Source organism: Aegilops tauschii, chromosome 6 (assembly GCF_002575655.3).
Source record: "Aegilops tauschii subsp. strangulata cultivar AL8/78 chromosome 6, Aet v6.0, whole genome shotgun sequence".
Lineage (NCBI taxonomy): Eukaryota > Viridiplantae > Streptophyta > Magnoliopsida > Poales > Poaceae > Aegilops > Aegilops tauschii.
The window spans coordinates 148,576,566-148,648,654 of NC_053040.3; the positions used below are offsets into that span (position 1 = coordinate 148,576,566).

Genomic DNA, 72,089 nt, shown 5'->3' on the forward strand with positions numbered 1-72,089 from the left:
CGCAGCGGGGAGGGGGGCTCGCCGGAGAAGTACCCCACTATCTATCACTTTCGACAGTTAAGTTCCAACGGCTGCAAAATCGACTGACCAGAGATGAAAAAGTCAGTCGACTGACATGTAGCCTCACCTCTAGTGCGTTCAGTTTCGACACTAAAATTCAGTTTCGACAGCAAAATTCAGTTTCGACAGTTAAATTCAGTTTCGACAGTTAAGTTCAGAGATGAGCGGCTGATGTATACATCTAGCACTTTGTGGTTATGTATTTTACGTCATCTATTGGAGATGCTATTAGAATTCCACTCAGGTTAACGTTGTCTCTCTTGTCCTGCTTCAGCCTCGGCGTCGTACAACTCACCGGAGCTGCTCCAACGATGAAACCCTCCATCACAGCGGAGCAGTACCTCGGGCTCCATCTCCAGATGCCTAAGATCTTCTTCCCCGCCTCCGACAGCCAAGTCAGCCGGAGCATCCTCATCGGCCAACCCAATCACGCTGAGATCGACATGGCTTCGCCAAAGAGGTTGTACACTTCTTGTGGTTTGACTTAATCTCACCATACTTCTTTGCATCATGTGATCTTCCAATTCTTGTGAACCAAACACCCAAATTGGCAGAAATCATGTGTTTTTAAATTCTCTGTTTTGCACATGCATTCCTATCCTATTCCTGTCTATTTCCTATCCCTGCATTGTTAGAATCCTCAAATTCAAACAAGCCCTTACGCAATTACTTCTGTTACAGATATGTGTCAAAGAAAACCTTGTGTGGTTTGTCCTACTCCTGCGGTGCTATGTTCCACCTTAGCTCAGCTGCTCCAACGACGGAAGGGTTCACCACAGCAGGGATCCGCTCTCCAGACTGTCTTTCGCCGCCTCATATCTTCTTCCCCGCCGCCGGCAGCCACGACAACTGCATTACCATCATCAACTGAGCAGATGACCTTGAGGACTACACGCAAGAGAGGTCAGACTCTTCCGTGTCTGCTTACGTTATGCATCGCTTAATATGATGACATGCTACTTTATCGTCGTGTTCACCTATTAGACTCCGACTCAGGTCCAAACTTATGCTGAAACTTGAGTTTTTAAATGGTTGTGGGGTACATATTGGGGCAGCAATGAGTACTATCTATCTACTATCTGGTTAATCTCGGGTGTCTACTATGGGTTTCATGTTGGGTGCAAACAAACATTAAAGGAGCCATTATTTGTATTTTTTAACTAAAGCTATTATCTGCCTGCTATCATTGGTTTTGGGTCTATCCACAGTTTGCTACCATCACTCTGGATTTGTGCATGCACTCCTTACATAATCTCACTATGTTTTATTCCTATGCATGTCAGTTATTGTACACAATGGAACTGAACATGTAGAGCAAAAGAGACGAGCCTTGCGTGGCAATAAAATTTCATGCAGACGTCGCTCCATGGTGGGCGCAAAGGCAGCCCCCCTCCACCCATTTCGGATCGTAATCAAGAGGAAGATAACTGTTCTGAGGGGGATTCAGAAGCATAAGACCACTCCTATTTACCCCATTATGTCTTCGCTCTAACTTGGCATGCTGATGTTGGTTATATCATGCATATGGTGCCTTGCATTGCTTACTTTATACATCAAATATGTCAACTGATTAGTTTAGACATGCTTTGTGTGAATGCCATCTGTTTAGTTTATTCATCGTTTATGTGAATTATGCAATGCCATCTTGTTTAGCCAGGCATCATATATGTGAATTTGCAATGCCATCCTGCTTAGCCAGTCATCTTATATGTGAATTATATCAGGCCATCCTTTTTTTCCGTTACGTATTACATTTGTCAACAATGTTAGTACATTCAACTACTCTTCGTGTGCATCAGCCATTTGACACGGTGATGGAAATTCTGGAGTGAAAACAAGGTCTTCAGAGCAGACTATGCTATCTGACGAAGCGTATATCTCGTTGGTTACGGATAGCTCCTCAGAGGAGGATTCAGAGACAGATGACCAGTCCTATTCCCCCCCTCCCCGAGGTGTATGCTCTAATTAACTTGACAGGGTTATGTTGCTCATATCGTGCGTATGGTGTCTTGCATTGCGATGTCATTTGATTAGTTTAGACATGCTTTGTGTGAATGCCACCTGTTTAGTGTCTAATTACCATATATGTGAATTATGCATTGCCATCTTGTTGCAAGACATTATATATGTGAATTATGCAATGCTATCTTGTTGCAAAGGCATTATATATGTGAATTATGCAATGCCATGTTGTTGAGCCAATCATCATGTATGTGAATTATATCATGCTATCATTTTTTGTATTACGTGTTCCATTTGTCGACAACGTTTGTATATTCAACTACTCTTCCTGTGCATCAGCCATTTGAAGCGGTGATGGAAGTATCTGGAGTGAAAACAAGGTATTCAGAGCAAACAATGGTACCTGCTGAAGCAGACATCTTGCTGGATACAGAAAGCTCCTTAGAGGAGGATTCAGAGACTGATGACCAGTCCTATTTCCCCCCTGAGGCCTATGCTCAAACTTGGCAGGGTTATATTACCCATGTCATGCATGTTGTCTTGCATTGCTTAGTTTTTACATCATATATGGATTGCCATCTGCTTACTTGCTTACTGTATAAATCATATATTTGAATTATATCATGCCATCATGTTTACATACACAACATCTATCTGAATTATGGCATGGCAACCCATTTAATAAAGACATCATATAGTTATATCATCTCATCCTGTTTAGTGTTTACAGTCATCATATTTTGAATTATGTCATTCTATCCAGGAATTATATCATGCTATCATGTTTCCATAGGCGGCATGTATGTGAATTATGGCATGCCAACCTATTTAGTAAACACATTATATAGTTATATCATGTCATCCTGTTTACATAGTCATCATATTTTGAACTATGTATTTCCATCTTTTTAGTTAGCCATCATAATGTGAAATTGTATCATGCTATCATGTTTAGTTAGCCATCATATATGTGAAATTGTGTCATGCTATCCTGTTTGGTTAGACAACATAAATGTGAATTTTCATGCCCTCTTTTATTCCCCACTATCCATCGCACATGTCTATCATACAATGTATGTACATTCAATTACTTTTCTTGTTTATCAGCCATTTGAATTGGAGAGGGTGATGGCAGTATCTAAGGGAGTAACAACACGGTCTTCAGAAAAGATAGTGCTACCAGTTGATGCAGATAGAACCACGGTTGTACTTGCCCAAGAACCAGACCCACCACACATAACCCAGACTCTCGCAGATTGTACCCCTACCCAGTTGGACAGAGAACCAGCTACACCCCTTCTAACCCCAACCCTAGCAGATAGTAACCCAGTTCCAGTTGACACAGCACCGTCTCCACCACACAGCACCCAAACACGAGCAGTTAGTAAGGGAACTGCAGTGCCCAAAGCACGAGGACCACCACTCCGAATCCCAACTCAACGCTTAAAGGAGAAGAAGAATTGTTCTCAGGTCAGGTTCTGTAGCTATGGTTCATACTCCTTTGCTCTTGCATCACTGTATTTACTTAGACCAACTATTTTCAAATTTGAAGGATGGAATTGAAACTCCAATGGCGCAATAGGTATGTTTTAAACTTGTTTCTTTAACTGGTTTGCTGTTGTAACTTGCACTATATTGATTTCAGTTTCAATTGAATAAACAGTTATGTTCTCATGTCATGCACATTACAAGTGTCTCTATAGTTTCCCACACTTATATTATGTCTATTCTGCTTTGTCTTGAACAAATATTATTTGAACTGTGTCTCTGTCTTGATTTGGCAACAAAAACTAGAATGATATAGACCATAAAGTGACCATGGTACATAGATATATGTTTGTTTCATGCTGTTATCCTGTGCACTTTACTACTGAACTGATTTACCAAAATGAGTTTCATATACAACATGGTAAACCTGTGATGTGTCTGCTTGTTTCTCTTTTAGAATGCGGACAAAATATTGGAGAACAGTACCCCGTTATGCAATGGTGAAGGAAGTAATGCAGATAAGGTTCAAGATAGTGAGACATTCCTGTTGGTCTCCAAGAAAGCTGATAAAAACTACCTTGACGACAGTGAGAGAACCCAGAAGTCCTGTCTTGATGTAGTGTTCGAGTTACTGGCCACTACCGCTGGCACAAGCTCTTCGAACTCGCTGCCTGAATCAGTTCGTCTTCTTGAGTCTCAGCTTCAAGTTGAAAGACATCGATCAGATGTGTTGCGACAGGAAGCTGAAGGACTGAGGAAGTCCCTGCAGAATTCAGATGCATACTTTCTGGTGCAACAACAAGCGCTGGAGGATTTAAGCGCCAAACAAGAGAAAGTTAATAAGCTTGCTAAGCATCTTGCCAGCATTATGGGTACCCAGGATATTGTTTCTTGAGATCTTCTGAAGTGCTTTCAGTTCTGGACATGTTTTGTTGCGGCGTTTATTTGCACTGGTCGCCAACTTTGACAACTAGTGTATATGATATGCTACTTTGTTCCCTATATTTGCACTGGTGGCGAACTTTGATGCCCAGTGGATGTAATATGTGTAATAGCCGTGATAGCCTAGCGTAAGTTGCTTGGTTATTTATTTCCTTGTTGTCTTGTTTATTTGTTTGCTTGTAGTCAGTGCTGTTCTTTTTCCGTGGTTTGCTAGTGGCCGCAATAACCTATTTTTTAAAACTAGGCCACAATAACCATGGGCTACATATTTACTGTAGTGACACTGGGCCTTCTACGGGGCGTAGAAACAATGGGCCTTCTACGGGGCGTAGAAGCAATGGGCCTTCGACGGGCCGTATCATCAATGGGCCGTATTATCAATGGGCCTTCTACGGGCCGTATGATCGATTGGCCAAACATGGGCCAATAACATACCGCTTTATGGCTGTAAACGGGCTAGAGTTGGAATCGTCCGTTCATGGGCCGACCATAATGGGCCGTCGTTAATCGGTCGTATTTGATGACGCTATGAAAATGGCCCAACGTATTAATGGGCCACAAATGGGCCGACTGTAACCACGGGCTGAATTTGGCCCACAAGCAGAAAATGACAGTAACGGGCCGTAAGTAAACGAATGTGGAAATGAGCCCAAGAATAAATGGGCCCCGAGAAGGCCGAAAGATAACATGGGCTGGAAAAGGCCCAACGGAATAATGGGCCGTTAATGGGTATAAAGTGATACACTGTTCATTACGGGCCAGTTTCACCATGGGCCGTTAATGGGTATAAAGTGATACACTATTCATTACGGGCCAGTTTTACCACGGGCCGTTAATGGGACGAGAGTAATAAGGGCCTCATATGGGCCGAAAGACGTCATGGGACATACATGGGCCGGAAGTTAAAACGGGCTGGAATTATATTGGACGGTCCAGATGACGCTACTGGGCCTAATTCGGTTAGGCCGTAAACGGGCCCTGGGTTAGCGGGCTGTAAATGGGCTATATGCGAATAGGCCGTTAACAGGCTTGCCATGGGCCGGCCCGCCACCTTTTGACCAAGTCAAATGGGCCGGCCTTTTCACAGGAATGGGCCTCTGTTGGGCCGTGCCATGTGTCGACGTATCATAGGCGCTTTGTGTCCCAACGGTGAGCCGACACGTGTTTCCTCCAGCCAATGATGATTTTACACGTGGAAAATCCCCATTGGTCGCGGCTGTTAACGGGTTATCAGATCCAAAACCGGACCCGATAGCTTAACGGCGTTCCGTTACGGTGGATGCCACGTGTCGGTCACCCTTGACAAAAGCACTTCTGTGACGCGCGATTTATCGTCATGGAAGTGGACACTTCCGTGATGATAATTTTGGTAATGTCATGGAACACTTCTACGACAGCACAGGTATAACTATCTTGATTCTGTCATAAATTTGTCATGGATGTACATGCATGACAAAAAACGCGACCTACTGTGACAAACACGTATCATCACAGAAGTGTCTTTTTTTGTAGTGTATCTCCATATAGATAGATCTTGTCTACATCATGTCATCATTCTTGTTGCATTACTCCGTTTCTCCATGAACTTAATACACTAGATGCATGCGCGATAGCGGTCGATGTGTGGAGTAATAGTAGTAGATGCAGGCAGGAGTCGATCTACTAATATTGGACGTGATGCCTATGTAATGATCATTGACTGGATATCGTCATGATTATTTGAAGTTCTATCAATTGCCCAACAGTAATTTGTTTACCCACTGTTTGCTAATTTTCTCGAGAGAAGCCACTAGTGAAACCTACGGCCCCCGGGTCTCTTTCTCATATTATTTGCCTTTGTGATCTATTTTCCTTTGCTTTTATTTTCAGATCTATCAACTAAAAATATAAAAATACCTTGCTGCAATTTATTCTTATTTATTTTATTTGGCGTTCGATCTATCAATCTACTACAATTTTTTCTCATGTCCGTTTACCCATCTGGGGCGCCGCTACCCGAAAGGGATTGACAACCCCTTTTACACGTCGGGTTGCGAGAAGTTGTTATTTGTGTGCAGGTGTTGTTTATGTTGTATTGCTTGGTTCTCCTACTGGTTCGATAACCTTGGTTTCACATCTGAGGGAAATACCTACCGCTGTTGTGGTGCATCATCACTTCCTCTTTGGGGAAATACCAACGTAGCTTCAAGCCGCATCAAAAGGAATTTCTGGCGCCGTTGCCGGGGAGGATCTTCAACATATACCGGGTTCCTAATCACAAATCTCATCTCCTCGCAATTTACATTATTTGCCATTTGCCTCTTGTTTTCCTCTCCCCCACTTCACAAAATTTGCCGTTTTATTCGCCTCTCTTTTTCATTCGTCGTTTTCTTGCCGGATTTGGGTTTTTTTGTGCAATTTTGTTTGCCGTTATTATCGTCATGGATAGTTCTTCCTCTATTGCGTGCACTCCCGAGAATGAAGTTCTCAACTTTAAACAAAGAGGAGGAGAATATTTAAAAGATGCTTGGTATAGAATTTGCAATGCTCACAATAGATCCATTCGAAAGCAATCTACCGTTGTTCTTCTTTGTTGTTTTTATGTGGGCATCACCACTTGGTACAGATTCGTCCTTGATACGATTACCGGTGGAAATTTCTTGATATGTCCCTCACTTGATGCTTTTAATGCTATGGGAAATTTAGTAGGGTCACCACCTCTTATGATTAATGAAACAACTTTGGCTCTTGAGCATGTCTTGGAAAGATTAGATGCAATTGAAAAAAAATGCTTACTGAAGAGCATATTGAAAATTTGCATAAAAAGATGCATAATTTTTCCACTAAAATTGGGACAAAAGCGGAGGAAGTTTTTAAGTTGTTAAAAGAAAAGGGAACTATAATTCATGAAAGAATTGAAGAGAGCCCATCTCGGATTGATAAACTGGAAAAATCTTTAGTAATTTGAGTACGGCTTCTGCTTCTGCTAAAATTGTTTAGAAAACTCCCGTAAAAATTGGCAAGAATACCCAAGTTACTAAGAGCAAGGGTGCAACTTCTAGTAAAGAGGATCTTAAGATGATTAGTATCCACCCGGATTTTGTTGAAGTTATAAAAGATCCCTTTGGCAAGAATGAATTCTTTAAATTTGTTCCTAGGAGTATTGTTATTGAAAATATCTATGCTAAATCTCTAAGGGATTCTAAGTGTTTGATTGAAGAGTTGAAACAAGATGACAAAACCTATATCCTTGTTTTATGCCTAGCTAAGGGCATAAAACTATAACACTTGTTGGGCGGGAACCCAATGAATAAAATTTATTTTTGCTTTTTGCTTTCTGTTCTTGAGTGTTAGCACAATTATGCTACTGTTATGATTTTGTTCTTTGTGTTTTAATTAGTGTTTGTGCCAAGTAAAGCCTTTAGGATTTTCTTGGGTGATGGTTGTTTGATCTTGCTGAAAAACAGAAACTTTTGCGCTCACGATAACAATTCTCAGTTTTACCAGAGCGTGATTCAATGCCCATTCTTTTTGCAGAAGATTAATATACAAATTTCTTAGGTCGTCCTAATTATTCAGAATTTTTGGAGATCCAGAAATTTTCGAAATAGTCAGATTGCTACAGACTGTTCTGTTTTGACAGATTCTGTTTTCTTTGCGTTGTGTGCTTATTTTGATGGCTCTATGGTTTTCTTTGATGAGTTTTTGCCATAGAAAAGTTGGAATACAATAGATATAATGCAAGAACAAAATATGAATTGGTTTGATACAGTACTTATAGTAGTGATTTGCTTTCTTTTACTAACGGATCTCACGAAGGTTTTGTTGAGTTTTGTGTGGTTGAAGTTTTCAAGTTTTGGGTTATCTTACGATGGATGAAGGAATAAGGAGTAAGAAGAGCCTAAGCTTGGGGATGCCCCGGCATCCCAAGATATTATCCAAAATAGAGCAAGAAACTAAGCTTGGGGATGCCCCGAGTGGCATCCCCTCTTTCTTCTAACGACCATCGGTATTTTAATCGAAGCTATATTTTTGTTCGTCACATACTATGTGTTTTGCTTGGAGCGTCTTGTATGATATGAGTCTTTGCTTATTTTATTTTGTGTTTTAAGTCTTGATTCCTTGCTGGACACACCTATTTGAGAGAGCCAAAATTATGTCATGACTTGTTAGAATTGATCTCTATGCTTCACTTAAATTTTTTATGAACTATGGACTTGCTCTAGTGCTTCACTTATATATTTTTGAGCATGGTGTGCTTTAGTATTTTTGAAGAAATGCTTTCTTGCTTCACTTAGATTTATTTGAGAGTTAGTAAAATTTTCAAGAAATTCTCTCTTGCTTCACTTAAATTAATTTGAGAGAAAGAAAAATTATTATGCTCATGATCTTCACTTATATTTGTTTGAGCTTGTCAAAAGCAACACATGAAAATTAGTCCAAAGTGGTATATATCCAAGAAGGATATAATAAAAACTTTCATGAAGATCATTGGACAAAATAATTGATTCTTAGTAATAGTTTTGAGATATGATGATGTGATATGTAAGTTATGTTGATGAGTAACTATGCTTTAGTAAGAATATTGGTGTTAAGATTTGTGATTCCTTATGCAAGCACGAAAGTCAATAGTTATGCAATGAAATTATATCCTACTTGAAAGTGCAACTATCCCTGGGTGGTTTTGGTAATTCCTAACAACATATAGCTCATTGAGCTAATGCTATTTCAAGATAAATATTTCAGGAAAGCTCAATGTTTGGCATGGCATGGATTAGAAAGTGGACCCCTCAAAATGCTAAGGAAAAAAGATTGGCTCAAGCTCAAAACACAAGACTCTACAATTTACTTTTAGTGATCCAAGATCACATTGAGTCCATAGGAAAAGCCAATACTATTAAAAGGGGGGTGAGGTGTTGCTTAATGAGTTACTTGCTCAAAATGCTTAGTGATATGCTCCAAATACCCTCAACTACTTTCTCATATCCACATATGTCCCAAACCAAAAGTCAAACTCGGCCCCACCAAAATTTCCTATCCGGCACCACCGAGTTCACTTGACATAGCCACTGCCACAAACCCAAGTCACTTCGGTCTCACCAATAGGGATCTCGGTCTCACCGAGATGGGATTGCAACCTCTCTGTTTCCCTTCGTAACGTTTCAGTCCAACCGAGATGAGCGATCGGTCCCACCAAGATTGCAATGCAAACTCTCTGTTTCCCCTTCGTAACGTTTCGGTCTAACCGAGATGAGCGAATCGGTCCCACCGAGTTTGCCTGACCAACTCTCTGTTTGCTTATTACCAAAATCGGTCCCACCGAGTTTGTGTAATCGGTCTCACCGAGATTACGTTATGCCCTAACCCTAATGAAATCGGTCCTACCGATTTGATCATATTGGTCCCACCGAAAATCCTAACGTTCACATTTTGAACTAAATCAATCTGACCGAGTTTTCTGATTCGGTCTCCTCGAGTTTGGTGATTAGTGTGTAACGGTTAGATTTTGTGTGGAGGCTATATATACCCCTCCACCCACTCTTCATTCGTGGAGAGAGCCATCAGAACATGCCTACACTTCCAGCATACATTTTCTGAGAGAGAACCACCTACACTTGTGTTGAGGTCAAGATATTCCATTCCAACCACATAAATCTTGATCTCTAGCCTTCCCCGAGTTGCTTTCCACTCAAACCCTCTTTCCACCAAATCCAATCCTATGAGAGAGAGCTGGGTGTTGGCGAGACTATCATTTGAAGCACAAGAGCAAGGAGTTCATCATCAACACACCATCTATTACCTTTTGGAGAGTGGTGTCTCCTAGATTGGCTAGGTGTCACTTGGGAGCCTCCGTCAAGATTGTGGAGTTGAACCAAGGAGTTTGTATGGGCAAGGAGATCGCCCACTTCGTGAAGATCTACCCTAGTGAGGCAAGTCCTTCGTGGGCGATGGCCATGGTGGGATAAACAAGGTTGCTTCTTCATGGACCCTTCATGGGTGGAGCCCTCCGTGGACTCGCGCAACCGTTACCCTGTGTGGGTTGAAGTCTCCGTCAATGTGGATGTACGATAGCACCACCTATCGGAACCACGGATAAAAAATCTCCGTGTCTACATTGCGTTTGCTCCCTCCAAACTCCTCCCTTTACCTTCATATGCAATTGTTTTACATTCCGCTGCTATACTCTTAGAATTGCATGTGTAGGTTGATTACTTGAATTGTGCTAAGTTGCTAAAATTTGCCAAGACTTAAAATTGGGAAAAGGCTAGACTTTTATTTGGTCAAGTAGTCTAATCACCCCTCCTCTAGACACACTTTCGATCCTACAAGTGGTATCAGAGCTTTGGTCTCCATTTGCTTTGATTTCCATAGCTTTTGGTGATCATAGCCTTGGTTTCACAACCTAGGAGAGTATGGCGTCTAGCGAGGGAAATTACCACCGTAGAGGTCCTTACTTTGATGGTACTAATTTTGCTAGTTGGAAGCATAAGATGAAAATGCATATTCTTGGACATAACCCCGTTGTTTGGGCTATTGTGTGTATTGGCTTGCAAGGTGAGTTCTTTGATGGGAGAGAACCAAACCGTGAAGCTACCGCAGAAGAGTTGAAGATGCTGCAATACAATGCTCAAGCTTGTGATATTCTCTTCAACGGATTGTGCCCCGAAGAATTCAACAAAATCAGCCGTCTTGAGAATGCAAAGGAAATTTGGGATACTTTGATTGATATGCATGAAGGTACCGACTCCGTCAAGGAATCCAAATTGGATGTGCTTCAAAGTCAACTTGACAAGTTCAAAATGAAGGATGGTGAAGGTGTCGCTGAAATGTACTCTAGGCTTGCTCTCATCACAAATGAGATTGTCGGCTTAGGAAGTGAAGAGATGACTGATAGATTCATCATCAAGAAGATCCTAAGAGCCTTGGATGGAAAATATGATATCGTGTGCACATTGATCCAAATGATGCCCAATTACAAAGATCTCAAGCCAACGGAAGTCATTGGAAGAATTGTTGCTCATGAGATGTCACTTAAGGATAAGGAAGAGCACCACAACAAGTCAAGTGGTGCTTACAAAGCCTCATGTGAAGCTCCCACATCATCAAGTGAGAAACAAACCTTCAATGAAGAATTGAGCCTAATGGTGAAGAACTTCAACAAGTTCTACAAGAGTAGAAGCAAGGAAAGAAGCTCCAAGTCAAGGTCCTACAATGACAAGAGATCTTCAAGTCGAGAACGAAATTGCTACAATTTTGGAAGACCCGGACACTACTCCAATGAGTGTATGGCTCCCTACAAAAGAAGAGAGGATTCTCCCAAAAGAAGAAATAGAAGAGAAGAATCGCCACCTAGAGAGAGAAGGAGTAGATATGATCGTTATGAGCGAAGACCCTCTCGGAGAAGCAAGGATTCGGAAAGGAAGGACAAATCACCAAAGAGCTACACAAAAAGAAGACATCAAGCTCATGTTGGTGAATGGGTATCCGGCTCTGACTCCGACCATCACTCTGAAAGAAGTTATCACTCCGACTCCGAATATACTCAAGATGAAGGTGTTGCTGGTCTAGCTCTTGTGTCAACCAACTCCTATGACATATTTGACTCACCAAATGAAGGAATTGGAAGATGCTTCATGGCTAAAGGTCCAAAGGTAACACACCCCGAGTATGTTGATTTCAATAGTGATGAAGATGATTTGCTAGGAGATGATGATTTACTTGTTGACAACTCTAGTTATGAAAACTATGATGAACTTGCTATTAATCATGTTAATCAAGATAAAACGAATGACGATGATAAGAAGGAGATTGAGCGTCTAACTAAAGAACTAAACACTCTTAAGTTAGCTAATGAAACTACCTTGGAAGATCATCGGGAACTTTTAAAGACTCATGAGAAGCTATGCTTTGAAAAGCTCAACCTTGAGCAAGAGCATGAGTTCTTAAAAGCAATCAATGATGATCTTCGCAAGAAAAGTTCTTCTTACATTGCCAAGCGTTTACTCTTGTCTACTTACATGCCACAAGTTAAATCTAGCAACAAGAACAAGAAAGATTCTTCTTCTAGTAGTAACAACAAACATGCTAAATCCAATATTGTTGCTTCTAGTAGTTCTCTTGATTCCACCAATGACTCTCTTAGCCAAGTTACACTTGAGAAAGAAAATAGCTTATTGAAGGGAATTATAGAGAAAGGTGTTTACAAGAGTCTTGCCGGAAGTAAGCAATTTGAGGACATTGTACGCAAGCAAGGAAGACACCGGAAGAATCAAGGTGTTGGTTTTGAACAAAAGTTCAATGCCAATGGAGTTGAGTGGGAAGAAGATCAATACCCCAAGACGAAGTTTGTTCCTCAACAAGAGAAGTATGATCCTACTTCTTTCAAAGGAACACAAGCTCAAGATGATCTTCCACCACAAGACCACAAGCTAAAGGGCAAGGAGAAGCTTCAAGAGGAGATTGATGCATTTGAAGAAGCTCCTAAGGCCTTGGTCAAGTGGGTTCCCAAGACTACATCAAGTTCCACTTCATCAAGTACGACTACAACTCCAAGGATTCCCATCAAGATGATGTGGATCCCGAAGAAGAAGAACTAGAGAGTTCTTGAGGGTGGCTCCGCCAACATACTTCACTCTTATCATCTTGGCAAGGACAAGTGCAAACAACTTCCATATCTTGCACTAGTTCAAGGAGTCACAAACCCTCTTGTTGGTAAGACAAGGGACAAGGTAACCGAATGCATTCATGGACATCATCTCATGTGAATATCACTCTATGTCTATGGATATCCTTGTTTGTTCCTTGTGGGACTAACCCATGTAGGTATTGAAAGTGCAACTCACTCCAAAGGATTGCTCCGAATGATCTACATCAACATTGAGCATCTACATCTTCAACACCTACATGAAGTCATCATCGACAAAACCCAAGGTTAGTTCATCCCTCTTAGGGGGGATATCACATCTAGGGGGAGCTTTACTCTAATCAATTGAGATAAAGCAACTCTAATGATGTGAACACAACAATGCTTTATGTAAAAGTGGTAACCCCACTTGTGCTTAAACGATGAGTATGACCTATGATCAAATGTTCTCATTTGACTCCTAAGTCAATATACTCATATATAGATGACCTAATCATCGCCAAATTTCTTGATAGATGCTAGAGTGATTGTGCATGCTTTGTCACATATTTCATTTGTCATTTTATTGTGTGAGCATGTTGGATGCATATTTTACTCATTCGAGGACATCCATTTGTTGCTTTGATTGTTTGGCTTTTCTCTTTTGCCAAATGGATGGACAAGAATGCCTAAGAACTCCCTCTAGCTATCTATGCTTTTCCCGTCTCAAACTCTATTCATGCTACATCACAAAGTTTGATCAAGTCAGATTCGAACCACTCTGTGTGAGGAGCACTCGGAGTCCCCCGATTCGTCATAGACTTAAACTTCCAAAACCTCTTTGTGCATTTCGGTATGACCGAGTCATCCATTTCGGTCACAGCGAGATCACTAAGTTGATATAGGCTTTCAATCTCGGTGCAACCGATTTGAACTTTTCGGTCACACCGAGTTGCAATAACCGCTTGTGATTCTGCATCTCGGTGCCACCGAGTTGTTCCACTCGGTCACACCGACAGGGTTGGGATATATAAACCCACGGGTGAGATTTTGGAAATTTCTTCGAAACCTCTCAGCCCGCGCGTATCCTGCTATGCCGCCTCGGGTCTCCGGATCGTCTCCTCGCCGCCAGCGACCTCCCGCCCCTGGTTTCCATCCCCGTCAACGGAATTCTGCTCCTCCATTGCCGTCGTAGCGAACTCCGCCGAACTAGGGTACGAGTTCGTCTGTTTGTGCTATTCCTTTAACTCTGATTCGAAGCACATTGCTCTGCCATGATCATCACCACGTATGCAAACACTCTATCCATTGAAAACATCCTTTAGGTTAGATTTGATTTAAAAATTTAGGGTTAGGTCTCCGCCGAACCCATCTCGGACCGACCGAGTTGTAGAAATCGGTCTCACCGATTTGGCTTAGGCCATGGCACTTGCGATTTTTGGTCTGACCGAAAACTGCAAATCGGTGTGACCGAGTTTGATTCTCTGTGAAACCCTGGCAGTCTTGGTGCCACCGAACTGTGACTCGGTCTGACCGAGTTCACTAGTTTAGGTTCCTAAAGCTGCTTCGGTATCACCGAGTTTACAAATCGGTAGCTCCGAAATGCTTTCTATGGAGAACTAAAACTAAGTTTTTAAGTCATCTGTTTTGCAAAACCTCTGCACTTTGTGATGCTCATCCACTCTACCTCATCTACGTCTATTCACAGGGTCTGCTGTCAGTAAGTTTGCAGAGATGTCTGATTAGAGTGACAATCAGAACAGGTATGAGGAACATGTGCAGCTGAGTGAGGGTTCAGATCCCTCAAGCACTTCTGATGATGGCAGCAGGAGCACTCCCAGCAACTTGCCAAAGGCAGCCATCAGATCTAGGAAGAAGAGAACCTCAGAATCTGAGGATGAGGATTATGTTGCCACTGAGGAGGAAGTAAGCTCCAAGAAGAAGGTTCTAAAAAAGGAATATGGCACAGCTGCTGCAGTTAAGCTAGGCTTGAACAAAAAGGCACCAGCAAGGAGAATTCCTATGTCTAAGGCCAGAGCCTCTACTCAAGAGACAATCGAGTTCACTCTTGAACCCAAAGAAGGTGGAGAAGGCAAGAAGAGTAAGGAGAGGGTCAAGAAGACCATTACCAGAGTCATTGGCAAGTCCTCCATGATGAGAGATCCCTCTGAAGAAGAGGAAGAGGAAGAGGATGCTGCACCGGCACCCAAAGCTCAGAAGCTTATGGGAGATGCTATAAAGGCAGGGGCTGCTCCATCAAAGCCCAAGTCTGCTCCCAAAGCTCTAGCTCAGAAGCCCAGTAAGCCCAAGAGGAACACCAGAAGTATACCTACTGAAGAGAAGAACAAGGCCCCAGTGCCTCAAGCTGAAGAAGAGGATGATGATTCACTTATTTTGAGGAAGTTGAAGCCCAAGATTCCTGACCACAATGATGCTCATCCAGTAGCTGAAGACATGCATATCAGAAAGGATGGGACTGAGATTGTGGAGATAGTGTGATCCTTATGCTGTGAGGAGGAGGACAACAGTTGGTTACAGGTTTCACACAAAAGAACAACAAGACTTTTATGAAACTATTTCGCTTGACAAGAAGCCCATTGTCTGTGACATGAGATGGGTGGATTGAGAATACATCCAGGAGAATGAAGATCACTTCCCAGGAGTTTATGACAGCTTCAAGGCATGTGGAGTTGACAAATTTGTTGGACAGAAGTTCACCAAATGGAATGATGAGCTGATCATGCAGTCTTACTCCACTGCCCACTTCTATCCAGATGGGAGGATAGTTTGGATGTCAGAAGGTACTAGGTACCAATCCATAGTTGAGGAGTGGGCCAGGCTGATAAATGCCCCTGGAGAACATGAAGATGACTTGGATGTGTATGCCAAGAAGAAGAAGGACCACAACACTATGACAAACATGTACAAGGAGATCCCACATAAGGCTTTGGAGACTCACAAGCTTGGATCTGTACATTTCTTGTTGTCTGGTCTGCCTACCATCAACACAATCCTTAGGCACACTCTGCTACCCAAGTCAGGAGATCACAAGATGATCAGAGGGCATTCTATCAACCTGCTACAACTTTTTGATGTCCCTCAGAAGTTCAAGGTTATGAGTTTGATTGTAGAAACAATCAAGAGGACTGCTGCTGACCAGAAGAGAAGCTGTGGGTATGCTCCACACATTCAGGAGCTCATCAATTCCAAGATGGGCACAGGAACATATCTGTTGGATAAGGAGCATCTACCCCTGTATCCTGATTTTGAAGACAATACTGTTGTGATGAATGAGGAAGACCCCACATCTGAGCAAGCACAGAAGAAGAGAGCCAAAGCAAAGGCTGAGAAAGCTGCCAAGATGCCAAGTGTTGAAGAGGCATCTCAAGTTTTCCTAAAGAGCAAGCAAGATCAACTTGCATATCTGATCCAGTCTACACTGAGGATTGAGAAGGGCTTGGCCACCCTGACTCAAAACTAGGAGAGCTTGGAGAGGATCATAGAGACCAAATTTTATGATCTTAATCTGAAGGTAACTGAGATTCAAACAACAGTTGAGCAGCTTCAGGAGGAAGCAGAAGAGAAGAGAGGCAAGGCAAGGCAACTACAGATGCATTTCAGCAAGTGCCAAGGAGTCAGAGGTCTGCTGCAGTGCCAGTGACAGATTCTAGAGCTACAGCATTAGCACCAGCAGCTACAGCTCCAGTGCCACCTCCAGCAGCCACTCCACCAGCTCCAACTACATCAACAGATGCCTTCGTCCTTGGATTTCTCTCTACACCACCTCCCGAAGACCAAGCCTGAGAGACGCATAGCACTATGCATATTTGAACTTTTTGGTAACTTGTTGCCAAAGGGGGAGAAATATGTATAGATCATAGGCTTCGAGAGAGTGTTTTGTTTCTTTGCCTTTGGTTGAACTTTTTTGATTGTGTGCTTGTGTGAGATACTTGTGTGATCATGTGATTGATCATATGCTACCTTAATGCTTGTTTGGATGATATTATCTTTTATATCTCATATATGATCATTCACTTGCTTGGTGATGAGTGCATGCTTTTAATTTCTATCATTTTGAGCGTTCCACCAAGATGTATGTGACATGGAAGAGTAACCCATGATCCTAATCAATTGTGCATTTGCATTCAAAAGCAAATTTTAAATAATGCATAATTTAGGGGGACCTCTTGCTTATCACATCTCAAAGCGACGATGTTTTTCTATCTTATGATCATTTGTCGAAGCTTTGATCTATATGTTGTCATCAATTACCAAAAAGGGGGAGATTGAAAGTGCAACTATCGCTGGGTGGTTTTGGTAATTCCTAACAACATATAGCTCATTGAGCTAATGCTATTTAAAGATAAATATTTCAGGAAAGCTCAATGTTTGGCATGGCATGGATTAGAAAGTGGACCCCTCAAAATGCTAAGGACAAAAGATTGGCTCAAGCTCAAAACACAAGACTCTACATTTTACTTTTAGTGATCCAAGATCACATTGAGTCCATAGGAAAAGCCAATACTATTAAAAGGGGGTGAGGTGTTGCTTAATGAGTTACTTGCTCAAAATTCTTAGTGATATGCTCCAAAAACCCTCAACTACTTTCTCATATCCACATATGTCCCAAACCAAAAGTCAAAGTCGGCCCCACCGAAATTTCCTATCCGGCGCCATCGAGTTCACTTGACATAGCCATTGCCACAAACCCTAGTCACTTCGGTCTCACCCAGATGGGATTGCAACCTCTCTGTTCCCCTTCGTAACATTTCGGTCCAACCGAGATGAGTGATCGGTCCCACCGAGATTGCAATGCAAACTCTCTGTTTCCCCTTCGTAACGTTTTGGTCTAACCGAGATGAGCGAATCGGTCCCACCGAGTTTGCCTGACCAACTCTCTGTTTGCTTATTACCAAAATCGGTCCCACCGAGTTTGTGTAATCGGTCTCACCGAGATTATGTTATGCCCTAACCCTAATGAAATCGGTCCTACCGAGTTGATCATATCGGTCCCACCGAAAATCCTAACGTTCACATTTTGAACTAAATCGGTCTGACCGAGTTTTCTGATTCGGTCTCATCGAGTTTGGTGATTAGTGTGTAACGGTTAGATTTTGTGTGGAGGCTATATATACCCCTCCACCCACTCTTCATTCGTGGAGAGAGCCATCAGAACATGCCTACACTTCCAGCATACATTTTCTGAGAGAGAACCACCTACACTTGTGTTGAGGTCAAGATATTCCATTCCAACCACATAAATCTTGATCTCTAGCCTTCCCCGAGTTGCTTTCCACTCAAACCCTCTTTCCACCAAATCCAATCCTATGAGAGAGAGTTGGGTTTTGGCGAGACTATCATTTGAAGCACAAGATCAAGGAGTTCATCATCAACACACCATCTATTACCTTTTGGAGAGTGGTGTCTCCTAGATTGGCTAGGTGTCACTTGGGAGCCTCCGTCAAGATTGTGGAGTTGAACCAAGGAGTTTGTACGGGCAAGGAGATTGCCTACTTTGTGAAGATCTACCCTAGTGAGGCAAGTCCTTCGTGGGCGATGGCCATGGTGGGATAAACAAGGTTGCTTCTTCATGGGTGGAGCCCTCCGTGGAATCGCGCAACCGTTACCCTTCGTGGGTTGAAGTCTCCATCAACGTGGATGTAGATAGCACCACCTATCGGAACCACGGATAAAAAATCTCCGTGTCTACATTGCGTTTGCTCCCTCCAAACTCCTCCCTTTACCTTCATATGCAATTGTTTTACATTCCGCTGCTCTACTCTTAGAATTGCATGTGTAAGTTGATTACTTGAATTGTGCTAAGTTGCTAAAATCTGCCAAGACTTAAAATTGGGAAAAGCCTAGACTTTTATTTGGTCAAGTAGTCTAATCACCCCCCCTCTAAACATACTTTCGATCCTACGCTACTTGTGGTGCATTATTCGGTGTTAATTATGCTTAATGCTCGCTTATGAGATTATCCGTTTCTTGGTTGGTCGCTTCTCAATCTTTTTGCTAGCCTTCATTTTGCACTAAGTATGATCTCTACTTGTGCATCCAAAAACCTTTAAACCAGTTTTGTCACATGAGTCCACTATACCTACCTATGCACGGTATTCTTTTGCCATTCTAAGCAAGTTTGTATGTGCCATCTCTAATTTTCAAAATAAACTTCTCTTTTGTGTGTTCGTTTCGCTCGAGCGGTGAGGGGTGGCTAATTTTTTCCATGTTAGATGTGTTATCCTCATGACGAGTGTTTATTCACTTGTCATTGCACGGGAGTAAGGCAAAGGTATTAGGGATGCCCAGTCCCGAAATGAAAAATGAATTTACTTTATGTTGTCAAATAATAAATTCCTTGAAAAGTGTTGGTATGGAGGGCAACCGTGGATACGGCTAGCCATGGAAAGTGAAAGTATGGTTGAAAAAAGAATAAACTTTATTTTTTGTTTGGGAACCGTCTATGATATATCTAGCATGGAAAGTGTTGGGAACTCTAAGTCATTTTCGTTGGTGGGAAGGATACACCTCCCAAAATGTTTTTACCTCTAAGTTTTTCGCTTTGAGCTCTGGCACCTCTACAAATCCCTGCTTCCTTCTGCAAAGGGCCTTTCTTTTACTTTATGCAATTTTTATTTTTGAATTTGAGTCTCCATCTTCTCTTATAAAAGCACCAACTAGGAGGCAATATGATCGTACTTGAGTATTGGGTGTAGCTAATATGCGAGTGTGTTTCATGAATGGATCAATGATCGAGCATGATGGGCTAGGGATAACTTATTTTAGCATTGATATTTTGAAAGACATGGTTGCTTGTTGATATGCTTGAGTATTTAAATTATCATGTCAAAAATAGACTATTTCTTTGAACAATATAAAAGTTCAAATGTCCATGCTACAAAGAAAAGAAATATGATATGACATGATAGGCAGCATTCCACATTAAAAATTCCATTTTTATCACTTATCTACTCGAGGACGAGTAGGAGTTAAGCTTGGGATGCTGATACGTCTCCAACGTATCTATAATTTTTTATTGTTCCATGATGTTATATTATCAATCTTAGATGCTTTATAATCATTTTATAGTCATTTTATATCATTTTTTGTACTAACTTATTGGCATAGTGCCAAGTGCCAGTTGCTGTTTTCTGCATGTATTTTACATCGCAGGAAATCAATACCAAACGGAGTCCAAACGCAACGAAACTTTACGAAGATGTTTTTTGGACCAGAAGACACATAATGGACCCTCGCTGCGCCTGGGGGTGCTCCGAGGAGAGCACAACCCACCAGGGCAAAACTACAAACTGGATAACTGCATGAGCTACAGAAGCTTTGGACTAAAAAATATATCAGAAAACACATCAATCCTGCATCACTAGTTTCCTGCGGCACATCAAGTCTGTACCACTAATTCCGTACAACACATCAAAATCCCGCAACACTAACTTCCAGGTGAAAATGCTACAGAGGTTTTGAGCTACAAACATTCAGACAAGCAGCACATCAAGGGGATAGCATGAGCTCCAGCAGCATATCTGAAAGTCAAATAAAAAATTATGCAACACTAGATCTGCGACATCCAAATGCCTACTGCACATCTAAACTTCTACACCACCTATAGCATCTACTTCATCTACCTCAGTGGCAACCGCGAGAGCGTCTCCCTACGACGGAGCACCGCTACGATGAGCCGCATAGCCGCCGGGGAGCCGCCGTGTAACAGGGGATAACCATTATCAGGTCCGGCCAGAAAAAAATGGGGGAGGGGGGAAGGAAGCAGCGAGGCAACACCTGCTTGTGTCGCCGTCGACCACGGCCGATCCCAAAGCCGTCGTCGTCGCCACCGCACTGGATGCGCCGCGGTCGCCCCACACCGTGCGCTGGCGCCGCCCCCTACTCCCTCTCAAATCCCACCGCCGTCGCCCTCAGTCTTGGCCACCCACATGAGTCAACTGAGCTGCAGGCATTATCCAGTTGCACAAATGAGTCCTGAAACAACGGGTAAGTTTCAGAAAAACGCCCGCGCATGAGGCGGAAGCGGGGATGATCTCGTCCTTCTGATCGACAGACGATCCAACGGACGCGTGAGCGTTATCAGTCAGTTGAAGGTAAGCTTTTCCCATTTATATTTTTTTCTCGAATACGCATAGCATGCGTATCTTGCATTAAAGAGAGAGAAAAGGATACAAGAGCCCTCCGCCGAGGGTGTTACAACACACCCACTCCACCGTATCTAAGGTACAAACTACACCTCGCCTCCTACCCACCTGTGTATCCACCTAAAGAAGGGTTCCAAGTCCGACCGTATGAGGCCGGCCGTCTTCCAAGCCCTACCCTCCGAAAGGATCCTACGAAAGAGCCTATTGAGCGACGGGGAGTCACCGTCAAACACGATCCCATTCCGATGCTTCCAAAGCTCCCAAAGGGAAAGGATGATGATGGTTCGCGAGTCCCTCACCGGCATGCCATCTCCTCCTTTGTTCACCAGCCATGATGGTAGCGTGTCTTCCCGCGTTGGCGTCCACTCCGGCTTGCCCAGTGCCGTGCAAATCTGCAGCCAAAACGACCGGGAGAAGGCGCACTGAAGCATGATGTGATTCATCGTTTCATCCTCCTGGTCGCAAAGCGGGCATGCATCCTGATGCGGCAACCCCCTCCTGGCCAGACGATCCGAGGTCCAACAGCGGTTGCATACCGCGGGCCAAGTGAAAAAACGGCACTGAAGGGGGACCCGATTCTTCCACGTTGCCGCCGCCGTCGGGACCACCTCTCTGCCTGTGAACTTCGCCGCGTAAGCCGAGCTAGCAGAGTAGATCCCATTCCTTTCCCACGCCCACACGATCCGGTCATGCACTCCCTCCTGGAGTTGAAATCCTTCGACTCGCTCCCACAACGCCATAAACTCGAGGAGTGCTGGCCCCTCCATATCCGGACCAACGAAGTGCGCCCACGCGCCATTCGCTAATGCCTCGTTGACGTGGAGTTGCCGACGAACGCGTTTGGGAATCCTGGAGTAGATGGCATGTGCAACTTCCTCGATCATGTATCCTTCCAGCCACCTGTCCTCCCAGAACAAAGCCTGTCTACCGTCTCCGACCGTCATGTGCATCTCCGCGTTGCATAGCTGCCTAGCTGCTTTTGGCACCGATATGGTGAACTCACTCCGTGGTCTTGGGTTATCCGTCCGAGCGAGCCACGGCCATCTGGCTTGCATGGCGATGTTCATCCACTTTAGGTCTGGAATCCCTAGGCCACCTGCCCACTTGGGGGCGCATACAGCCGGCCATGCAACGGAGCAGTTTCCTCCGTTCGCCTCTGCTTTCCCACACCATAAGAACCCTCGCAAAATTTTGTTGATGGCCTTGATTATCTTGGTTGGGAGCTCCACCGCTAGCATCGCATGTATTGGCATTGACGATAGCACCGACTTGACAAGGAGTAGCCTCCACTCTTCGGCAGCGATGAAGCTCTCCATGTGGGTAGGCATGCCGCAATGTGATCCACCAGCCCCTGAAGCTGGGCTGCCGATTGCCGACGTATGGTCAATGGGAGCCCAAGATATCTTATCGGGAATCTCCCAAGTGAGCAACCAAGGGTGTCAACAACCACTTCTATTCGGTCTTGCGTGCACCTGATCGGTAGCGCAGCACTCTTGCGCAAGTTGGCCTTAAGGCCCGAGGCGGCAGCGAAAATATCCAAAATGAGTGAGCACACTCGTAAGTCCATCATGTGTGGTTTAAGAAATACCATGACGTCGTCCGCAAAGATTGACATCTTGTGCCGCAGTCCGGATGGTGCTAGAGGGGCAAGGAGGCCAAGCTCAGCCGCCCGATGGAAGAGCCATTGAAGTGGCTCCATGACTAGAAGAAAGAGCATTGGCGACATTGGGTTCCCCTGTCTCAGTCCACATTTGTTGTATATTGGCTTTCCTGGCACTCCATTGACTGTCTCAGTCCACACTTGTCGTATATTGGCTTTTCCCATTTATCAACCACCGCACGAAAACAAGTAAAAAAAAAGTTTACAAAGGACGACAAGGTCCGGCACGGCTATCCAGTTCATGAGCTCGACCTAAGCGAAACGACGAACTGGCAGCGTACCAGTGGAGGTGGGAGTTGACAAGTGAATTGAGAATTTGGAGGGGAGGGTTGCCGAACAGCCCCAGCGTCACCGCCGACGCCTCGACCCCGCGCGCCCCCGCTCCTGCTCGCCGAGCCCTCCCTCTCCAGATCTCCAGCCATGTACGGCGGCGGTAAGACTCGCCCCTGCCCCTGGTAAACCCTAAACCCTGGAGATCTCCCGCCCCGATCGCTCACTTTCGCTTTGTTCTCTCACCCGCAGACGAGGTCTCGGCGATCGTCATCGACGTGGGCTCCTACAGCTGCAAGGCGGGCTACGCTGGCGACGACACCCCCAAATGCGTCTTCCCCTCGGTGAGCTTCTGCTTCTGCTTGGGTCAGATTTTCTGTTTCTTCCGAGTGTCTCGTCGTGACCAGCCTGTTTTAGTTCATTCGTTGACCCGAGGGTGCTAAATCTGCGTGCATCGCAACCGTGGGAGTTTTGAGTGCTTCAAAATTTCCAAGTTTTCGAGCTATTTTAAGTCAAACGGCTTCGGATTCTGGTTCAAACATGGGGGCGCTAGCGTATCAGTTCATGATATTCTGGTCAAATCATAAACTTTGTACTCCCTCCGTCCGAAAATACTTGTCATCAAAATGGATAAAAAGGGATGTATCTGGAACTAATATACATCTAGATACATCCCTTTTTATTCATTTTGATGACAAGTATTTCCGGACGGAGGGAGTAACAGGCGCGCCCTACTCTGCAAATAATAGCTACATCAGTACTAGGTTGGACTCAGGCATTGAATCTATAGACTGCGATAAGATGCACATACCTGTCGGTTCCAGCGCAGCGTGTGCAATTTTTTTAATCTGTTGACAAGAAAGTTAGTTAATGATTCAGGCCTGTCTAATGGCCCAGATTTTCCAGTGTTATCTAGTGTGAGCCTTTCTTACATGCACCGCGAGTCAAATGCAAAAAACTGAATTTCAAGTGTTGAAAGTTTCTGCATTGTGAACTTGAGCTATTAGTTCTGGAGGTTAACTGTCGATCTCATGGGAACTTGGGAAATGGCACTGTTGTGTTTGAAATGTGAAGTTCAGTTTATCTGCAAGTTGTTGAGTTGGAGAATATTTCTGTCTCCCGTAGACTCTACAGTTAATGTTTTATTTTTGTTGTGTGAAGATTTACCCTCTGCAGTTAGTGGGGTTATTGGGCTAATTTTGCAGAGTGGCAGTAAATTGCTACTTTCACTCTGTTACTGATGAAATAAGCAAACTACTCATGTGATAACATTCAGAGAAAATGGGAAGTACTGTGTAAATTAGCACTAAGAAAATGGTTTGAATTTGGCCACTTTTGTTTGGGTTTAGCACGTTTTCTTCCCCTTTGCCTGAACAGTGCTTCGGTATTATGTTATTTTGTTGGTTCAAGGGTATGTGAGCTACCCAATCGGGACGTTTTGGCCAGTACAACTTATTGCACTCAGTATCTGGTTTTGATATGTTAAGGTTGTTGGTTCAATTGAACAAACGGGAGATACTGATGAAGCTAAGCCAGAAAAGGAGGCCGACTCTGGATCAGATCCTAAGAATGGATCCAAGCCTATGGATGTGGACAAAGCCAAGACAAAGCGCAAATTTTATCTAGGCCAAGAATTTGAATTCAGGAGGGATCATATGGAGGTTGGTGACTGCACATTCTGAGGGTGATTTGTTGCTCATGTATTTTATTAACTATTGCTTATTGGTTCTCTTCCCCTCCCCACTAAACAGGTGATCTCACCGCTGAAAGATGGAACAGTTATTGATTGGGAAGTTGTTGACAACATATGGAACCATGCTTTTAGGTAAAATTTGTTTACCTGCTTGATGCAGCTCTGAGCAATTTCTCCTCTTTAACATGGTTCATCGATAATCAGCAATGGCACCATTTGGATTATAATTAAGTTACTAGTTTAAGCTTAACAAGTTAGCATTCTGTGTTTATTTGCTATCGAGTGTACTGATTGTGAAATCTTTAGTTAGTTTGTAAGTATACAAGACATGATTCGTTGTTTACCCGCTTGTTTTATTTAATTTGTTGGGATGTTTAGACTTTTGTAACAGCTAAGGTTGATTAAGTACAGGCCTTTGCTCGTTATGATGCTATGTTATTTGTTGGAGTTGCTATTGCTTTGTTCCATTGTATTGTCACACTCACTTATTCTGTATTTCAGACGGCGGCTATTGATCAATCCTGAAGAGCATCCTATGCTGATAGCAGAACCATCTACAAACAGTGGACAGCAAAGAGAGAAGTATGTGTATATGTTCTGTGTTTAAAATATTTATATAGCTAACCCATATGAGTGCCTTCAAGCCTGACTCTTATTTTCCATGTTCTATAGAGCAGCTGAACTTATGTTTGAGAAGTACAAAGTGCCAGCGCTGTTCCTAGCAAAAAATGCAGTATGTCTCTCTCAGAAGCAATCCTTGATGCAATCGGTTTATTATTTTTAATTGTTGATTGGGTTGTCAGGTTCTCACATCTTTTGCATCTGGACGTGCTACATCTCTGGTGGTTGACTGGTCAGCATTTTCTTGATGGTGTTTTATCTCTGCAACCTGCTATTTTCCTTGTAGATAAATGAAGGCCCCTTTTTGCCACGTTAGCGCGATTAGTTTTTGAACAAGTGCACTGTGTTGTGGTGCCTTCTTGGTTCTCAGTCTCCTACTTTATATCTGAAGTATATTGTTCTTCACCAATATATGTTGCACATAGCATACAGATATTGTGGAGCAATTCATCCGGACAAGAAAATACTCATGACGAAGTTGGTTCTAACTGTTAATGCTAAAATTTCCATTTTCTCTGTGCCTGATGTGAGCACCTTAATCTGGTTTCTTGCTTAGATGACCTTCTCGAATTCTTAAGCATTTTATAAGCTGTGTCATTAGATTTTAACAAGCTGGTATTGAACATCGACTAATGATTTATTTCATCTTCATTTCAATGCTTTGGGTCTTTGTCATGAGAGAAATTGCTGTATTTTGACTGAGTGATCATTTTTGGTGCAGTGGTGGCGGGTCTACTGTGGTTTCTGCTGTGCATGATGGTTATGTGTTGCAAAAGGTATGTTATGATATTAATGTACTGATTTTCAAAGGGAAGTGTGCACTACACTACTTACCTGTATCTAATAGTGATCTGCCCCTTTTTACGTTGTACATTTCATTTGAAAGTGTGATTAATCCAACCTTCTCTTTAAAATTTGATAAAATAAGATGTCAAGTTGTATCATATGGACCCTGGCATACGTAACACTGACACCACTTTTGGCTTGTTTCTTCTGAAGCCTTTTTTTCTATTGTTTTGTTCACTCACTTGTTTTCACGTGGCAGTCTGCGGCAACTTCTCCAATTGGTGGTGAATTTTTAACTGACTGTATGATGAAAAGCTTGGAGAGCAAGGGCGTTGTTGTAAGCATTTTCTTTGTTAAGATAGCATACTAGCCCTTGCTGTATTTTCATATCCTGTTTGTTCACTTCTCAGATTAGGCCCAAGTATTCATTTAAGAAGAAGGAAGTGAGCCCTGGAGATTATAAGGTGTAATTTCTTTAACATTACGTTTGATATAAAAAAAAATTCTTGTTTGCTTGTGATTCCTTCGGACCAAGAGATAACTCTTTATACCATTCGATGTGCCCCTTTGTTGAAACGCCTTGTACCATTGGATGTGAGCTGGGCCGTTGGTATATTTGAAACCAACACACCAGCAAACAGAAGAGGGGCGACATATACAATATATTTATCTAACCATGGAAAAACGCCACGGGCTGGTGTCTGATCTCTAGGGGATCCATGTCTAACAAAAAAGGTGAGAGAGCCTGCAAGGTGGTCTCTCTACCTTCCCCTTGCTGAGTTCTTTTCTGCAACCCAATTAAGTTTTACCACATGGCATAGGTCTGTAGATAGACACTGAATACCATTTTGACATTTCCAATATCATAAAGTAACACCGTCCTGTTCATATCAATATTCGTAGATACATGAGCACTAGGTGGTTCTCTGACTAATATCTAGCCGGCCCTTCAAAATTTATTTAGTATCTTTCTTCCTATTTATGCGGTCTACCTAAGGTTCTGAATTTGTTGTGTTAATTAATTAATCATGGTTAATTTGTTACATTCGAAATTAATTAGCATTATGCTATTTTTCTTTCTAACCACGCAATTACAAGTACCTTTATTGTTATTCCCAAAAGGAGGGTCAAAATGGGTAGAATCGATATCAGTTCATAGACTTCTTTTAATAATTCCGATTTCGAGAAAGAATTGATAGTTTCTACCTCTACCCTATCTATTATCATTTCAACGATCAACTTCCCCCATAATAATATCTATACTACCTAATATTGTCATGATATCAGCCGATTTCATTTTTTTTAACTAACGGAGGAAGAATTTGCAAATTAATAAAACCGGGTGGACAAATTCTCCATCTCCAGGGGTATGCTTATACAGATGAAAACCTTAAGGATCACACTAGACGGATATAAGGGAAACTATGCAGTGTTTATTCTGTGAACCCATGTTTGTCTTTTTCAGGTTGTAGATCTTGATTTTCCAAACACGACGGATAGTTACAGGTTATACTGCATGGTATGTTCATTTGCAAATCTGTAATTCTTGTTTTGCTTTGTTGAATTTTGTCTGTATGCCTTTAATGGTTATGCTTACTCCGTATCACAGAGAGCCATCGCTAGCGACATCAAAGAGTCAGTTTGCAGAGTTCCAGATACCCCCTTTGATGGTATAACATTTAAAAAATACATTATTTCTGTGATTGTTTAGCTTTGCTATATTAATGCAGCTCGGATGATACTGTATCCACTATACTGACCTGCACAATCGGAGGAATATGCCAACTCAGTTGATCATTCATGAATCTTATATATGCATACAACCATAATATAGTTGGCTGCTTTTTATGCATATTGTCTGCCTGTCACCATTATTTTCATTCATTTGACTGATTTGACACGTCTGTTTGTGTGCTTTAAGCATTACCTTGCTTTGTGTTCCTCTTTTAGGTTCTGCTATTTACTTTCCCTGCTTTATTTTCATGCAGAAGTGGCATATGCAAATGTCCCTACAACTTCATATGAGCTTCCAGATGGGCAGTAAGTTATCAATATTATGTAGACACATACTTGTTTACAGCTAGATAGTTCTATTTTATTACCAAGTAGATTAAGAATATGGGTTAGTAGCTACTTTTCTGGATTGTATCCGATGCATCGTGCGCTCTTACTCCATCGTTCATGCCTCTTCACTTCAGTACACCCTACAAATGGACATGGCGAATTTCGTTGTTTACAAATTGACATAAAACCAGTATATCATAGCATTCAAAAATTGTAGTCTGGTAACCACAAAGTTTCAACTCAAATTCCGATGAAAAGCCACAGTTTACTTGGATCTGCTCATGTGCTGCATTTTAGTGGAGCCTCGAGTTGTAATTTAACAAATTTTGCAGCCTGGTAGACCATATCATGATTCAGCTACTACATTGATTGTATACTTATTTCATGTCCATTAAAAAAGTAGACATGGTATTTCGATTTTGGATGCACAATGCACCTAAAAGGTGCTGGGGTTCTGATCTCCACTTTCTCTATTTCTGTTGCTGTAATTTTCTGGTAAATATGTTGTTCGTACTGTTTAAGACCTTATAACTTATTTATGTTATATCTGAGCAGAACTATTGAAGTTGGTGCAGATAGATTCAAGATTCCTGACATTTTGTTCAACCCATATCTTTCTCAGGTGAGCGAGAAAAGTATAATTTCCTGTGTGCATGTATGTTAATTGGTCAGGATTTGTGCTAGTGGTAGATCACACTATCCAGGAGCCGAACAAGTTCATTGCTTTCTTCTTCATTAGATGCTATTAATATTCAAAAAAAAATCTTTTGGACCTAGCTGACTTGTCTTCCTCACGAATTAACTTCTGATCAACAGACTATTCCTGGCATCGATGGATTTGGAGATTCCACTTCAATTCGCGGACTTCCACGAATGGTGAGTTAAGTTATGGGTCACTATACAGTTGTGCAGCCTGGACAATTCTTTATGTTAATGAATGCCGCCACCATTGTCTTTCATCAGGTCCTTGACAGTGTAAATAGGTGTGATGTTGACATTCGCAAGGAATTACTCAGCAACATCTTGGTAAAGACATTATCAAGTGCTGCATTTTGCTACTCTCTAAATGTTCCCGTGCACAAGCTTAGTGAATGAATCTCGTATAACATTACAACATAATTTTTAATTCTCCTGTTATGTTTTGTTAATACTTAATACAACTCTAACATCTGCAAACTTGTATTCTGGATAGCTTTCTGGTGGCTCGTCATCAATCCTGCAGATAAAAGAACGCCTAGAAAAAGAAGTACTGGAGGTAAAAGAACTGAACAAGATAGGATAAGTCACTTATGCTTTATATTTTCACCGTTTCCACATATATTTCATTTTAGAATATGAGGATTCGTCAACCACTAGCATACACAGAAGCATTTAGACTTCTCACATAGAAATGATAGCAGGTTTGTCATGAAAAGTATTTTTACATTATTTTTCCTCATATAATGACATCAATTTTGCTATAGAGGTAGTGACATTATAGTTAGGCATGTATTTTTTTCTTTCTTTGAAGCTTTGCTTTTATTAATCAATTCAATAACTTATTTGCTTTTACGAACTCAATTCATGCTTTAGACAAGCTTTCCACCTTATTTCCGCGAACTTCGTCGGAAATAGAAGATTAAAATGGATCTCGTTGAATATTTTGTTAGTGACTACTGACTACAGTGATTACAATGGTTACTTAGTCTTGATTTTGTTAGTGACTGTTAATAATGGTTCCTTAGTCTTTGATTTTGCTGGTTAGCGAACAGTGATTACAATGTTGTGACTAAAGTCTAAAGCTGCTTTATTATGTTCCCTGAATCTCTGCAGGGTTATTCTTATTTTTTAACTCAATGATTGCAGGAGTCCCCTCAAAATGCTCGCGTAAAGGTTTTGGCAAGTGGAAGTTCAATGGAGAGGCGTTTCAGGTTAGACGCTATATTTGCTTGTCATTGTATGCAGTGGCTATATTCAATGGATCCCGTGAGAAGCAGAGCAGTTTGAATGATTGCGTATGTCATTGTGTTGCCACTAGAAAGTAAAACTGTATTTGCTGTATTAATTATTCCGAGTAGCTTTAACACATATTGTCGTGGCCCTGTAATTGGCTGAAAACATGCTTATCATCATGCCAGTAAAACTTATCGGGGCCATAGGGTGTGAATGGGTCCGAGGGAGACTGATTCTGTCTGTTCGAGATTCATCTTTTAGATAGACGTTCATTGACAAGGCTGATATATATATCTGTAATTTGAGTGCAGTGTTTGGATTGGAGGGAGCATTCTTGCATCTCTCGGGTCGTTCCAGCAAATGTGGTTCTCCAAAGCAGAGTAAGTTTGGGTTGATATTCTAGGGTCTGTTTGCCCTGCCCGTTGCCAACACCTAACAACATTTTCTTGTATGCATCTCGCAAACAGGTACGAGGAGCATGGCGTTTCCTATATCCAGAGGAAATGCCCATGAAATGGTTCAACATGCTGCCTGAGCAGAGGTTTGTGCTGCCGAAAGATGTAGTATGTGGGCAACAGTTAGATGCACCTTGTTGTTATCTGGGGATGTTTATTCTTGTGATGACTAAATTAGTTTTGAGGCGTGCGCAGCGCAAGTTGAGGACAAGCCTAGCTGATACTTTGCCATTGATGATAGATAGTAGCAGTTCATGTGCTGATTTTTTCGTCCGATGTACCGAGTACTGTATTATGCAACGAGTTACTCTCATGTACTATCCGGGAGTGAAGTCTTTAGCCATCTTTTTTTCGGACAAACGAAGTCTTTAGCCATCTTGTTACGCAGCTGCAACTGATGTACTACATCTACGTTAGCCACGTGAAAACGGTTATTGAACTTACTGTTATAGGTGGCCGTTGTGGATTTTCCGGCGTTTGTGGCGCTAGGAGCGTGATGTACATGCGCCCTGAGCAAATTATTAAAGAATGAGAAAGTAAAAAGAAAATAGGGGAATCCTATTTGCCGCTCGCTGTTTTGGGAACCTTCTAGAGGTTCACAGCTGGTTTTTTCTGGTTTTGGGAAACTTCTAGAAGGTTCCTTGAATTGGTTTTTTCTTTATTCTGTTTTTTCTATTTTCTTTTTTCTTTTCTTTTTCTCTCATTTTCCTTTTTCTTTTTTTTCATTTGTCTCTATTTTCATAATGTTCGTGGTTTAATGAAAAATGTTCATAATTTTATTCATGAATTTGAAATTTGTTCGTGTTCAAAATTTTGTTCACAATTCAAAAATGTTCACGCTTTTCAAAATTTATTCGCAGATTCAAAAATTGTTCACAATTTTATATTTTTGTTCGCGAATTTGAAATTTATTCATGTTTTAAAATTTGTTCACAATTAGAGAAAAAAAATGCGGTTTCAAAATTTGTTCAAAATTCAAAAAATGTTCACAGCATTATAATTTTGTTCACGAATTTGAAATTTGTTCACGTTTCATAATTTGTTCACAATTCGAAAAATGTTCGCAGTTTCAAAATTTGTTCGCAGATTTGAAAAATGATCGCCGTTTTATAATTTTGTTCACGAATTTGAATTTATTCATGTTTCAAAATTTGTTCACAATTCGAAAAATATTCACATTTTTTGTTTGCAAATTTGAAATTTGTTCATGTTTCAAAATTTGTTCACAATTCGAAAAATGTGCGGTTTCAAAATTTATTCACATTTCAAAAAATGTTCACGGTTTCATAATTTTTTTTACCTTTACAAATTTTGTTCTGGGATTACAAAATTGTTCCCATATCAAAACATTGTTCATGATTTTCGAAAATGTGGCAGTTTTTGAAAAAATTGTTCATGGTATTCAAAAGTAGTTGCGTTTCACAAAACATTCAGGTTTTTATTTTCGAAAAATGCGTTTGAAATTTTGAAAAAAAATCGAATTTGCGCTCGGCAGTTCGTTCTTAAAGGTTTGTGCTGTATTTTGAGCATTAAAGCTTGCTAGCTCCACTGATAGTAGCGCATTGACGCTAGGACGAGATCCTCAGTTCGATACCCGCTCGACGCTTTTATTTTTGTGCTACAGTTCTCGATTGGGCCTTATTTTCGAGCTACAGTTCTCAATCGGGCCGACCCAGGCGTAGACCCCCTGTGCGTGCGAGCGACAACCTGCCGCAGAGAGCGGCAGGTACGAGCTCCCAGAAAAGAGAACTATAAGCGCGACAACAGTCTAGACACATTTGGGCCTCAAACGCGAATAATCCAAATTAGCCTAGATTGTCCTGTCGTTTGAAATCCCCTAGCCCGCAAACAAACCAGAGGAAGCTCTTGCGGTGTGGACGTTCATCGCATCAAACTCCTGACATATCGGATACACTCAAAACACCACCTGGAGCCAGTGCAATTTCACAATCCGGCATTGTTTTCGCGCTAAACCCATTCTTCTCCGCCCCGATAGCCATCACATTCGCTCGTTTCACCGTCCAGTTGCCGCGATGAATTCATTGGGGATGCCCATGGAATGGTTCTTCGACCCTTCGGATCTGGAGAAGACCGTGTGCACGGTCGTGGCCACGGAATGGCAAGGGCGGCATGTGAAGGTGAGGGAGAAGAAGGCGATGGCAGACACTTAGGCCGAAGCTCCTCCTGCAAAGAGGACCAACGCAACGATGCCGCTTGGGCAATCGCACCCCGCGCCCCTCCAAGTACAAGCCACCGTACCACTACGTCAACCATCTCAACGGTCAGCCGGACACGCAGTAATCACCACTTCGCCGCCTCCTGACACCATTCATCGTATGTCGCCGGCACCAACACTGACTACGTGTTCAAAGAGTCGCAGTTGCCACAACTCGTCCCGTCGCAGTTTCCATCCGAGGAGCCCTCATCCGGGAGTGCCCGACCACTGTACGTTCGAATGCCCCCCGCCCCCCCAAGCTTGACGGCACCCATCGATGATACGATGATGGACATGATCTACAACGGCGGCGGCCACAAGGACAAACAAGACGAGGACAACTACTGCTCGTGCTGGACCAAGAGACGCCAACGGATACCCAACAACCCGGGTCGTACATGGCTAATGCGGATGCAAAGAAGAGAGGTTCAACGTACTCAGAGAAAGAGAATGAATTGTTGTGCTTGGCATGTTGGGGCATGAGTGCTGATCCATTTCAAGGTACGGTGTAAAAAGGCGCATTTTTTTGGCAAAATATGCATGATTTTGTGAGCAAAAATACTACCCCTCCCCCCCCCCCCCCCCCCCCCACACACACACACATAAAAAACAAAGAAATGATCCATGAACACAATGCGAAGTCGGTAGACCATCAATGGCACAACATTTAACATGAGGTCAACAAGTATTGTGGCGCGTATACACAAATACACAACCGATGGACAAGTGGCACATCACTCCTCGACCTCGTAAGTTTGCTTTGTGTTGCTCTATGCGTTTGGTAATTGGATTGATTGCCTCTATGTTACAACTTACTCCCTCCGTTCCAAATATAGTGCTTCCTCTATTCCCGTGCCTCAAATTTGGCCATAAATTTAACCAATGAGACCGACTATGGCGGGAGCAAAAGTTATACCAGTGAATTCGTATTCAATAGAGGTTTTCAATTATATAATGTTTTCTCCCGCCGCAGTCGGTCTCGTTGGTTAAATTTATGGTCAAAGTTGGACCTCGATAAACGCGAGCACACTATATTTTGAAATGGAGGGAGTATTGATTATGTCGTTCTCTTGCTTTGCTAGCCAAACTGGGCCACCGCCTTGTACCACAAGACCAAGGGGCAATCCATTGACGTTGATGCCTTATTGGTTCAAGTTGAATGGACAAAGCAAGTGGGCATCCATTACCCATTTCGATAAGACCACCGACGCCAAAGCTGATGACGATGATGTTGGGTCAACCATCGGAGGGCTTGCACCGGCCACCCGTGTGGCTAAGTCGATGGGGGAGGAAATAGGAGGCTGACAAGGAGAAGCAAGAAGTGGTGACGACCAAGATGTCAGACAAGTTCGATGACATCGTGGTAGAGAAGGAGGAGGCATGTGTCAAACTAGTGATATGAAGGAGGAAAATAAGATGGAGAGATTTGACACGTTCATGGAGATGCAAAATAAGAAGCTTAAGCTCGAGGAGAGGAAGATTGCTATCAAAGTCGCTTCCGAGGAGCGAAGTTTGTTGTTCCTGAAGGTGTCAGACTTGGATATCGATACAGTGAAGTTTGGTCAAGACTTCCATACTATCATATACAAATGTTTTACGCAAAAGGAGGGTGAAAAGAAGTCAGAAAATTGAGGTATTTGACATGGACAACGATCGGAGGCGTTTTGGGATTGATGGATGTAAAAACATTCTTAAACATCCAATGGTTTTAGTACTAGTTGCACTTATTTGCAACTATTAAAATGTACTGTTGAATTGCTATTTATTATCTAGATAAACTTGTTAAAGGGAAGAGAATGTTAGAGAATAATGGACATTTGGCGAGACCCGTTAAATGACCTTTCTTCAATTGGATGTTTGTGAACACGTTCAAACGTGTCCACATATATTTCGGAGGCGCGGCATTAGGCTCAGCCTGACCTGATGGATGCAATGTTGGCATGTTTGCCTACCTGCATTGCATTAAATTTTTGACCCGCACGAACCTTAAAGCACCGTTGGACCTGGCTATAGAGGAACGCTCGGATGGACTGTTTCCAACAAGTCAGGCTCAAGCGATGCAATCAAGCTGAAGTGGGTGGGTCTGGTGACACAGTTAGGTGCGAGCTGGTACGGACATGTGGAGACCTGTACGTGAGTTTGCACATGTTCTACTTTAATCTCTTTTATCTAACCCCTTCTAATCTACGCAACAGTGCTTTGATTCAACATAAGTTGTACATGAAAAAGATGGACACTCATGTTGTGATTTCATTTAGACAATTGGTTCATAGTATTGTTGATTATAAATGTTCAATTTTGTGTTCATGTTTAGAGCTTTTACACATCTTTTTTACTAAATTCTACTAGACTGTGCAGATGTTATCTAGCTTTGCATGTGGTATGATTTTACTCGGATTCCTTAATTTTCTTCACCTAGTCCCTTCTAATCTACACAACGGTATTTTGATTCGAGATAAGTTGTACATGAAAAGGATGCACATCGACGTTGTGGTTCCATTCTGGTGATTGGTTCTTAGTTTCGTTAACTGTAAATATTGAACTTTGTGTTCATGTTTCGAGCTATATTGGACGGTTTTTGTCAAATATGTCATGCAAGGTTGAAATTTCCTTTGACCAGTAGCTTCATCTCGCTGTTTCACACAACTTTCGTGTTGTGAGTTCTCTATTTCAATGTCTATGGACGAGTAGATGTATACCTTCCGGTTGCACTATGCTAAGTTGTTCACGTGTGGAAATTCATTGCACACGCCCGACCATTTGAAATTTTCTTTGACCACTAGCTTCATCTCATTATTTCATAAAACTTTCATACTGTACATATTTTTGTTTCAACTCACTTACACGAATATATACACACCTATCTACTCTGCTGCAACCTCTGTTCATGTGTAGCCATTAACTCATAATCGAGCCAATTCACACCGAATGCATGTAAACAAGCAAGTGCAGTGCATCGGCCCAGCCTTGCGCATGCATCCAAACGCCAGGGAAAATTGCTTACCGAACACAGAAAGGCCGTCTACAAAGTTACCAGACTATGTGCACAACATGATTTTTAACCTGTATCCATTATGTCCCAATTGAGTCACAGATACTGATAGGCCAAAAATGATAGAGTTTATCAAACGCCTCCTTGATTTATTTAGTTTTTCTTTTGAAAAAAAATGCCTCCTTGATGCATTTGTTCCGCAACTCCGCCGGCGAGTCCGGTCCGAGGTTGCGGAGCGAGGGCGAGCGTCGTAGACGAAATAGTCGAACACGCGAAAGTAAATGACACAGAGAGATATGGAGGAGACCAGCTTTATTAATCAATCATCAGCAATTACAATGATGGCTCCTCGTTGCTTTATATAGGGGAAAAGGGTCAAGGGATAAGTACCCACTTAACGTAAAGTGGGGGAAACGGGAGGGGCTAGCCCGTGCGATACGCACGAGGCCGCCGCCACCCCTGGTGGCCCCGGTTTCCCAACACTCCCCCTTGGGTAATTATCCGTATATCCATGCCTCAAAACTCCGAAAAACCCAGTGGGAAAAAATATGGAGAAAGAGCACACAGTATACATTGTTGTATTGCACGAATTGCCTCGTCAAAAACCTCGTGTGAGAAACATCAGGAAAACTCACTCAAGGAAAAAAAGAGTACAATCCACTCAACCATCAAGTTGAGTACTCGATCATCAGGATTGAGATTTTAGCGACGAGCTTGTGAAGTTTCTCCCCCTGAACCTTGCATCTCTCTAAATCTCATCATACCGATTCCACGCACACACCTCTCTAAGGTTGATGCCGGTAATGATTTAGTGAACATATCAGCAAGATTGTCACATGACTTAGTATGCAAAACTCTCACCTCGTTCAACTGTTGCAGCTCATGTGCATAGAAGAACTTGTGACTAATATGCTTTGTGAGGTTACTCTTCACATAACCCATCTGGACTTGTGCAACACAAGCAGCATTATCTTCATAGATAATGGTAGGGGTTTGTACGGTGTTCAGCCCACATGTCTGCTGAATGTGGCCGATCATCCGCCGAAGTGATACACACTCTTTTGACGATTCGAATAGTGTCATGATTTCCGAGTGGTTCGTGGAAGTCGACACAAGTGTTTGCTTGGACGATTTCCAGGAAAACGCAGTTCCACCACAAAGGAAAACATATCCAGTCTGCGATTTGCAATCATGCGGGTCCGATAGGTACCCAGCATCGGCATAGCCTATAATAGATAGGTCTTGATTTATTTTATAAAACAGGCCAAGATCTTTGGTCCCTTGCAGGTAACGGAAGACGTCCTTGACACCTTTCCAATGCCTCTTGGTAGGTTCAGAACTGTACCGGGCAAGCAAACTAACGGCGAACGCAATGTCTGGCCGTGTACAATTTGCGAGGTACATGAGTGCTCCAACTGCACTCAGGTAAGGAACCTCTGGTCCCAGAGTTTCCTCCCCCTCTTCCTTTGGCCTGAACGGGTCCTTGTCTGGCTGTAAAGATCTTCCGACCATCGGGGTCTTAGAAGGATATGCCTTATCAAATCCAAATCTTTCTAACACCTTCTGGGTGTAGGCCGACTGGTGCACTAGAATCCCATCAGGGGAATGTTCAAGTTGCATACCTAGACAGAACTTGGTTTTACCCAAATCCTTCATCTCGAATTCCGACATCAGGTAGGAACTCGCTTCCTCAATATCCTCAGGTGTACCGATTATGTTTAAATCGTCCACGTACACCGAGATTATACAGAATCCATCTTGGGATCGCCGTATAAAAACACATGGGCAATCTTTATTGCTCGTGTAGCCCTTCTCATGAAGGAAATCACTTAAGCGATTGTACCACATTCTACCAGACTGTCTGAGTCCGTACAGTGCCTTTTGAAGTTGAACACTGTATAGACCCCTGTTTGCTCTATCATGATTCGGAACAGGGATACCTTCTGGAACCTTCATGTATATGTTCGAATCCAAGTTACCATATAGGTAAGCAGTGACAACATCCATTAGTTTCATTTTCAAGCCCATGTTTACTGCCATCGAGATCAAGTATCTAAAGGTAACTCCATCCATGACTGGGGAATAAGTCTCCTCAAAATCGACACCTGGTCGTTGAGTGAACCCTTGAGCAACGAGCCTTGCTTTGTACCGTACTACCTTATTATTTTCATCTCTCTTTCGAACAAAAACCCACCTATGGCCGACAGGGCGAATGTGGGGAGGAGTTCGACAAACTGGTCCGAACACCTTCCTTTTGTTGAGAGATAATAATTCGGCAGTAATTGCCTGCTGCCAATCTTTCCAATCCAACCTTTTCTTGCAATCAGCGAGCGTGTTAGGCTCAGGGTCAAGATCTATGATTGAGGCAATTTTCGTAGCAAAGTTGATGTCGACAATCACCGTTGCTCGGTTCAGGGACTCCCTCGTATAAATATAATTTATGACCATTTCGTCATGGAGCGCATCTGGCGCAAACACTTGCTCTACCAAATTTCCCATTATGGGAGCAAGGTCCTTTAGATTTCCCGCGCCGATGTGTGCACTCACATCTCCGCTGGGTGTTTCCCCTATGGGAAAGTTTAAGTCCGGAATTTCGTGCACTGAATTTTCCGTACTTGTGCCAGGTCTCGATTGGCTCCCCGTTTCAATTTGGGGTACTTTGGCGACAGGCTGTGATAAATCTCTCTTAACCTTTTTCGTCGGGCGTCCCCGAGTACTTGGGATTTGAGAAGCCGGATTTCTCGTCCTTTTAGGCCTTTGGACGGGAGTGGGTATACCATCATTTTTCTTCGGTATTCCAACCCTTTCCGGTGCATTGCGCGCGTGCACATGCTATTTTGTCACAGTCTTTAAGTCACTAAAGTGGTCGGGCAGTTGATTTGCTAAAGACTGCAAATCTATTATCTTTTGGACTTCTCTCTCAGTCTCAGTAGTGCGCGGGTCATGAGCGTGGATCCCCGTGGCCTGCCACGTGATTTCTCGACTTTTAGCATCAAGGGGTTGATTCTCTCCCCCTAAAGTCGGGAAAAGATCCTCGTCAAAAATGCAATCAGCAAAACGAGCCGTGTGACAGTCACCTGTCATGGGGTCCAGATACCTGATTATGGACACAGTCTCATAACCAACGTATATCCCCGACTTACGGAGCGGGCCCATCGCCGATCGCTGAGGGGGTGGTATTGGTACATATACCTGGCAACCGAACCTACGAAGGTGGGAAATTTTCGGTGCCGACCCTTGCGCAAGTTGAACAGGAGAGTGGATGTTGTAGGCCGACGGTCGAAAGTTGATGAGATTAGCCGCGTGTAACACCGCGTGGCCCCAACATGTAGTTGGTAAATTACAACCCTGAAGGAGCGGTCGGGCAATGAATTTAATTCTTTTAATCAATGCCTCGGCAAGTCCATTTTGTGTATGAACATGTGGTACCGAGTGCTCAACTTTGATTCCCATTGCCATGCAATAGTCATCGAACGCCTTTGAAGTAAATTCTCCGGCGTTGTCCATTCAAATAGACTTTATACGATAATCCGGAAAATTATTCCTCATTTGTATGATCTGTGAGATCAATTTTGCAAAGGCATGGTTCCTTGTTGACAGCAGGCAAACATTGGACCATTTAGAGGAAGCATCAATGAGCACCATGAAGTACCGAAACGGCCCCGTGAGGGGCTGAATTGGACCGCGTATGTCCCCTTGGATACGTTCCAAGAACGCGGGGATTTCATCCCTCACCTTGAGGGGCGATGACCTAATGACTAACTTCCCCTTAGCGCATGCGGAGCACACGAAATCATCGGGATTCAGGAAGTTCTTCACGTTAACATTATGGCCATGTGAGTTGTTAATTATATTTCTCATCATCCTAAGTCCGGGGTGGCCTAACCTATCGTGCCAGAGGCAGAAGAGTTCAGAGCTTCTAAAAACGGTCTTGAGGGTAGTGTACACGGGCGGTGCTACTATCTTAGTGTAGTATAGCCCTGTGTCAAACGAAGGAAGCCTTTCGATAACATGTTTACCACCTGCATCCCGCTTTGTGATGAGTAGGCACTCCTTGCCGTTTTCATCATCGGTCTCAGCATGGAAACCATTAGCGCGGATGTCTCTAAAGCTCAAAAGAGTACGAGTCGACTCCGGGTACAACAACGCATCATTAATGATCAAAGTTGTTCCCATGGGGAGTATAATAGTGGCTCGTCCGGAGCCAACTATGTGAGAACCGCAGCTGGCGATTGTCATAATACTTCCCGGAGATTTTTTAATGGACTCAAAGTACTTAGTTTCTCGTAAAATGGTATGAGTGGTGGCGCTATCGGCAAGGTACGTTTCCTCCATTCGGGCGCCACACGCGTTCTAAAATATGACATCTAATTAATGTAATGAGGAAGAAAATACATTAAAAATAAATGCACACATCTCAGAACATAACATGCTATCATGTATAAATAATGGAATAAATGAATAAATGTCATCCAATCGCCAAAGTAAAGAATAAGTTTATGCTCTCATAGAGCTTACAACCAAATCGAATTTATTCAATTTTATTGCATCAAATCACGGAATCATGATAACCAAAGAGGTATGCTAAGTGGACTCGGTGAAGAAGCCATTCACTTCCACCGCAATCTCCATACTAGTGAGCTGATCCTCCTTAGAAATCATCTTGGAGGCAGCATCAATGTCTAGTGGCGGCGCCGCCGAGGCGACCATGTGGTCAACCTCCATGGCGACGTGGGCGTCGGTAGAGACCGCCAAAGCTGCCACGATGGGCACCACGGGGGTCGCCTCTATGGGCGCAGCAGGGGGAGTAGCTATCATCACGGGTGCCGCCATGGGCGCCGGTGGTGCTCCCTCCTGAACCAAGGCGAGGTGCGTCTCACGCGCCTTCCGAGCCTTATATGCATCAACGACCTCCTGTGGTGCGCGGCACTGGCGGGAGAAATGCTCCACTGAGCCACAACGGAAGCAGTCCTGAGGCCTTTTCCCTCCCTTGCCCGGCTTGTTCTGCTTAGCCGGGGCGGGGGGGTGAGGGCCCTTCTTCTTGCCCTTCCGGCCCCTCTTCTTCTGTTGAGGCTTGCGGACTTTGAGAGCGTTCACCTCCTGGCGAGAACTCCCCCCAAGTGGTTGCGCGACAAAGTTCTTTTTGAGAACCTCGTCCTGCGCCTCTGCCACCTGGAGGACGTCAATCAACTCTGAATACCTCATGTAGTTCCCCTGGCGGTAGTTCCGTGAGGACTGGACCGCGTCGGGGTGGAAAGTGGATAGGGTTTTCTCAATCTTCTGGGAGTCGGTAATCTCAGTACCACACAACCGAAGAGTCGTACAAATCCGGTGAAGAGCCGAATTGTACTCCCCAACCGTCTTGAAGTCCGCAAACCTCAAACGGATCCACTCTGCCTCTGCACGTGGCTTCACAGTGTACTTCAGCCGCTCAAACCGCTGCTTAAGAGCGGTCCAAAGGCCAGAAGCACTGCGCTCAGATATATACTCATCTTTCAGAGTAGGTGACAGGTGATGACGGAGAAAGTGCAGAGCCTGCGCATTCTCAGTTTCGAACTTGGGATCAGTGACGGCCAGCTGGGCCCCCTTACCGATCGCCCTCAGGAGGGTTTTGCCCTGGAGAAAGATCTCGCAGTCCGAGGACCATGACAGGTAGTTCAGCCCTGTCTGGGCCAACTCAGGAAACTCCTTGTTGACAATTCCGGCCATCTGCGATTTATGCAAAAATCATGATATTACAGCAGATAATCTTTTGCACAAAGCGATGTTGATAAACTTATTCAATAAAAAGACGTTCCAATATTTAAAACATGCTATTATATGACTTACTAAATGATTAAGAGTGCTAAACAATTAATCTACAGCAGTAAAATCATACAATAATATCATGTTACAAAAGATAGCATGTTAAGCGCATCTAGTATGTGAAAACTAGCCCAAAAATTGAATTCCCGAGGCATTTTTAAGCTCAAATACGCATTTTCAGCGAAAATAGACAGTTCCAGGGACTTATATGCAAAATATTACAGCAGGAATATAGTCGCATAAATTTACGGTACTGCGGGGGCTAAAACGTAAATAACCGCGCGCGCGCTCTCTGGCCTGGCCCTAGTTCGTCTGCAGGCCGAAAAATGGGCCGTCGGCCCGTGTAGCCAGCCCCACCGCCCTCCTCCTTTTTTTATGGAGGGAAAGGGGAGGCCCATTGTGCACAGCCCGCTGGGCCGACCCGCTTGCCGCTCTGGGTCGCTAGGGTTTCCAACCCTGGCGCCCGAGCGCCCGAGCGGCGGCGGCCTCGACAGGCCCGTGCGCACGCACGGTGCGGCACGGCGCGGCGGCGCGCACGGTGCGGTCGACGAGGCGGGGCGGTGTGGCGCGGCGGCGGCGTCAAATGCCAAGCCAGCCAGCCCGCCGGGCATGGCTACCTCGCGGGTACGCGGGGCGGCCAGCAGCCGGGCGGCGACCAGCGCCAGGCCAGCACGCACGCCGGGCGCGGCTACCACGCGCGCACGCGGCGTCGGCCAGCAGCCGGGCGGCGACTAGCGGAGCCGGGGCCAGCAGGGCACGCGGCGGCCTCGAGCGTGCATCGGGCACGGGTACGGCCAGCTGCTTTGGACGGCGTCATCTGGACGTCGGCGTCGGGATCTCAAAAACATCGTCGTGTTCATCGCGAACATCGACGACGCGTGGCACAGCGAGTGCGTTGCGGCGGTACCGTGATCATCTGGATCACGATCTGTACCGACTCCCGTATAGTGTAGTCAACAAGTCTCTCGTGATCCAAAAACATCGACATTGGTCGGCGACGTATTCGTCCGCTTGGTTTTTGGGAGAGAAATCCACACCATAGGTAGATTTATCCGAAAAATAATCTAATCGCAAAAACGGAATCGTAGTAACGAGAGGAATCCATTTTTGCAAAAGTGGGGATCGGATCTTATACCTCCGCGGGATCGACGAAAGCCTGCGTGATGCAGGCTTGACGGAGAGTTGATGGAGCGAAGCGTGCTGATAACGTGTTCCGCAACTCCGCCGGCGAGTCCGATCCGAGATTGCGGAGCGAGGGCGAGCGTCGTAGACGAAGTAGTCGAAGTAGTCGAACACGCGAAAGTAAATGACACAGAGAGATATGAGAGAGACCAGTTTATTAATCAATCATCAGCAATTACAATGATGGCTTCTCGTTGCTTTATATAGGGGGTAAAGGGTTAAGGGATAAGTATCCACTTAACATAAAGTGAGGGAAATGAAGGGGCTAGCCCGTAAGTACGAGGCCGCCGCCCCCTGGTGGCCCCGGTTTCCCAACAGCATTGTCTCTGATTCCTCGTAGACTTTTCTGGGAAGACATTCGACCACTTGCAGGCCTCCATACATTCAATGCACCAACTGCCCGTTCATCTCTGTTCCAAACCCTCGTTAGGCACGGCCAGCTAGCAGTTGCTTGCGGCCGCACGTTATGAGATATCCATACGCTCAACTCCACACCACACAAGTGGTTGGATTTCGTCTGCGTGGGGTACAAATCGGTGGGCGGAGCATTTTGCCAGCTGCAAACCACACATAAATTCGTTTCAAGCTGCCTCTGCTTCCTGGTAACCGCATCAGAAACTATCACCGTTTTGCCAGCTGCAAACCACACATAAATTAGCTTGTCCAGCGAAGGTTAAAATTTTTATTTGGCGGACCCTCCACGGGACTCTACCGTGTCGCGTTACACTGGCCAACAGACATATAAAAACTCAGCCAATATGCCCAGCATGTTTGGATAGGTAAGAGGACACGAAACATATATTATTTCTGTGCCAGAAGGCAAAAGAAGTGTGGGAATATTTGGGGTTGTATGAAGTGGTAAAAAAAGCCTGCGTCATTGATCGTGCAGGAGAGGCAGTCCTTGAATTCTTACTCCTTATGCCTGATCATGAATTACCTATCTTGGGCTCCCGGAATGCAGGGGAACTAATCGCTATAGCTGCTTGGTATTTATGGTGGAATAGACGGAAACTAGTCCATGAGGGTAAGTCTCAAGAGGCGTCTCAAACCTCCATGGGGATTAGGGCTATAACAGCAAATTATGTAAATGCTCACTCACCTAAAGCAAAGAGAAAGAATGAAGGATGGCGCAGACCTCCCATGGGGTTTGTTAAATTGAATGTGGATGCTTCTTTTGATCATGATCAGCTACGGGGCACAGCGGGTGCTGTTATCAGAGATGACAAAGGGAATTTCATAGTAGGTGGTAACTGAAAGATTCAGTACTGTGCGGATGCTCTGACAGCGGAGGCGTTAGCACTCAGGTTTGGTTTACTGTTGGCACAAAAAACGGGCTGCAATCGTCTCAATATCAATTCTGATAATATGGATGTCATTGACACAATGAAGAACGGTGGAGAGTCTGCGGGAGCAGCGGCGGCAATTTTTGAGGATTGTTTTTTATGGCCTGTGATTTTCCACAAACCAGTTTTGAACATTGTAATAGAGAAGCGAACAAAGTAGCTCATGAACTTGCTAGATTAGCAAAATATTCCATGACTAGGGATTGGATAGAGGAGCCCATGAAAAATCTTGTAACTCTTCTGATAGACGATGTAACTATTATTTCTAATTAATAAAGTTCAAGCTGTTTTTTTTAAAAGCTGCCTCTGCTCCCTGGTAACCGCATCAGAAACTATCACCGTTTTGGTTTTTGACGGGATCAAACGCCGACACTGTGGACGGTGTGTCACGCTCTTAGAGCATCTCCAGCCGCGCCCCCAAAACGCCCCTCTCCGACAATTTTTTCGCGCCGACGTTCAAAAATCAGCCCAGTCGCGTCTCCAGGAGCCTTTTTTTGCCGGTTTGGGTCGAACCCGGCGCGCTGGGGGGCGCCGGGGAACGCGTTTTTGGCGCGAACGAGGATGAGCCCGCCGAGTCAGCGAGACGCCGCTTCGTCGTCCTCATCGCCTCGGTTCCCGCGGGATCAATGCCAAGGCTGGCCAAGGCTGACGCGCTGCCGAGCCGGTCAGCCTCCATTGATGCCTCACGGACGGCGCATTGAAGGCGCCACCGACACACGTTTGGCCCGCTCCCGCCACGCGTCGCCCGGCATGCAACCTCTCGCCGCCCCGCTGCGGCTATAAAAGGCGACCTCCCCGCCGGTGGACGCCACAGCTCACATTCCCCCCTCGCCTGGTCCGGCCGAAGACCGAGCCGGGCCTGCTCCCCGTGAAGCCGGAGCACGTCGACATGGTGGCCCCCGACGACGAGGCCGCCCTCAAATGGGCGAAGGAGGACTACGTCCGCGAGCAGGTGCGCCACCAGCGTCGGGCTTACGCGGAGCTCCAGGTACCCCACCGCGCGCGGGCGACCCTGGCCAGGGGTGCAGCTGGTACGGCGGCGGCTCCGGCGGGGCGCGCGACGACGACGGCGGCGGCGACTACACCCGTTTCTACAGGCTTCTCAGCATATAGATGGCGGGCCGTGGACGCGGCGCAGTGGTTAGGCGTAGTTTGACGTAGTAGTAGGCGTAGTTTGCATGTTTTATTTTATTTTACAAATTTCAATGAAATTTCGCCGAGTTCGTGTCAGATCGTCGAGTTTGCACAAATTTATACGAAATATCGTCGAGTTTGCGCGATATTGGCAACGATCTGAGGGCGACGACTAAAAACGGAGTCATTCCACGCGTCAAGCTAGCGCCGGTTCGTCCCTAGACAGCTCTTACAGCGCCCTGGGGGTCGAATCGGCTGGATATGCTCTTATCCGTGGCATGCGCACCGTGGAGGGGAGGAGGAGCAGTGAAGAAGCCGGCGACGACGTGGACACAGTGCGAACGACAGGGATATGTGGCCCGTGGCGCCGTACACATGTTCACCTCCACGAACACATTCCTTTTTGTGATTGCCTGTCAGCCCATCGCCTCCGACGGGCCCACGGAACCTCTTTGGGTTAAACTATTGCGCGCGCGCCCCTCGCGCCTCGAGAGCGACACACACGCGCACACACCAGCACGCGCAGCGGCATCGCAGCTGCTAGCTCCGCCGAGCTCCCACGCCCGCCCATGGCCATCGTCGCCGCGGCGCCGTTCCGGGAGGCGCCCGACGACGTCGTGGACGAGATCCTGCTCCGCCTGCCGTGCCCCTCCTCCCTCATGCGCGCCGCCGCGGCCTGCGCCTCGTTCCGCCTCCTCGTCTCCTCCCCGCGCTTCCTCCGCCGCCACCGCGCGCTCCACCCGGACGCGGCGGCGCCCTTCCTCGGGGTCTTCTCCTCGGTCCCCGCGCCCGGCGAGTCGGGGGCCGCCTTCCACCCCTCCGACCCGCCCCATCCGGCCGCGGCGGCCGCGCGCGACGTCGCCGGTGCCGCGGACTTCTCCTTCGCGTTCCTCCCGACGCCGCCCGACGCCGAGCGCCCCGGTTGGCTCGTCCGGGACTACTGCGACGGGCGCTTCCTCCTCGACCGGGCGTCCTCCTGCTCCGCCTTCGACAGCGACATCGTCACGGATCTCGCCGTCTGCGACCCCGTGTCCCGCCGCTACGTCCTGCTCCCGCCCATCCCAGAGGACCTCGCCGCCAGCGCCGACAACCCGCTCGGCGTCCTCGGCGGCCGGCGCTGGTGCGAGCCCTTCCTCGCGCCGGCCGACGCCGAGGGGGGCAAGGACGAGGAGGAGCCCTCGTTCGTGGTGATTTGGACGGCGCGGTGCCCGAGGAAGGTCGTGGCGCTCGCCTTCTCGTCGCGGGACGGGCGGTGGCGCGCGCTCCCGTCGCCGGACTGCTTCGTCTGGAGGCGCCACCGGTCGCCCTTCTCCTGCCCGGTGCACGCGGTCTGGAACCGGCGGCACTACGCGCACGGCCGCTTCTACTGGGCGGACTGCCTCACCAACCGCTGGCTGGTGCTCGACATCGGCGCCATGGAGCTCTCCGTCCAGGAGGTCCCTGCGCCGGCCAGGTTCTGGGAAGAGAACGTCGCCGTCGTGGAAGGCGCGAACGGCGAAGTCGGCGTGTTCGCGCACGAATTCTACCACGCCAACGGCAACGCCAACCTCAACTACTACACGATCCCGCGCGACGCCGACGGCGCGGCGAAGTCGTGGCGGCTCGAGAAGACGATCCCGCTGCCGTGGTCGACGGCGCACGGCCGGCCGTTCTGCATTCGCGGCGCGGCCAACGGGTGCTTGATCATTGAAGTCAACCAAGACTCGCCGCGGCCGTTCATGTCGTCGAGCCACGACAGCCGGGACGTCGAGCTGTTTAAGATCGACGTCGGGCGCCTCGAGCTGGAGAGAGTCTGCCGGGCGCGGTGCTCCGGCGGCGTCAGCGACGGCTGGTGGCCGTACTTTGGCTTCCCGCCGTTGCTGAGCTTGCCAACTGTTTGAGTGGTATCGCCAAATACTTTCGGGAAATTCTCAAATTCCGCAGGTGTATGTAGTACTGGTGTGGAACGAATGTAACTGGAGGCGACAGTTTGTATTGGTCTTGGTATATAAGAATATTCAGAAATACAGTGCAGGAGTGCAGTTCGTACAGCAAACCGAAACAAGTGTACAGTATATAACAGGTTCAGAGTTTTCATTTTTCAGCACAGCGCATAAATCCTCATAAATGCAACCACCGGAGAAAGCAGGTTGAATTATTGGTCCTGGCATCATAACTTTCAGAAATGCAACGCAGGAATACAGTTCATTACAGCAAACCAGAACAAGTATACAGTATATCAGGTTCAGAGTTTTCATTTTTATTTTCCAGTACAGCGCATAAATCCCCATACGATAACAACGAACAAGCTACTGACACAGAGACACTTTCTTAGTTTCTTACTTATGTTCTACCCTGTCCCAGACTCACCCCCATGGTCTATTTCTTCTTCATCTCTACACAGACAAACACCAGTAAACTTTATTGGATTGTACTAGGTATTGGCTTGAATCCGCTGTACATAACAGAGAACTATTCATGGATACGAACGATATCAGGGGTTTGCGGAGATCTATGCCAACCTCCACTGCATGTTTATATTGCTCTTTGCCTTCTTGAAAGATCGTCGAGGGCCTGCTGAGGACGATCCAGCGCCACGAGCAGATGGTCCACGCCCTATTGGAAATGATCTAGCATCATGAGGACTTTGTAGCGTTGTTCTGGAGTCGACCAGGCCAGTCACAGAATGTAGAGCAAGGCTCTCCACGAAAATCCCAGCCGATATGATGCACTCGCCAAAAGGCATGTTGAGATAGGAACCACTCCCATCCTGAAGATCAACATAGTAGAATCTTCTTTGGTTGCAATAGAAGAGCTTATTGTTGTGCAGGAAAAGTGGCCTCATGCCCAAAGGTAGCACAAAAGTGACGTTGCACATGTGGTCCCAGACTGCACAGGTCGAGTTCGCCACCCAAATCTCTGAGGTTTTAGGTGCTGATCCCTCACCGGGCATTGCCAGCAAATGAAGCTTTCCTCCCCCCTCGAACAGGTGCAATTCACGGTCTTTTACAGCATCTGGGACAGCAGTTTCAGAGAACATCTCATCTGTCAGGTTGAATGACAAGATGTTCCGAGTAAAATTGGAGGATATCTCATCAAGAAGTAGCCAATGCATGACATCATTAACAATGACCGCCTTTGTTGTCTTCAGGAGGCCTGCAGATTCGCGCACTGCCCTCCATGACTGTGCGCCAACAGTGCATACTTCAAATGTCAAGAACCGCACCCGGTGGTGGATACAGAGCACCTTGTACTCTTTTGTTGAAGGCACAGGTCCAAGAAAATATTCTGAAGCTAGTGACTGGAGTTCTGAAACTGGCAGTCTCAAATGTATCCTTGTTGTTGGATTCAACACCTCAACAGCGCCTTTTAAATCATAGGCGCACACCAAGCCATGGCAGGGGTCTGACATCTGAAACCTACTCGACAACACGAGATCCATGCTTTTGCAGTTCAGTGTGGTGGGATCAAATGTGTACATGCAGACAAGACCCTCATCAACCGAGGTGAAGCAAGCAATGGACTGGTGGGAGCGGAGAGCATTGTTGAGGTGACGATCAACAAAATTGGGTTCTTGAATGCAGTCTCGCCAGAATCTACACACTGTGCGAAACTTGAGAACAACCCTAGCAGGTAGTGACGCAAGAATGGTGTGCTGGATATCCTGAGGAAGAGATACATTATGCTCATCATTGTTGTCTTCCATGGCTAGCTTGCAAATTACAACTGCGAGCAGTACAGCTGCAGAAAAGCATAGTTAGCGACAAGGAAAACAACAAAGAGCAAAAAAGTGGTTTGATTTGACTTATGCTGGAACAAGAAGTATGATGTATAACAAAACAAACAGTATTTGTCCAATTGACCATTAGTTCAATAGCATCCGAGCTGAAAATAATTGTGCTAGTGTTTCTACATGAAGCCAGAGTCACTATCAAGAGCGAATGACTTCTTCGAAACTGTATTTAAAAGGTCACACGAAATGACAAGCACTTGTCAAATGTAAAACTGAAATCCAAGACTTTGATCATGATATATTTATATCATGTGGTTAACATTTCAAGAATTTAAATGCCATAATGAATCTATAAAATTTGAGACTCAAGAAATTTCTCATGGGTATTAAAATATTGTCTTCCTAACATAAGGGGATCAAACAGAACGAACATGCGAAGCTATACTGATGGAAGAGTGCCCTAATCAAGAGGGACCTCAGTTGCAGCTCCATGTGCCAATTCTGGTATTAGTAGCTTGACCCAAGTGATCTAGCTTCGGTTGCCAATACAGCAAGTGGTCTAGCTAAACCTGATAAATTTTCTATTTACTCAATGTTCCACGTCAACCAAGGTCAGTAATAAGTTAGTAAAACTTTTCCTGATACCTTGCAGCAGCAGAACACATTTAAGGCAGCCTGCAGAACAGAACGGCACAAGATTCCATCCAAGATTACTTCCATCTACGTATGAAACAGGAAGGAACCAGCATGTTTAACAGCGATATAATTGTTGACACGAGCCAGACGAAAGAAAACGCCTATGCAATTTCCATCTACTTTATCTTCACGGCTTTGCTGTGATCTTTAACGTACTCTCTGCCTAACTGTTGTGTTCGTGCAAACCCCACTAACGTATGTGTTCAATTCCGGCGACGACATGACTACACCTACGAGCCAAGCATCATTTGCCAGTAGCAACAAGAACTCGTGACCCGGATAAGGTCCGATTAGGAGCTAGAACTCTATCCGATCCAATGGATGGACTAAACTAAGAATATCAGCAAAACAACAAATTCGCAACAGATCCAGTAACATGCGGATACAAGAACTGAAAAGAATCCCGAACTAAAGAGAAATAGCTCGAACTCGGGTAGGGACAGGGCTTACCACGACGAAGAAACGAAATCTTTAGGCCGGGCGGATCTACGTAGGGAGTGATCAGGTTGAGCACGAGAAATGGAGATCCTCGGGGAGACGATGCAGAGCCAGCCGACGGAATACCACTGCGGCGTAGGAGGCAGAGGAGCTGCGGGTCGCGATCAGGCTTGGTCGGCGGTACGAGGAATGGATTGGAAAATGTAGAGCGGCGGTGTAATTGCCAGATTTAGTCAGGAAGAAACCCTAATCTAGAGAGGAATTGGTTGAGCGGCGGCGGAGAAGCGCGGGGTAGGTGCCGCCGGCGTCGGGTCGCGCCGTCGTCGCCCCAAGGAAACGCCGACGCCGGCGGAGCGCCGGTGCTGTTCACGACGGTGGCCGTGAGTCGGGGCTCTGGAGGCAAAATCGGAACGGCAGGAGGGCAAAAATATGAAAATAGGAGAAAAGGCTAATGGTGACTCTGGGAGAAAACTATAAACAGGGTGGCCTATTTATAATTTCCACATCCTTGTTGGAAATCTAGGAGGGGAATGCTTGGCTTTGGGGTGCTCCACGCACCGATATTTATATTGAAGGCTTTTGCATTGTGATGTTTACATCAAATTTGATAAATTGTTTGGTTGTAATACATATCATCAAATAGCTCGCTATATGTATTTGATCGTTAGACCTACTCAGTTACTGCCAGCAAATCGGTACATATTTCTCTCTATGTGACAGCTAGTCAGAGGAGCTTTTTATATATGCCAACAAAAAAGATTTATAGAAATTAAGTGGTTATTTTGTTGATTAGAGGATTACAATGTAAACTAGGAGGGGAATTTTTGGCTCTCCTGTGCTCCACCCACTAATATTTGTTCATGCATCGAGATGGTTACATAAAATTCATTAAATTCATAGTAAATTGTTTGATTATAATACATATTTGATTTATACAATGATCTCTACTTCATTATTGTCGGCAAATTGGTACAACTCTCTCTCTCTCTCTCACACACACTTAGTGACAACTGGTAGGATAGCTTTGATTGTATGCAAACAAGAGAGATATAAAGTAGTAATTAAGTTTTCTTATCGGTTATAGCGTTATTGGTATGCCTGGCCCAACATTAACTAGTCATATGCGTTGAAGGCTTCGGCCCAAAAGTTTAGAGGAGTCTTGTACTCACATATCATAGTGATGGCTCGAGAATTTGTGACTTTTTACAAACAGTTTTGACTTGGTTTTCATTGCATTTTTGTTACTTCTAACAGTAATCATTCCAGAGAGAAGAAAACTTGTTTTTCCATTGTTTGGCATGAAAAATCATTTATGGAAGAAAATCAAGGGGAATTATACGAAATCAAATCATTTGGAGCAACTTCCATGTTGGAAGGATTTGCACTAGCGGTAATAGAGCGCAAGCGCTCATACTAGACGTCGTTAGCTCCCCCTCGTCTACGGCAACAACTTTGTGAAGGGCACACGGGCATCTGACATACCTAGTCGCAGCCACTCCATTCAGAACAGAGAGAGAAGAGATCCGAAGAAGAAGCGCCGGAGATCCTTCTTGTTTTGTTCTTCCATCTTCATATTCATTCTCATCTCATCATCACTATTGTAAGAGGAATTCCAAGTTGTAAGATAAGGGTGTATAACTCTATTCATACTCATGTGGAGATTGAGACTTGTTGAATCATTCATCTTATTGTGGATCTTCACAGTATTATTGATACGATTTTCATGAAATTATTATCTATGATGATTGGTTACTCTCTTCCGATGCGTGAGTAATTCCCCCTAAGCATGGGAGATTGAGGTGAATGGTAAGATTTATCTGTGCCTATTCTATATGTCGCCATTCGTGTTTGTAGTCTTATGATTTGTCAAGTAAGTTGTTGTACTGGGGTAAGCACTATGTGTGTTGTCCAATTTAAGGGCCCAGGCAACATGATCTAACGACCTAAATAGATAACACATATCTTTTATAGAATCTGTGACCTCCATGTGACAGGTGGATACATCTACGAGGATCAAAGACAATATGAGATGACGGTGAACCACCGAACGTAATGCATGGTTCTGATTTAACAACCTTAATTGTGGAGACGACCACGCTGTGGCAACATCTAAGCAGGACCATAGTGTGGAATGCAATCCCGTGTGAAGGAGTTTCATAACTTAGGGTGATCCGCCTAACAAACAAACAAATCAAATACTAAACTCTTGTACAAGGTAACTGGAATTACCGTTGCACTAGCACACTTGAGGTATACCATAATCTGAAGTTTCTCCGCGCCTAACCTATCTACTTCTTGAAAATACTTTCACTTCCTGTCTTTAATTTATGTTCTTTACTTCCGAGTCCTTATTACTCTCGCAGCAACAATATCATATTCATTACTCTGGTTTATTTGTCTCAAAGGACACTAATAGCTTCTACAAAATCACAAGCAGTTACTTGACATAAGACTTGTGACAAGTTGTGTGTGATAGAAACGCTACTCATAAATACTCTCCTCCGCACTTTGTAGGGACGATTACTATTTGGGATACTTACACGAAGGTGCTACACTGATTTGTGTGTCTTGCAGGTCATCACATAGTCATACTCATCTTCACAAGTTATTATTCCTTCTTTCTGCATCACCATTTTTTTGGAGGGGGCAGGGGGTAGAGAGTTCAGGCTTGATCCTCCCACCATAAGAACTATATCCATCTTAAGGTTCTTGAACTCGGGAGATGTTGAAGTTGAGTCAGCGCTGAGATTTTGTTGCAAATGACTTGAGGTGTCATGGGTTTAATCTTTGGTCCTAAAAGCCAAATAAGTTTATATGAAGTATCTGTAAGGGCGTAGTGGTAGTGATGATACTTCTGGTGAGATGCTTCTTTCCCACTTGTTTACTTTAAATGCATGCACTACACACTCTATTTTGGTAATAGAAATATCGGTAGTTCAAGAATGTGCTCCCTTCAGAAGAATTTTTCAAAATTCTCATACCAATGTGGCTTAACCTGCGATGACATAGCCACCCAATGTTGATCTTGGACAGTAGACTTGCTTAAGTTTTGTTTTTCTTGTGGAAAATGTACAACATATAGATCACCTTCAACATGTCTAACAAATATCATTTTGAGATTATATCTTATAAAACAGTCACATCAACTAAAGTAAACATGCAATTATGACAGCCACACAAAGTTGAATAATGGATAGGATACTATGGTACAAATTTGACAAGCATAACATTCTCTATAGATAGATCATTAGTTACAACTACATTGCCCAACCCAAGTGCCTTTCTTATCTTATTATATCCAAAGAAAATACTTGATGTAGAAGATAAATCCTCGACGAACTGAGCGAACATGTATTTTTCCTAGGTAATATGAGTGGTGCAATCACTATTGATCACCCGTTGTACCCACCAATATTCCAACAAAGGAGAATCATGCCTTGACTTTAGGTTCCCATTTATAAGTAGGGCCTCTCATGTTAGTCATAAGGGTCTTGGGAACCAAGATAGTTCTACCTTAAGTGCATTACAAAATCTAGCACCAATTGTTTTTACAATTATATATTTACCATTGTCTTTACATATCACAAAGAATGAGTTAAAGGTGCATGGGATGCTATTATGAGTGGAATAACTCGTAATAACTATACGACTCATAAGATTTTGGTCTCCATTCCTTGTGCCTTCCCTGCACAAATCGAATCTTGGAATATTGATGTGGTAACCAAGCTCTAGCCTTGTGATTTTCACTTAGGATTGAACAAATCTCCTTCCTTTTGAAATGACCCACTTTGCTTTCTCACGAGCTCCTTGAGTTTGATCTCGCCTTGAATGCAAGAAACTAATCCTTTCTTGATTTGAGGCTTGAGCCTTGTATTCTCCTCAATTAATGATGCTCAATTTGAGGTGCACACCCTCCAATAGTAAGAAGAAAAGCAAAGTCACTTGAATGAGATCCTCAAAATATCTTCAATCAACTCTCTTAAAAACCTGTAGTATCTCTGTCTCACAAAGAATCAATGATTGGAGCAAGAAATACATAACACTAAGAAAGGGGTCCAACTGGTGGTAAAGTTCGGCGTTCAAAAACCTTCAATTATTTAGTAAAATTTCTCAAAATTTCAAGTGGTGTGGGGTACAATTTACTGGAAAAGCAGAAATCTGATCATTGCACAATAAAAACTCAACTAGCCCGATAGTACCAGATTGGAAAAATCGAAGGTACTCAAAAAGTTCAAAATTTGAATGGCTAGGTAGAAAAAAAAGTTTTTTCCAAAAGTTCCAGGAACTCGAAAGTATGGGGCTGGCTAGTATCCAAACACCTGGAGTAGTGGATGCAAAGAACTCGAATTAACGAAAAATAATAATAGAATTGCTCGTTTTTGGGTGAAGGAGCAACTTGCTCGATGGTAACGGGGAAATAAAACTTAGAAGTATCAGGGTCGATAGAGCAAGCCTTGGAATGGAATAGGCATAGAAATGGCTAAGTCTCATCTCGAGGTGCTCGATAGAAATTTCCTAGGAGTAATGGACCCATACTGAGATGTAGTGCTTACAGAAATTGAGAGGTGCTCAAAAGTGCCGGACAAAGTGTTCATCATCAAGAATGTTGATAAAAATGATCCTAGCTTTGTTAAACAATTCAATGATATCTAAGATCTCATTTGTTCTAAAGGTGATGTCAAAACTATTGTGAAAATCAAGTTTTCTTATTGGGGGGGGGGACATTCGCACCAGCCTTTGATACGTCCATTTTGCATCATGTTTTTCTACTGTTATTTATAGTGTTTTTATGCTTTATAACACTTTTTGTAGTAATTCTAATGCCTTTTCTCTCATAATATGCAAGGTTTACACAAAGAGGGAGAATACCGCCAGCTGGAATTCTGGACTTGAAAAAGCTATGTTAGAGATACCTATTCTACACATCTCCAAATGAGCTAAAATTTTACAGAGAATTGTTTTGGAATATATAATAAATATTGGAGAGAAGAACTACCAGAGGAGGCAGCCAGGTGACCACAAGGCATCAGGGCGCGCCAGACCCCCCTGGCATGCCCTGGTGGGTAGTGGGCACCCTGGCACACCTCTGGTGCCCATCTTCTGGTATATAAGGTCATTTGACCTAGAAAAAAAATAAAGAGAGGACTTTCGAAACGGAGCGCCGCCGTCTCGAGGCGGAACTTGGGTAGGAGCACTTTTGCCCTCCAGTGTAGCGATTCCGACGGGGGGAACTTCCCTACGGAGGGGGAAATCGAAGCCATCATCATCACAAACAACCCTCTCATCTTTGGGAGGCCAATCTTCATCAACATCTTCAACACCACCATATCATCTCAAACCCTAGTTCATCTCTTGTGTTCAATCTTTGTACCGGAACCTCAGATTGGTACCTGTGGGGTGACTAGTAGTGTTGATGAAAGGATCGATATGGTTGACTAGAGGACGGGGTGAATAGGCAACTAACAATTTTTATCTTTTCTTGACCAAATCAAACTTAGCATCAAAATAGGTTGTCTAGATGTGCAACTAGGTGAGCAACCTATAAGATGCAACAACAACAAGCACATAAGCAAGCAAGGGATACAACACATTAAAAGCTTGCACAAGTAAAGGTAAGAGATAACCAAGAGTGGATCCGGTGGAGACGAGGATGTGTTACCGGAGTTCCTTCCCTTTGAGAGGAAGTACGTATCCGTTGGAGCGGTGTGGAGGCACAATGCTCCCCAAGAAGCCACTAGGGCCACCGTATTCTCCTCACGCCCTCACACAATGCGAGCTGCCGTGATTCCACTATTGGTGCCCTTGAAGGCAGCGACCGAACCTTTACAAACAAGGTTGGGGCTCTCTCCACAACCGGATTCGAGGCTCCCAACGAAACCACGGAGCTTCACCACAATGGAATATGGCTCCGAGGTGACCTCAACCGTCTAGGGTGCTCAAACACCCAAGAGTAACAAGATCCGCAAGGGATTAGTGGGAGGAATCAAATTTCTCTTGGTGGAAGTGTAGATCGGGGCCTTCTCAACCAATCCCTAGAGAATCAACAAGTTTGATTGGCTAGAGAGAGAGAGATCGGGCAAGAATGAGCTTTTGAAAGGCAATGGAGCTTGGGGGAAGAGGTCAACCCTAGGAAGAAGAAGACCCCCTTTATATAGGGGAACCAAAATCCAACCGTTTTCTGCCCAGGCCCGCAGCTAAGCGGTACTACCGCTCCTAGGACTCCGCACAGGCCTATAAATACACACAGTGTATCTACGGTAGTGCCGCTGGAGCGGTACTACCACTGACCCCGGCGGTACTACCGCCTAGGGTTTTAGACCTAGGGTGGCAGCGGTAGTAGAGGGTGCTAGGGGCGGCAGTACCGTGCGAAGCGGTACTACCGTCCTAGTGCCGCTCTACTACCGCTTGGAGAAAAGTGGGAACAGAACCCTGCACAGAGGAAAACCCCCGCAACGGTAGTGGAGATGGTAGTATGGGTTGTAGTAGCGCCGGAGCGGTACTACCGCGCTACTACCGCCCTACTTCCGTGAATTACAGACCGACAACAGAACGTTGCATGCTTGGGGACACCCCAAGCGGTAGTGCCACGGAAGTACCCAGCGGTACTACCGTGGGCACTAGCGGTACTACCGCTGGCAAGATGCTGAAAACACCACAGAAAGCATGGAAAAGCTCCAGAGAAGGGAAAGGAGGCTATGGGTGCATGTGGGGCTGTGTACGTGTTGATTCCACCCATACCTTTCCGAAGCGGATCCCCTCTTAATAGTACGGCTTTTCCTACGACTCAAATCCACCGAAAAGAAATGTAGAGAACCGTCTTCGATAGGCTCCGAGGGGCATCGAATCGTCTAGTGCCTAGACATGAGATATCTGAAATGCTCAATGCACACGATTAGTCCGCAAATGCATTGTCATCAATCACCAAAACCACTTAGGAGAAATATTCCCTTACAATCTCCCCCTTATTGGTGGATTGATGACAATACAAGATTTGCACATAGAGATATATAAAGAGAATAAGAAGACCCAAAATCTATAAAATATAGACAGGCTCCCCCTAGATGTGTGCATTCTATAGATGTGCTTTGGACTGCACAACACACACACTAGGATCAACACTCCCCCTATATTTTATAGACCAGGAAATCCTTGCAACAAAATAAGAGACACTTAAGCAGGGAAACTAATAAGACAAATGAGCATAAACTCACGTACATAGGGACATAATAGGGATAACCAGGGTAGCATATGTCTTACACCATATGATAGAGTCTCACACCAAACCAAAGCACACGAAGGAAAAGAGTTCACAAGAAGAAACACAGAAGCAACAAGAACCAAGCTTGTGACTCAACAACACCCTGCAGAAAGACAAATCCCTGGTCCTAAACCTCTCCCCTTTGGCATCGAGACACCAAAAGGGGCAAAGAGTGACCTAACGCAACTCCAAGTGGCACTAGTCTCCTCCCATGGACTCGTCAGACTCCTCAAAATCAGACCCATCAACAAACTCCTCCACAGACTCGTCGGTCTCCTCCTTGATCTCCTGATCCTGAGCTGGAGCAGATGTAGCAGCATTGGACTCATCCGAGTCCGTCTAGTGATATTGTGAAGAAATGCATCCTCCGGAGTGATACGATCCTCAGAGCCATCCTGAACTGGAATCTCAAGCTTCCTCATAATAGCCTTCCTCTCCTGACGAGCCTTCTTGGCATCCACATGTGCCAAGTACATCTTGTGTTGAACATCGGTCTGAAGGCAAAAGAGCTTCTTCACCTTGTGCTTGAGCTTAGCCACCCAACCTGACTGACTAGAAGAATGCTCTGTGCCGGGAGCAAAACCACCATCATCACCCTGATCCTCTCCAGAAGCAGAAGACACTGCTGCCTCAGGATGAGTAGTAGAGGCCCAAAGCTCCTTCTGACGCAAGTTGAGGACATCATGAGGATTCAAGGGTCCGGTCTCAAGAGGCATACCAGGGAAAGTGGAGCTCCAGGTAGTCTGAATCAACTTGAAGATGAAGGAAGCATAAATTGGGTAATGATCTCCATAGGTAGCATTCACTAGCTCCCTCCACATGACATGAGAGACATCCAAGACCGCTTTCGTGCCCTTCTCAGAGTGGCATAATAGTAGCATATCCACAAGGTGCCCATGCACCATGTCCAAGTTGCTAATGCGAGGAAAGAGAGTGTGCCGGAAGATGCGATGCATAATGTCAAAGAATGGCTTCAGCTCCTTCTTGACTCCTTTCTCTGTCTTAGTGATAATCATATGAGGCTTTAACTCATCCTTGTGAGTAGGCCCCCCCTCATGGTGAGGATGAAGGCCAAGAGGCTTCCTCAGACCCTCGTCAGGATATCCCAGAAGCACCATAAAAGCACCCCAAGTGGTGCGCAACTGTCTACCATTGGTCATCCAGATCAACGTGTGCTCTGTGTTTGTGCCATACCATATGGTTGCAAAGAACTATGCAACCAACTCTGCATCGAAGTCATAGTTGAAGGTCATGAGGGGCACGATGTTGAGCTGTTCACAGAGGGCATGAGCTTCTCCAAAGTATGCCTGGTACTTCTCCATGTGATCTAGGTTGACTGACTTGGTCTTCACAAACATGTTCTTCCTTGCCTTGATCCGATCAAATTACACAAGTGATTGGTCCTTGTTCCAGAACGGTGAGCCAACAAGAGTAGGATCCTGAGGAAGGAGGTAGGGGTTTTGCTCACGATATTGCCAATACTCATTTTGCTTCAATTCAGCAGCCGTCTTGAGCGGTTCCTTCTTCTTCTTGCGAGCAGCTGTTGACTTGACATTGGATTTGCCCTTGTTCCTAGCAGACTGACGACAAGCAGGTAGTGGTGTGGGGGCAACCTCTTCTTCATCTTCGGAATACACAATTCTGGCATGATAGATGCGCCCACGCTTGGATGGGGGATTCACATTCTTGCGACGATCCTTGGAGCTACTACCACCTGGAGAGACACAAAACCACAAGGGAAAGCATGAATACAAACTATGCATAAGCCAGGGAGAAACAAATATGAGAAAGGAAAGCTTAGGTGAGCATTCTGGAAGTTGGGGCCTCGAGCGGTAGTACCGCGGAACTGGGGCGGTAGTACCGCTCGAGCGGTAGTACTGCTGCACAGGAGCGGTAGTACCGCTTGAGCGGTAGTACCGCTCTGGGAACGAACGCATGAACTCCCCAGATCTAGTAGTACCGGAGGTCACAAATTCAAAAATGCTCAACTAAAAATTCAATCCTCCTATCTATCAGTCATTCAACGTCCTACTCAAGCGCTGATTTAGCCAAAAATCGAGAAACCAACATGCATTGCCCTAGAAACCTAGATTCAAAGAATAGAACCATAGGAGCAATGAACGGGGCAATACCGGTTTCCATGGCGAGAGGAGGTGGTGGGGAAGGATTCCACCGGTCGGAATCGTTGAAGACGGCACGGAATCGGCCAGCCGGAGCGGCAGCCGGGGCTGTTCTTCATCGCCTGACAGAGAGAGAGAGAGACGTGGGGAGGGAGAGTGAAAGGATATGTGGGAGTTAGAACTCCCCCTGCCCGATACTTACCCCCACAGCGTCCCGCTAAGCGGTAGTACCGCTAGGGGTAGCAGTAGTACCGCCCCGATACTACAGCCGGGCAGGAGGCCCAGTAGTACCGCTCGAGCGGTAGTGCCGGACGGTAGTACTGCTTAGAGCGGTAGTACCGCTCCCTCACAGCGGTAGTACCGCCGGCAGGGAGACAGAACAACCCAAAAAAATAGCTTATGCACGACTAGGGTGGTTCAAGCATACAGATAGGCTTGGGATGGAGACTCAAAAAGGACAGCACAGGAAAGAGATACTCCAAGTTCAAAAAACCAATAAACCACGAGCAACTTGGAGTAACTCAAAGCACAAACAACACCCTAAGGAAACTACTCGAACAAGCACCTCCCAAAGGAGGGCGGTGGCCGAGGCCACCTATGTTTGAGTCAATTGGTATGGCACCGCAAAGATTTTAACCTTGGGTCCATGACCAAAACTCGTCTTTGAAGCACAAGTACCATCAACAATGGAAAATTGATGACCCACAAGTATAGGGGATCTATCGTAGTCCTTTCGATAAGTAAGAGTGTCGAACCCAACGAGGAGCAGAAGGAAATGACAAGCGATTTTCAGCAAGGTATTCTCAGCAAGCACTGAAATTATCGGTAACAGATAGTTTTGTGATAAGATAAATCATAACGGGTAACAAGTAAATAAAGTAACTAAGGTGCATCAAGGTGGCCCAATCCTTTTTGTAGCAAAGGACAAGCCTGGACGAACTCTTATATAAAGCAAAGCGCTCCCGAGGACACATGGGAATTGTTTTCAAGCTAGTTTTCATCATACTCATATGATTCGCGTTCGTTACTTTGATAATTTGATATGTGGGTGGACCGGTGCTTGGGTGCTGCCCTTCCTTGTACAAGCCTCCCACTTGTGATTAACCCCTCTCGCAAGCATCCGCAACTACGAAAGAAGTATTAAGGTAAACCTAACCATAGCATGTAACATATGGATCCAAATTAGCACCTTACGAAGCAACACATAAACTAGGGTTTAAGCTTCTGTCACTCTAGCAACCCATCATCTACTTATTACTTCCCAATGCCTTCCCCTAGGCCCAAATAATGGTGAAGTGTCATGTAGTCGACGTTCACATAACACCACTAGAGGAGAGACAATATACATCTCATCAAAATATCAAACGAATACCAAATTCACATGATTACTTATAACAAGACTTCTCCCATGTCCTCAGGAACAAACGTAACTACTCACAAAGCATATTCATAATCATAATCAGAGGAGTATTAATTATCATTATTGATCTGAAAATATAATCTTCCACCGGATAAACCAACTAGCATCAGCTACAAGGAGTAATCAACACTACTAGCAACCCACAGGTACCAATCTGAGGTTTTGGGACCAAGATCGAATACAAGAGATGAACTAGGGTTTGAGAGGAGATGGTCCTGGCAAAGATGTTGATGGAGATTGACCCCCTCTCGATGAGAGGATCGTTGGTGATGACGATGGCGATGATTTCTCCCTCCCGAAGGGATGTTTCCCCGGCAGAACAGCTCCGCCGGAGCCCTCGATTGGTTCTGCGCAGGTTCCACCTCGAGACGGCGGTGCTTCATCCCGAAAGCTTTCTTCGGATTTTTTCCAGGTCAAAACACACCATATTGCCAAAGATGGGCACCGGAGGCCTGCCAGGGGGCCCACAAGGTCGGGGGCGCGCCCAGGAGGGTAGGGCGTGCCCTCCACCCTTGTGGCTGGCTGGTGGCCCCCCTCTGGTACTTTATTCGCCCAATATTTTTTATATATTCCAAAAGCATGCTCCGTGAAGTTTCAGGACTTTTGGAGTTGTCCAGAATAGGTCTCTAATATTTGCTCCTTTTCCAGTCCAGAATTCCAGCTGCCGGATTCTCCCTCTTCATGTAAACCTTGTAAAATAAGAGAGAATAGGAATAAGTATTGTGATATAATGTGTAATAACAGCCCATAATGAAATGACTATCAATATAAAAGCATGATGCAAAATGGACGTATCAACTCCCCCAAGCTTAGACCTCGCTTGTCCTCAAGCAAAAGCCGATATCGATAAATATGTCCACATGTTTAGAGATAGAGGTGTCGATAAAAATAAAATACGGACATGAGGGCATCATGATCATCTTTAGAACAGCAACATATAATGCCATATAATTTCTTATACTAAAGTAACAATTCGTTCACAAGATAAAGTATGAATTGGAAACTTCATTGAAAAGTAACAAACTATGGTCTCGGTCATTGGAGCCATTGCAATTTATCATAACATCGAAAAGAGTCAATATAAGAGCTTTTCAGCAAGTCCACATACTCAACTATCATATAGCCTTTCACAGTTGCTAACACTCACGCGATACTTATGGGTACAAAGTTTCAATCGGACACAGAGAAAGATAGGGGCTTATGGTTTCGCCTCCCAACCTTTTACCTCGAGGGTAATGTCAACAATAATACTTTATGAAAACCTACATCCGAGGGGATATATATATATATATATATATATATATATATATATATATATATATATATATATATATATATACGGATCTCTCCAACACATAGAGCTTGCCAAAGGAAAAAGTATAAAAGGGAAGGTGATGATCACCATGACTCTTATATAAGGGTAGGAGATAAAAAGTAAAAGATAGGCCCTTCGCAGAGGGAAGCAGAGGTTGTCATGCACTTTTATGGTTGGATGTATAAAATCTTAGTGCAATAGAACGTCACTTTATATTGCCACTTGTGATAAGGACCTTTATTATGCAATCCGTTGCTTTTATTTCTTCCATACCACAAGTTCGTATAAAGCTTATTTTCTTCACACTAATACATCATACATATTTAGAGAGCAATTTTTATTTCTTGCACCGATGAAAACTTACTTGAAGGATCTTACTCAATCCATAGGTAGGTATGGCGGACTCTCATGGCAAAACTGGGTTTAGCGATGTTTGGAAGCACAAGTAGTATCTCTACTTGGTGCAAAGAATTAGGCTAACATGAGAGGGAAAGGCAAGCTCAACATGTTGGATGATCCAAAACAATATAACTTCTATTCAGATATAAGAAAACATAACTCATTATGTTGTCTTCCTTGTCCAACATCAACCTTTTAGCATGTCACATTTTAATGAGTGCTCACAATTACAAAAGATGTCCAAGATAGTATATTTATATGTGAAGCCTCTCCTTCTTTATTATTTCCTATTAATTGCAACAATGACCAAAACTATGTTTGTCAACTCTCAATCACTTTTACTCACATACTCTTTATATGTGAAGTCATTACTCTCCATAAGATCAATATATGATCTTTTTGTTTCTTTTTGTTCTTTCTTTTATTTAATTCCCTCAAGATCATAGCAAGAAAGCAAAGCCCTTAACTCAAAACTACTCTTTATTATATATCTCATGGACTCGATTACATAGATAGAGCATAAAGCAAAACTCAAGGCTAGATCATACTAAAACTTTATTCTACTAGGTCAAGATATAACCAAAAGGATCGAACTAAGAAAAGCGATAAAGATAAAGATGTGATGGTGATACGATACCGGGGCACTCCCCCAAGCTTGGCAGTTGCCAAGGGGAGTGCCCATACCCATGTAATTATGTCTCTTTCTTCGGAGGTGGTGACGAAATATTCTTGGCGATGATGCCCCTTAGGATACAATTCTCTTCCTCGAGCTTATTAATTTGCTGCTTAAGATCCATTACTTCCTTGCGAAGTTTACCCGTGACGGCTAGAGCTCCATTCACCCATGGATGTTTCCTAGCTGCGGGAGAGAAAGCAACACTCTTTTTCATATTTTCATAAGAGAGAAATCTAGCATTGGGAGGAATAACCGAATTTGGTATTGCTGAGCTCTGAAGTTCCTCCAGCATGAATCTGGTTTGAAGACGAGAGGTAACTTCTTGATCCTCCTCCATGGCATCTACCCTTTTTAAGTTAGCCTCCACCTCTTCCTCCATTGATTGCCCGAAGTAGTCAGCTTCACTGTATGCTCTTGGGTCAGGTGTCGGGTAAGATACCCGATTCTCCCCGACCGATTCTTGCAAAGACATCTTGCTCTAGATCTGCTGAAGAAACAACTCAAAACGAAAACAAAGGATTTTGTCTTGGTACTGTGGTCAAAACCTTCGGGAGATTATATAATGAATTTTTACCGACCAAAAGAAGTATCATGCAAGAAAACAGAGTCCGGAGGGCACACGAGGTGGCCACAAGGACGGGGGGCACGCCCAGGGGGGTAGGGCGCGCCCTCCACCCTTGTGGTGGCCTCGTATCCCTTTCGGACTACTTTAATTTTCCTAATTTTTTAAATATTCCAAAATGGAGAAAATTTATCATTGGAAACGTTTTGGAGTCAGTTTACTTACCGTACCACATACCCATTCCTTTTCGGAGTCTGAAACGTTCTGGAATGTGTCCCTTATGTACTCCTCTGGTGTTACGGTATCAATTATATTGGTCTCAACATTTATGGGAGTACCTGAGATATAATGTTTGAGTCTTTGACCATTTACCACCTTCGGATTTTTTCCTTCGGCATTGTTAATTTTTATGGAACCGGAACGATAGACCTCCTCGATGATGTAAGGACCTTCCCATTTAGAGAGAAGCTTTCCTGCAAAAAATCTTAAACGAGAGTTGTATAGCAAAACATGATCACCTACATTAAACTCACACTTTTGTATCCTTTTATCATGCCATCTTTTAACCTTTTCTTTAAACAACTTGGCATTCTCATAGGCTTGGGTTTTCCATTCATCAAGTGAGCTAATGTCAAATAACCTCTTCTCACCAGCAAGTTTGAAATCATAATTGAGCTCTTTAATAGCCCAATATGCCTTATGTTCTAGTTCAAGAGGTAAGTGACATGCTTTTCCATAAACCATTTTATATGGAGACATACCAATAGGATTCTTATATGCAGTTCTATAAGCCCATAATGCACCATCAAGTTTCTTATACCAATTCTTTCTAGATCTATTAATAGTCTTTTGCAAAATTAATTTAATCTCTCTATTGCTCAATTCTACTTGACCACTAGACTGAGGATGATATGGAGATGCAATTCTATGATTAAAAATCATATTTAGCAAGCATTTTACGAAAAGCACCATGAATAAAATGTGAACCACCATCAGTCATTAAATATCTAGGGACTCCAAACCTCAGAAAAATAACTTCTTTAAGCATCTTAATAGAAGTGTTATGATCAACACTACTAGTTGAAATAGCTTCTACCCACTTCGTAACATAATCAACAACAACTAAAATATGTGTATACCCATTAGAGGAAGGAAAAGGTCCCATATAATCAAAGCCCCAAACATAAAATGGTTCAATAACAAGTGAATAGTTCATAGGCATTTCCTGACGTCTACTAATATTGCCAATTCTTTGGCATTGATCACAAGACAAGACAAACTTACGAGCATCCTTAAAGAGAGTGGGCCAATAGAAACCGGATTGCAATACCTTATATGCAGTTCTATCTCCAGCATGGTGCCCTCCATATGACTCGGAGTGGCACTTGCGTAGGATCTGTTCTTGTTCATGCTCGGGTACACAACGTCTAATAACACCATCTAATCCTTCTTTATAAAGGTGTGGGTCATCCCAAAAGTAATGTCTTCAATAATAGAAAACCTTTTTTCTTTTGCTGGTATGTGAAACTAGGTGGTATAAATTTAGCAACAATATAATTAGCATAATCAGCATACCATGTAGCACTATGAGAAGTATTTATGACATTTAATTGTTCATCGGGAAAGCTATCATCAATAGGTAGTGGGTCATTGAAAGTGCAATTATCCCTGGGTGGTTTTGGTAATTCCTAACAACATATAACTCATTGAACTAATGCTCTTTCAAGATGATCATTTCAGAAAGTTCAATGATTGGCATGGCATGGACTAGGAATGTGGACGCCTCAAAATGCTAAGGACACATATTGGAAAAAGCTCAAGACTCTACATTTTCATTTTAGTGATCCAAGATCACATTGAGTCCATAGGAAAAGCCAATACTATTAAAAGGGGATGAGGTGTTGCTTAATGGCTTGCTTGCTCAAAATTCTTAGTGATATGCTCCAAAAGCCCTCAACCACTTTCTCATATCCACATATGTCCCAAACCAAAAGTCAAACTCGGCCCCACCGATTTGATCTATCCGGCGCCACCGAGTTCATTTGACATAGCCATAGCCAGAAACCCTAATCAGTTCGGTCTCACCGATAGGGATCTCCGTCTCACCGAGATGGGATTGCAAACTCTTTGTTTCCCTTCATAACGTTTTGGTCTAATCGAGATGAGCGATCGGCCCCACCGAGTTCGCAACGCAAACTCTCTGTTTCCTTTTCGTAACATTTCGGTCTCACCGAAATGAGCGATCGGTCCCACCGAGTTTGCCTGACCAACTCTCTGTTTGCCTATTATAGAAATCGGTCTCACCGAGTTTATGTGATTGGTCTCACCGAGATTACGTTATGCCCTAACCCCAATGAAATCGGTCCCACCGAGTTGACATGTCGGTCCCACTGGATAGCACCACCTATCAGAACCACGCCAAAAATCTCCGTGTCTACATTGCGTTTGCTGCCTCCAAACTCCTCCCCTTTACCTTCATATGCAATGATTTACATTCTGCTGGTATACTCTTAGACTTGCATGTAGGTTGATTGCTTGACTTGTGCTAAGTTGCTAAAATCTGCCAAGACTTAAAATTGGGAAAAGGCTAGATTTTTATTTGGTCAACTAGTCTAATTGTCGGGGAAATGACACCTATGGGATCACTGGGATCCCTTCTACGGTTGGCGGGCGCGGGGTTGTGCAAAGAGCGGGTCTGGCGGTCAGCACAAGGATCGTTTACCCAGGTTCGGGCCGCGAAGATGCGTAATACCCTAGTCCTGCTTTGGTGTATGTATTTGAGTGTTCTTGAGTTCTTGAGCTAGCTACGGTCGGTGTGTTGCTCAAAAGATCCGAATCCTTCTCCTGGACGCCTTGGGCCTCCTTTTATAGACAAAAGGGGGTCACCACAGTGGCATACAGGAGGTGGAAAGGTGTACAGTGCGCAAGCTTATCGCTTGTCATTACGAGCCAAGATGCATTAAATGCGCTCCTTTAGGTGTCCCGTTGCTTTACCAGGGATGGCAACGAGGCCCGTCCCATTTGCCGCCGCTCCGCCTCGCTCCGATGCGCGTCCAAGCCAACGATGCATGCAGTGCCATGTAGGCTGGCAGGCTGCTGAGATGGCGCGGTGGTAGGGTCTTCACGAAGATCTGCATGCCACCACGCAGGTGCTTGCTGAGCTGGTCTAGAAGCCGCACGTTGCCACACAGGTGCCTGCCCAGCTGGTTGGGCTGGCAGCTGTATGGGAACGGCGGTGGAGTCTTGGCAGACGCGGGCCTAGTTGTGGCCTCGCATGCGTCTTCGGCAAGGGCCTTGTCGGAGCCCCGGCAAGGGTCTTGCCGCGGCATCGTTGTTGTCCCCGGCAAGGATCTTGCCGGTGGTCTCGTGGATTTCCTCGGCTAGGATCCCGCCGAGGATCGTCGTCTTATGGTCCTCATCTAATCTTGTATGCTTCTGATCTTCACAAGATCTGCATGCCACCACGGAGGTGCCTCCCGAGCCTTTTGTCCCAACATACTTGGTGGTGTTGGAGCCCTTGGCTCAAGGGTGGCGCGCTCCGCTGGCATCGGGCAAGTCCCCCCCGCAAGGCCCTTGCCGGGGGAGCCCACCTCGCCCTTCGACTCTTTGTGTCTCTGGTCTTGGCGTTGCTCTGGTTATCTTGTGCCTCCGGCTTCCCTCCTCTGCCCTACCAAGTGTGGCCGCGGGCGCAGCTCTGACTGCCGGTGCACAAGTAAAGGGGTCAAAAGGAGAGCCCCTACTTTTGTACACTGACAGGAGCCCCAGGCCTCGGCCACACATAAGCGCGACGCGTTGTTGGGCTAGGCCCAGAACGGTGCACGGGCAGGCGGGGCGGATTTTACCACAGTAATTCCTTCGCTCGCTTGCGCTTCCCCACGACCCGCGTTGAATGCGCGTCGTGGAGGGTTGTGTGTGACATGGGGGGCATGCGTGGGGCGGCCGCTGCCCTCATGCGTCATGTCGCAGTAAAGAGGCGGCTCACGCCTTCCCCATAAAAAGAGGAAAACGCAGAGGCGTGGCTCATTTACTGAGTGGACTCGGGTCGCGGTTTTCAAGGCGTCCACGCCCCACGATCACGGGGTGGGGAACGGTCGCCTCACCCGTCCCCTCGATTTATGCTTGCTCGCCACATGTCCCCCATGCCCCCAGGGTGGCAGGCGGTGGAGGCAGGAAACCGGGCCATCGCTGATTGGAGCAGCAGGTCGGTCTCGATTCCCTGCGCCCCCGATGGCCAGATTGGTTGAGTGGGGCAGCCGAGCCCCGACCCCGCCCCTTTATAAGAAGGGGGAGGGGGATGGCACCCCACATCCTTTCATCATCCATCTCCTCCCACTTCGGTTCCTTTCTTTCGTCTGCCATGGAGAGAGGGGGTGCCGACCCTTCGACGGTGGCGGGGAGGGTCTCTGCCCGACAGCGCATCCCTCCTTCCCAAGTGCTTGCGGTGGCGGAGCCGGCCACGAGGGGAAGGGGAGGGGGCGAGGCCGAGGTCGCCGTGGCGCTCGGGGAAGAGGGGGATGGGGCGGCGCCCCGGCCTTGCCTCCACCCGCGATGCCTCCCCCAACGGAGGGCCACGTCGGGGACCAGCCCCGCGAGTTCTTCATCAGGCTGCGCCGGCCACCGCGTCGTCGTCTTCAACTCCCTACTCCATTCGCTTGGGAGATGGAGCTCGACCCGCCACAGACCCTCAGGTTGCATATGAGGGGCTGCGGGAACGGCGGCACGCGGGTTGACGTCGACTTCCCCGCTCCTCACGTCATGTACCTTCGTCGTGGATGGAAGACTTTTGCTCCTGTCCACAGCCTGATGGCAGGGCTCGTTCTCTACTTCAAATTAATGGAGAACGACCTGCTCTCCGTCAAGGTCTTTGGGGACCTTGGAACTCGCCTAAAGTGCTGCGTGGAGAGCTCCTCCGATGATGAAGACTCCTCCTCAAGCGGGAGTGACGACGAGGGCGCCGAGCAGGGGGACGCCGACCTTGACTCCGACTGACCGCGTCGCCCCTCCCTCGGCCTCGCGCCCTGCCGAGGTCCTTCCTCGTCAAGCTCTCCATCGGCGTGTTCCCCGTCGCCTCCTTGTGTGCCTGGCGTAGGAGGGCCGGAGAAGACGAAGAAGGCGGGTGGCGGGCCGTCAACTCGGTGTACGCGGGCACCGACGCCTTCGTCGCGTATTGTCGGCCCGCAGCCTCATCTTCCGGCTCCTCTCCCGGCGTCTTCTGCTGCTTGTACCTTGCCTAGGCGCTCTTTTTGCCCTCCTTCTATCTTGTTCCACCTTCTGAGGAGAGGGACAAGAAAGGGATTACGGGCATCTTATCTCTTTTTAGTTTGTAAGCCTGCGGGCATTTGTTGAATTTGAAACTTGTAATCCCCTTGCTCATGTTTTTCATTCCGTATGAACTGTACCTGTATGGGATGTTTTTAATGAAAAAGGGTGCTTGCCGGGTTCTTTTGTGCGTGAGCGAGGCCCATGCCAAGGAGTAAATCCTTGTTATTTTTACGATAAACATTGTCGCCCGGCAATCAGGCCTTGCCGTCCCCTTACTTCATTCGACCATTCTCACGCTCTTGGTGGGGGCAGGGGTGAAGTAGGGTTAGGCCCTTCGTTTGTTTCCTTGTCACCGTGACTACGACCAAGTCCTGACCCAGGGAACAGTCCTTGGGTACAGGAAAAAGGGAGCACGGTGGCCTAGGAATAAAACGAGGTTTCATGTCCCAATTCCATACGGAAAGGCACAACAGGGGACAAAGAACTTATCTGAATCTGCAGCCCCCAGCAACCTTGGCTTGCCGGGGCCGGAGCGCCAGCTTGTTCTCTTTCTTCCAAATAGCTCAGCAGAAATGTCCATGTACCCTGCAAACCAAAGAGGACGGAAAGGAACAGAGAGACGCACACTCAACCTCGATGCTAGGGGTTAGTCGCTGCTAAGCACTATCAACCCTAACCGAAGGAGAGACTCAACCTAGCATGCATGCTAAAACTTAGGGCGCCAGCGCTTCATTTATTTATGCTCAGGGTCTGCGCCTGGCTTTGTACAAAGGGTTACATGCCTTGCCGGCAAGGCTTGTACAAAAGGTGGTTTGCCGGGGGGGGGGGGGGCGGCAACCGCGCCTTATGGGTAAAACTTGCGAAGAAGTTTGATGTTCCAGGAGTTGCTCACTGGAATAGCATCTTCGGTCTCCAGGCGGACTGCGTCAGGCCTGGTGACTTGTATTACCCGATAAGGGCCTTCCCACTTCGGCGTCAACCTGTTGGAATTCTTGGCCGATTGAACGTGCCGAAGAACAAGGCCGCCTTCCTCAAAGCTTCGGGCATGAACCTTGCGGCTATGGTAGCGGCGCAAGGCTTGCTAGTAGCGTGCTGCTCTCACAGCTGCCCCAAGACGATCTTCCTCAAGGAGCATTGCATCATCTTGCCGCAATTGCTCTTGCTCAAGCTCGTCATAAGCGAGCACTCGAGGTGACCCGTATGTGAGTTCCATGGAGAGAACTGCCTCTGCCCCGTATACCAGGGCAAAGGGTGTCTGGCCGGTGGCTCGATTTGGCATCGTTCTGATTGACCAAAGAACCGCTGGCAACTCATCAATCCAGCACCTTCCGCTCTTGTGTAGCCTGTCAAAAGTCTTTGTCTTCAGGCCTCGCAGTACTTCAGCATTTGCCCTCTCCGCCTGGTCGTTGCTCCGTGGGTGTGCCACGGAAGCGAAACAGACCTTGCTGCCGAGGTCTTGGATGTATTGCATGAAGGTGTGGCTTGAGAACTGCGTGTCGTTGTCGGTGATGACTCTGTTTGGCACACCAAAACGGCAGACTAGCCCCTTGAAGAACTTGACGGCTGACTGCGCTATCACTTTCCTCACCGCTTCCACCTCCGGCCACTTTGTGAACTTGTTGATTGCAACGTACAAGTACTCAAAGCCCCCGACAACGCGGGGAAAAGGGCCCAATATGTCGAGCCCCCAGACCGAAAATGGCCAGGAGAGAGGAATTGTTTGGAGGGCTTGAGCTGGTTGATGAAGCTTCTTCGAATGGAACTGGCACGCTTCACACTTGGTTACTAGTGCTGTTGCATCCTGGAGGGCAGTGGGCCAGAAGAAACCTTGCCAGAATGCCTTGCCGTCAAGGGCCCTCGACCCTATGTGGGAACCACATATGCCTCCGTGTATTTCTGCCAACAACTCCAGTCCTTCCTCCCGGGGAATGCACTTCAATTTCACACCGTTCGGTCTTTTTTTTACAGGACGTCATCGACGAACTGATACATGGCAGACCGACGGGCTACTTTCTCCGCTTCTTCCTGCTCCTCAGGGAGTTCCCCTGTTTGGAGGAACCGAACGGTATGCTGTGCCCATGCCGGAGCCTAGGGCTCGACGGCAAGGACTAAAGGCCTTTACTCTGCCATGGGGGCGGCTGCCTCGGCGGCTATGGCTTGACGCCCTGCCGGAGTCGGTTGCCCCACGGCAGGCTCAGTGCCCACGACAACATCTTTGCCGGCAGCTCCTGGGAACTCGGCGGGAAAGTACTTGCCGGGGCCTGATTTCCTTCTCTTGTTCTGCTCTGTTGAGGGTTCAACAGATGGTTGAGTTGAAGCACAAAGGTACCTGGTTCCACAGGTAGCTTGAGGGCAGCGCGCTTCGACAGGTAATCGGCGATGTCGTTCTCCACTCGGGGAACGTGCTCCACCTGTATACCGTCAAAACGCTCCTCCAGCTTCCTCACCTCATACACGTAGGCCTCCATCATTATGCTTTGATAATCTTTGTTGATTTGCTTGGCGACAAGCTGCGAATCACCCCTGACGATGAGTTTCTTGATCCCGAGGTCTGCCGCGATCCTGAGACCGGCAAGCAACCCCTCGTATTCAGTTGTGTTATTCGTTGACATCTCCCTGGGAAAGTCATCTGGATTACATACTTGAGGTGCTCTCCGGTGGGTGCAATAAGCAGCACACCAGCACCGGCGCCTTGCAACGAGAAAGCCCCGTCAAAGTACATAATCCAGTTGCGACTTGCTTCCTTGCCGGGGAGAGTGGTCTCCTGGATCTCTTCGTCGGGGGTTGGGGTCCATTCTGCAATGAACTCCGCCAAGACTCTGCTCTGTATTGTCGAAGTACTCTCAAACTTCAAACCAAA

At 45.3% G+C, this 72,089-nt stretch overlaps 4 protein-coding genes across 4 annotated transcripts; 2 read left to right on the forward strand and 2 right to left on the reverse strand.

The window, feature by feature from the left end:
* The first annotated feature begins 23,024 nt into the window (after positions 1-23,024).
* LOC109762376 (actin-related protein 4) lies at positions 23,025-31,060 on the forward strand. Its single transcript, XM_020321230.4, has 20 exons — positions 23,025-23,312; positions 23,402-23,493; positions 24,637-24,810; positions 24,901-24,974; positions 25,344-25,424; positions 25,515-25,575; positions 25,646-25,695; positions 26,185-26,239; positions 26,509-26,586; positions 26,660-26,713; positions 27,715-27,768; positions 27,859-27,919; positions 28,238-28,289; positions 28,869-28,935; positions 29,130-29,189; positions 29,277-29,339; positions 29,506-29,568; positions 30,159-30,223; positions 30,557-30,625; positions 30,713-31,060. Exons 1-20 carry the CDS (start codon positions 23,300-23,302, stop codon positions 30,756-30,758), a joined length of 1,332 nt encoding a protein of 443 aa, XP_020176819.1. The 5' UTR covers positions 23,025-23,299; the 3' UTR covers positions 30,759-31,060.
* Positions 31,061-40,324: 9,264 nt separating this feature from the next.
* Positions 40,325-43,034, reverse strand: LOC141025346 (uncharacterized). The gene is made up of 2 exons (XM_073500649.1): positions 42,848-43,034; positions 40,325-41,616 (listed from the first exon to the last, which is right to left on the reverse strand). The coding sequence occupies exon 2, from the start codon at positions 41,614-41,616 to the stop codon at positions 40,492-40,494; it is 1,125 nt and encodes a 374-aa protein (XP_073356750.1). The 5' UTR covers positions 42,848-43,034; the 3' UTR covers positions 40,325-40,491.
* A 2,906-nt stretch (positions 43,035-45,940) lies between these two features.
* Positions 45,941-47,406, forward strand: LOC109762365 (uncharacterized). Its single transcript, XM_020321219.4, has one exon. It carries the CDS (start codon positions 45,941-45,943, stop codon positions 47,249-47,251), a length of 1,311 nt encoding a protein of 436 aa, XP_020176808.1. The 3' UTR covers positions 47,252-47,406.
* Positions 47,407-47,505: 99 nt separating this feature from the next.
* On the reverse strand, positions 47,506-50,741 carry LOC109762366 (putative F-box protein At1g32420). Its single transcript, XM_020321220.4, has 2 exons — positions 50,230-50,741; positions 47,506-49,091 (listed from the first exon to the last, which is right to left on the reverse strand). The coding sequence occupies exon 2, from the start codon at positions 49,054-49,056 to the stop codon at positions 47,863-47,865; it is 1,194 nt and encodes a 397-aa protein (XP_020176809.1). The 5' UTR covers positions 49,057-49,091; positions 50,230-50,741; the 3' UTR covers positions 47,506-47,862.
* Between the last annotated feature and the right edge of the window lie 21,348 nt (positions 50,742-72,089).

Excerpts from the sequence above, each read along its gene's own strand:
- LOC109762366 (XM_020321220.4), bottom strand. The coding sequence starts at position 49,056 with ATGGAAGACAACAATGATGAGCATAATGTATCTCTTCCTCAGGATATC.
- LOC109762376 (XM_020321230.4), top strand. Across the intron at positions 28,290-28,868 it reads TATGAGCTTCCAGATGGGCA|AACTATTGAAGTTGGTGCAG; the intron begins GTAAGTTATCAA and ends ATATCTGAGCAG. Across the intron at positions 30,626-30,712 it reads ATGTGGTTCTCCAAAGCAGA|GTACGAGGAGCATGGCGTTT; the intron begins GTAAGTTTGGGT and ends TCTCGCAAACAG.
- LOC109762365 (XM_020321219.4), top strand. The coding sequence starts at position 45,941 with ATGGCCATCGTCGCCGCGGCGCCGTTCCGGGAGGCGCCCGACGACGTC.
- LOC141025346 (XM_073500649.1), bottom strand. The coding sequence starts at position 41,616 with ATGGCCGGAATTGTCAACAAGGAGTTTCCTGAGTTGGCCCAGACAGGG.